This window comes from Miniopterus natalensis, chromosome 5, assembly GCF_054644295.1.
Source record: "Miniopterus natalensis isolate mMinNat1 chromosome 5, mMinNat1.hap1, whole genome shotgun sequence".
NCBI classification, from domain to species: domain Eukaryota; kingdom Metazoa; phylum Chordata; class Mammalia; order Chiroptera; family Miniopteridae; genus Miniopterus; species Miniopterus natalensis.
The window spans coordinates 59,404,622-59,476,710 of record NC_142085.1 but is presented as its reverse complement, the minus strand read 5'-3'; positions in this window follow the sequence as shown (position 1 = coordinate 59,476,710).

Genomic DNA, 72,089 nt, shown 5'->3' with positions numbered 1-72,089 from the left:
GTGCTTCTAGAGCTCTTTTTGTTAACTTAGGAGAAACTAGGAATACTTCTGGAATAATAAATCTTGCAATCACATGATGCATTAGAGAAAATTGAAAGAAGAGAGAGAAACTTCTAAGAGTCAAAACCAACACCCTCTGTAATCATGCAGCATCCCTTGATATTGTACCTATGATTAGAAATGTTTGCAATAGGAACCCAGGCATTTTTACTTACGATCAAGGTCAGTGGTAGCCGCAGTGTAATACTTGTCTTGGGTTACTCTTAGAACTAAGCACTCGATTACATAGGTTATTCTGTGTGCCTGAGAGTCCTTCCCATCTCGGAACCTTGGCATTCCTTATGGCCACTTGATACTTTTGCCTCAGTTTCTCAAGTCAAGTCATTACACTGTTAATTTACAGCAGGATGCACTTGGCATAGAGACTGTCATTCATGGTAATATGGCCAATTTACCTTTAATGGAAGAGTTGATGGAGTTGGTTTCAACCAGGATGCAATAAGACTGGCCCGATTGGGTGTTATGTTAGAAGACTACTCTTTCATTTGCAGACTTTAATCTATCATTTCTTTAAACTTCTGAGCTTGGAGACTATGCCTTCATTTTATGTCTTGCTTTATTTTGCTTTTTTAAATGTGAATGCCATCATCCTGACCCTTCTTTCAGAATCATTACTTGTGTGGCATTATCCTGGACATATTTTGGAGTTGTATTTAAATGGCAGTCTAATAGAATTTCTTATAACTCTATGCTTTTGCCAAATATCCCTCTCAGATCCTCAGATTACTGAAGAATTTAAACATGCAAGCAAGGATCTGTTCTTTAGAAAATTGGCCTTAGATATGGGAATCACAAGAGGAGAAAACAGAGTCACCACCTTTTCCCCAGACATCTATCAAAGGTGAAGAAAAACAGGACCAAGTCGTACTAACATTCAGGCCAAAAAGATTCCAGAGGAGGTTACGCAGTGTCTGCCAAGACCATAGCGCTTCATCACATGTCCCACTAGGAACACTTAAATTTGAACTGAAGGAAATTTTAATATGATTGTAGCTACAGAACAAATATTTTATACCTCCAAGAATAATATGCTTTTTTGGTGAATTGACATATCCTGGCCTGCTTTTCTGCATGAAGAAGCTCAAGTTTCAGTACATTAAATTTATGATGCCACTTGGGCATGCCAAAGGAACTTAGGAAACAGACACATGATGTCTGAAGCTGAAATCTTGTTTTTAAAACCAACCCCATTTTGTGTAAAACTCAACTATGTCCTTTGGTTTAAAAAAAAAACAACTACTCAGTATTGATCCCCTTTCCAGATTAGGGGGCTGAGGTTCGATTTATAATTGGCTGAAAATATGTAATTTTATCCACTGCAAATTGGACTTCAAGTTTTATTCCCAATTCAGTATTTCACTAAGCTTCATGTTCCATGAATTTGATTTCATATCTATGTTTTACTTTCTTGCCAACTACAGCAACCTTGAAATATTTGCCTACTATAAAATTGGGCTTTGTGTAATAATTCCCCAAAAAACCCAAATTTAAACTTGAGCAATCACTTTTTAAATTCTCTGTTTTTATTAAGAATATCCTCACCTTGGTTAAAATAATGAATTTAATTTAGGCCACAGTACCAATATGAGGCCCCAAGACTGAGAATCTTTTCCTGGTGTATCTGGAGCAAATGCTGTCAGGCTTCCTGAGATCCCTAGTCATACACTATGGAATGTCTTTTGTTTCTCATTGAGAAGCCTCAGGAGCCCTGAAGTATATAATTTTTATGTACTGGAAAGCTTTAATGGCTAGAAAGCAGTGCAAAAGTGGAAGTTACTTGACTTGGAGATAAGAATGGTGACTTGGAAAAAGACCTAAATAAAATATTATTTTTTTACTCATCTGGAGGGATTAGGCTAGGAATACCAAGACCATAGGAAAAAATATGTGTATGCATCAATGCACAACACATCAGATTAAAGAGAACTTCTGGATTGTTTGAGCTCTTGGGTATTATCTAGAGGGTCAGACTGTATTGCAGATCTCCTGGGAGCCGGGAGGGGGGGGCTTTACTCTTGCAACAAATAATTTTATTGTTGTTTGTGGTGAGAAAAGGGCCTAGCACAGCATCTGATACAATAGTAAGTGCCCTTAAAAAATCTGTGGACTGTACAAATAAATACACCCAGAATAGAAACACTGTATGATTAGAAACAATTCAAACTAATATTGTCAAGGTTTTTTAATTCAAATGTTTTTTTCATGTAATGTAGCTTTGTCCATTCATTGTAAAATTCACATCAACATTTCTTCTAATGGCTTACAATTCAGTGGCGACCACTACCTGAAATTTTTTAAGGGTTTGTAAGATTGCATTTTTTAAAATTTCATAATTTCTTAGCTAGAATTTTATTGTTTGGTATAATTTTTGTTGGTTTATTATTTTTTCCTGTTCCAGCACTAGTACTATACTGTTTAATTACTGTGATTTTGTAATATACCTTTGTGTATGGTAGGGATGCCCCTTTCTTTGTGCTAAGTAGTTAAAAAGAGCTTGTAAATATCAACCTATTTTTAGCATGCTATGTTTGTTACTGTTGACACAAATCAGTCTGATGTGTTTATTCTGGAAAACCATATTTTATAAAAGACATAGACCTCTAAGCTATATTAGTGTTCTGGCTTCTTACTATATACTGCTTTAATACTTAAGATTCTGGCAGTAAATAGAGCCTCATAAAGAAAGTAAAATTGTTGAGGGCTTTTTATTACCCCTTATGATACAGAAAGGGAAAAACAAGACCAAGCTTTGGAGGAATAAACCAAGTGCCAGGAGCCTCAGGAAATAGGATCCGATGCCTTCAATTAGTCTCAGAGGATGAAGAAGGAAGGTCGTAGTGCATGGTAAACACACCGCCTTGCAGTCGCCTTTAGAGCAGGCCTGGAGTCAATTACATGCCTGAAGACATGGAGGTTATCCTTGTGGAAAAATTGGTCTGAGCGAAGAGTCTATCTCTGCTAGGAAAAGGGGAAGAAGAAAAACCTAATTGGATTTATAAGCAATTTAGTGAAATAAAAAACCAAACCGAGGGGGGAGGGGAGAGAGAAAAAGGCTCAGAAGTACTTTTCATAAATAAATGACCTGTTGGTAGAGTTTGGTTTTCCCTTTTAGAAAATTTAACAGTTTCAATGGAATTTGATCAATTTCTAAAGCTTATTCAGTTTCTTTGGTTATGGCCATCATACTTACTAAAGGTAATTAGCTCAGTATTATTTTTTTCTATGCTTGTCAATTTATTTGGTAAAATATCAATAAATAACTATAATATAAAATAATTTTAATTTATAACATCAATATGAGATATTAATCTTCATTTTCCTTTAGAAAGAGTATAAAAGACAAATGACGTATCTCTAATAGCATATGCATCATGTTATATTAGGAGCATTAAATATATTTTTAAACTCAAAGGAGATATTTAAAGTGAATAAATTTTATTTGAAGTTTTTATTCATTACATTCTGATAGCCAATGGAACATTGGGATTTAAAATTTGTTCATGTTCTAAAATTGAAATAATGTAAGCTTTACACATAATTTTAAGACATTCAGAGATAAAACAATAGCATATATCTAACTGGCTGGTGATCTGAGCTAAAGGATTTAAAGACTGTACAAGTCAGTTTAAAAAGGAATTCAGAGATATAAATCACCATGGCCAATGTCCTGCTTCCAACTAATGAATGAAAAACCTATAGAAAATCTATAAACTCCTATTATAGAGAATGTCATGAAACAGCGATTGTTTCATAATTTATTATTAAACAATAAAATACTGTCTTTCCATTCATATAAAATTTGAATATTTTAAACAAAGCAGAATGCCACCCATCTCTTGAACAGATATTGCAGCTGTTTGCCTGGAATAAGGATTCTATTGTTTTATAGACTGGCTATGTCTGGAGCTATCTGCATGGCTGAAAAGAACCAGACAGTCAGTGAATGGTCCATCTATAATCCCAGCAAGTCAGTTTATTGATGATTCAGTAGTCTCTCAATTTCTTGGATTGAAAACTGGTATTTTTTTCTCTCAGTTGATAGATGTGTCTGCCCCCAGCCTCAGAATTTACCTAAAGCTCTAAAAGATAAGTGCACATACTTTATCAATCAGGAAAAGCTTGTTTGAAGTTTCAGACCATTGCTTCTCTGATGGTAGCTACTTCCTTAATTTATGTTTTAGATTTCGTCTTCTAAAAAACGATGAGATAGAATTTGTAAAAATTACATGAAACTTTCTTCTAACTCTACAATTCTATAGCACTACCAAAGGATCTCGTTCCATGAAAACTGGAATTATTCATATTGATTAAAAATTGGTCACATAAATGTTGCTCTCAAATTGAGAAGCCTCATGAATAAACTCAGCACTGAAATTGGGACTCAAGTAGAGTGTATATACTTGTCAATTTTCAGTCAAAATCAAGAGTAAAATCAAACATGACTAGATAAAAAGGTGAAGCAAATAGCTAAAGAACATATATGCATACCCCATGGACACAGACAAAAGTTTGGTAAAGGCCAATGAAAGGGTAGGCCAGGGAGGCTGGAGGTGGGCAAAGGTGGGGGAGGGGGTCTCCTGCAATAATGTCAACATTAAAAAATTTTAATAAAATAAATAAACAAAATGGGAAAAACAAACAGAAAGTTGTCTAAAAAAATGAAGTGATCTTAAGTCCAAAGGTGTCTATACTGATTTGTAGTCACTATGGTTAGTAATTTTAGAAAGTTTTATAATAGGCATTAAGCTAAATATGCAGTTTCATCCATATAACCACTACTGGGTTTTGTTTAGATATCTATATATGAATTATGGACAAATAATTCCATGGATTGTAAACACTGATCACTTTCTCCATTTATTTGAATGTCATTGCTGAGGTATTTTCAGGACTCCTAGCAGGAGTGGCCCAGATTGAAAAACCTACGAGCACAGTTATGGTCTGCACTCTGGAATCAGCTCTTCATAGCTGGACCTTAGTATACGCTTACTATCTTACTCCCAGTAATTTTTGCACATGAAATATAATACAACCAAAACATTCTTGTAGATTTGAATAAAGCTTAAGCTAACCTTTTGGTATAAATATCTCAAAAATAATCTACTTGCATTCCTGGTCTGGCTTATCATAATTTTGAGTTTTGAGTAGGATCAAACTAAAATAATCTGCGTAAATAGCATGGTAACACAAGGAAAACAATTATTCATTGACACAAATCTCACAAGAATTTTGCTTGCAAAGATTTGTGAGGACCTTGGACTATGTACTGGGGTAGGGCTGGTGTTCTTCAATCACTGCAGAAAATTAAGGGAGAATTAATTAAAACACTAGAAACACTCATTGCAAAAATGGTAGAAGTTATGAGGTGCTTCTAATCTTTAAAATAATTTCTGTCATTGGGAGATATCTTCCAAAATCAATTTATGAGTTAAAGACGGCTTTTCTCATCACGTTTCTAATTAAGCACAGTTTCATTCTTTTCCTAGAATATTTACTCATTGTGTGTTGCTTACCTTTATATACTTTTAAATGCTCTCTTGGAAAAAAAAAAGTTTTTATTGATTTCAGAGAGAGGAAGGGAGATGGAGAGACAGGTAGAAACATCGATTGGCTGCCTCCTGCACACTCCCTACTGGGGACCGAGCCCACAGCCTGGGCACATGCCCTAACTGGGAATCGAACCGTACCTTCCTGGTTCATGGGTCCACGCTCAACCACTGAGCCACACCAGCCAGGCAAAATGCTCTTTTGACATAAATTCCATAGCCATACCTTAAATCTTTTTTAGAGTCTACTCATATAAGAAAACAATATTTGATGTGAAAAGTGTTTTGCCTTATTAAAGATCAATAACCAAGATGGAGAACATTAAAATACCTTCAAATTTTTAAGACAGAGAATAGCATTTTGATATATACATTTAAAAAAATAAACAAAACAAACACATATGTCATAAAAAATTAAACGAGAAATCCTAGAAAAACCTGCAAGTATAATGTCAACAAAAAAGAAGTTAATATAATAATTGGCTAGTGGGAATTATATCTAAGTATATATATCTATATACTACATAAGTCTATTAATGTTATATAATTACATATACTACATATAGAATATATAACTATATCTAAGTACCTATTTTATATCTAGTAAGCATCTTATAATTTTTATATTTTTATGAAGTAATCTTTAAAATTAATTACAAGTAGTGGTTCCCCTACACTCTTCCTACTCTAGACCTGTTCCTCAGAAATGAGCACTTTTATTTCTTCAGCTCTTACTTCTGGAAAATAATATTCTTCTAGTGCTAGTCCTCCATCTGTCATTTTGGTCACTGACTCTCTTGGTATGACAGATGAAATTGATCTCCTTTTTGCCAGACCTCTGGTTCCCCTCCTTCCAAACTGGGGCTAAATATTTTTTCTCATGATTTAGTTCCCTGTTTAAAATGTCCCTTTGTTTCTCTAGGTAATGCGTTAACTTCTTATTTCATGTTGATGCTCCACTTTGTGAAGTATGGATATAATCTCTTCCATCTGAACCCCTGACAGCTCTTTCCATAACTGTGTATAAATATTGTTCAATAAAGATCCAGGAGTAGTTAGGATTCCATTTCACTTTTGCTGCTGCTCTTCTTTCCCCTGAAGTTTCTAATTGTTCCTTTTTATGTACCATTTAAAATAAATACACCCTCTATCTTTTATTAACCTCTTGATCTAATCAGGTGTTTTGTTTTCTCAGAGACCTTCCTCCAGAACAGTGTATTTAGTTTTGATCCCGATCAGTGCTTTGTAAACTACGATTCCATTGTTCCTGGATTCTGTGTCTTTTTCAATCTTTTTTTCTTTTTGAATTATGTTTTGCCCCGAAGCATTTGAGTGGTTTGAGCTGGGGCCAGAGATTCTGTATTTCCAGGTGATGCTGATGCTATTGGTCGGGGAAACACACTTTGAGTAGCATTGCCCTAGATGCGTGCTGTCCAATATAAATACAATGCAAGCCAAATCTATAATTTTAAAATTTCTGGTAGCCATATAAAAATGTCAGAGACAGGTGAATTAATTTTAATAATCTATTTCATATAACCCCAAAACAAGACAGATAGCATTCATTCAACATTCAATCAATATTTAAAAATTATTCAAAACATATTATCATTCTTTTTCATACTAAATCTTTGAAATCTAGTACATATTTTACACACTGTAGCATGTCTTAGTTTGAACTATCTGTATTCCAAAAGCTCAATAGTCACCTGGGGAAAGGTGCCACTGTATTGGACGGTATAGCCTGAGGGTACTGCTTGCTTATGTTCTCCAGGACACGTGTGCAAAAATGTTCACAGTAATAATGCTCAAAATAGCAAAACAATGGAAAAACCTAAATGCCTATTGACAGAATGAATTAATAAATTGTGATTGGTAAGTTGTATTACTATGTAAGACTGAAACTGCAACCTCACACAGCAATAGGAATAAACACTAGAAACATAAATTTGAGTTAAAAAATGAATTGCATAAAACTACTTATTATACCATTTTATAAAGACATATAAAAGCTAAACATTATATTCCTTTGGAATATATACATACACACATATGACACTAGACTTATCATGAGGATCACTTCGTAAGTTATGTAAATGTCTAACCATTATGCTGTATACCTGAAATAATAAAGAGGGGCTCCATGAACGTTTATTGAATGCTCTTTTATTTTTCAAAATTAAAAAATCATATCCCTACCTAGTTTCTTTTTAAATTTCAAATTCATATAGATTGAGGGACTTCACTGAATTTTATAAAATTTTCCATTTCTATCTGAATTACATTTGACTGAATTAATCAAAATCTTACTTGCACTCTTTTTCAAGAACTCAAACCTAGAACCACTGCTTGGAATATATGACCTCTTTGTAAACAGCTGTGACTTTTATAAAAACTGAACTGACATCTAAGTTTTAATAAAACCTGAAATTGGTCAAAATCACATCACTTCAGGCCTAGCTGAGTGCTTTACATGTCAATTGCAAGCAACGTATAAAGTGACCATTCACTGGTGCTTCCCGACAACTCTGGATTCCCTGGAAGCATATTTGGGTATGCAGAGTTGCAGCTGAGAAGTTATGGGATTCCTGAGGTGGCACAGTCTGTGTCTTTATGCATTAAGACTGTGGGTAGGACAGATGTGCTACTCAATTTAAGTAACTTTCATATAGTACTGATATTTGTATGTTACTGTTATTGTTAGATATTTCATTTTCCAATTAAACATTTTGGGTACTTTTTGGAATTGTTTTTCCCTGATATACAGTATACTTAAAACTAACTCAATATGCTTTCCATGTAGAAAATGCTTTATATTAGCAGATATTTGGTGTGATATCCACATGGTCCTGCTCACACAAATTGAAATTGCAGAACTGGTCAGTGGGGAGGAGCAATGTAAATAACAATGATAATTTTTACATCAGGAAGTTACAACTCTGAAAGTGGAGGACTATGGTTGTCATCTAGGGTTCTAATTCAGGTCACCTTTGGGCTGAGTTAATATCCATTAAGCCTCATCTATGAACTGGGCTACACATCATGGGTCTCTAAGGAGAAAGGACATTCACATTCAGAAATGGCAAAACTCTGCCTTCAACAGAAGCCGCAATTACACTTCATTCATGAGTGAGACCCTATATATTAGGACCTAATAAATATTTGTTTATTGAGCTAGTTCAATTCCCAATATTAATGATAAGTTAGTTACTAAGAGGAAAGCAATGCACAAATTTGGTTTTTTATAATTCAAAAAAGTTTGTTTGAAAATTTCAATTTAAAAAACTTTACAGACGGTTGTGCAGGGGTCTTCTATCCATAGTCTTAGACCAAAGACCAGTACCATCACCATTTAGCCTCAAACTAAAAAAGAAAAAAAAGAAAGAAACATCAAAAGTTTTTGTGCTGCCTGGGCAGCTTGGCTCAGTGGTTGAGCATCGACCTATATATAATCCAGGAGATCAAGGTTTGATTCTCGGTCAGGACACGTGACCAGGTTGTCGGCTGGATCCCCAGTAGGGGGCGTGCAAGAGGCAGCCAATCAATGACTCTCTCATCATTGATGTTTCTATCTCTCTCCCTTCCTTTCCCTTCTTCTCTCTGAAGTCAATAGGCATATAAAAAAAAATTTTTGTGCTATAAACCAATTTTTTCTTTAAGGCACAACATATGAGTGTGTGTGTATGTGTGCGTATTGCACTTATATGTAAATACAGTGCAATCATAAATTTAGAAAAATGCCATCGAATCATAAAGAGCCTTGATCCTCAAAATAATTTAATGTTAATAATTTCCCTACCATTATGTTACATATGATGGTCTGTTTTCAGGTTTTGTTTGTTTGTTCTTTTTTATATCTGAAGATTTAATAAATCAATATATGAACGATATTCAAAAGAGTGCCTATTTAAAATGGCACTCATTTCTCAAGAAAACTTGCGAGTAATTGGAATGTCTGTATCTACCTAGATAAGAGAAGAAAAAATATTGTAGTCATTCTAAGGTTTCATGCAACATTACATCAAAGATTATAAAACAGGACTTCAGAGTACAAGTAAAATTTCAAATTTTAAGCATTTTAGCTTGTGTGGCAGTAGAGAGTTATATTCTGTAGATACATAATCCTCATTCTATTTTCTGTTTCATGCCAAGTATTTTGACAGCACCGTCCTCAAATATCAATTTGGCAAAACATGGCTGTCAGGAGCTCATTTTCCAATCAATTTAAGCTACTACTATAAATTTGTTGCAAACTACAGATGGACTCAAAGATTGTGTTGACTGTATAGAAACTACGCTGGGTGCATTCTAAATGTATAGCAAAACAAGAAGATGTTTTATAAAGCCAATACATTATGTCTTTTTCAGTGAAAGTCAAGAAATTGTTTAGATTGTCATTGAAATACTCTCCATCAGTCTTTTAGGAAATAATATGCTTTCCAATAAAATAAAATGAAAATTCAAGAAAAGATCTCCATGAAAGAGCAAAATGTTGTTAGGGAACCCTCAACCTCTGAGAACTACTTTCCCAAGATAAACTCAACATAAACAGAAAACAATAGTTTTGAAAATCATATTTCTGCAGTTGATGGCAGCAATTTAAACATTACGTTATTGGCCCATTTTCCAAGTTCATAAAGAAAACAAATCCCTATTTGAGTAGGTATCAAAAAATTCAATGTATATAATAGTAAACCAAGGTAATAACCAGCACAGCATTTATAAATCAAATTTTATCAGCTTTCAGAATATTTACTACTATGTTTTAAAAGTTTTGAAAAATTGAGCTTTTATAAATTGTATTTTATTGCCTTCATAAACTAATTTTCAGAAACTAATTTTTAATGTGCATTATAATAAATATTATGAATTATATGAAGTATTATATTTAAATACTTAAAGTTACCTTTTCATGAAATTCATAGAAAGTTAATTTTGATATAAGTTGGTGGTCTAGTTTAAGGGAAAGACAGGGGTATCTGCTTTCACCACTCTTATTCAACATGGTACTTGAAGTCCTAGCCACAGTGATAAGACAAGAAGAAGATAGAAAAGGCATCCAAATTGGAAAGGAGGAAGCAAAACTATCACTATTCACAGACGACATGATATTGTACATGGAAAACCCTAAAGACTCCACCAAAAAACTGCTAGATCTAATAATTGAATTTGACACAGTAGCAGGATACAAAATTAATATTCAGAAATAGGTGGCATCTTTATACACCAATAATGAACTATCAGAAAGAGAAACTAAGAAAACAATGCCATTTTTTATTACAGGAAAAAAAAAATTAGATACCTAAGCATAAGTTTAACCAAGGAGGTAAACAATGCCATTTTTTATTACAGGAAAAAAAAAATTAGATACCTAAGCATAAGTTTAACCAAGGAGGTAAAAGACATGTACTGAGAAAATGATAGGACATTGAAGAAAGAAACTGAGGGAGATACAACTAAATGGAAGCATACACCATGTTCATGGATTGGAAGAATTAACATCATTAAAATGTCCACACTACCCAAAGCAATCTATAAATTCAATGTAATTCTTATTAAAATACCAATGGTATATTTCACAGATCTAGAAAAAATATTCCAAAAAGGTATATGGAGCCAAAAAAGACCCAGATTAGCCTCAGAAATCCTGAAAAAGAACAATGAAGATATATTTTTTAAAAAAGAAAAGGAAAAGAATAATGTTGGAGGTATCACAATACCATATATCAAACTCTATTACAAGGCCATTGTAATCAAAAGAGCCTGGGCCTAGCATAAGAACAGACATATAGATCAATGGAACAGAACAGAGAGCCCAGAAATCAACCCACGTCTCTATGGTTAATTAATATTTGACAAAGGAGGCAAGAGTTTTCAATGGAGTAAAGACAGTCTCTTCAATAAATGGCATTGGGAAAATTGGACAGGTACATGCAGGGGGGTGGTGGAAATGAGGGACATCTATAATAGTGTCAACAATAAATTTTTAAAAAGGAAGAAAGAAAAACTTAGACACCTATAGTATAGATAAAGTCTCACTGTTGAATTATGACAAAAATCAGAGATTTAAAATAAAGTAATATTTTATAAATATGAACACTAAAATAAGGTTAATTTTGAAAAAGTGTTAAAGACAACTCTACATCAAGTTCTATATTTTCCATTTGACTGATAGATGATATGGGGAAATGACCTGTGTATCTTAAAATACATTGAAGTTTAAAAAATGAGCTCTACAGAACCATGTTCAGAAGTGAATTTGTGATTTAGAGGAAAGACCTCAGGACTGAAGGCCAGTAGAATAACTTCTGTTTTCATTTGCTGCAATATTTTGAATAAGCCTTTAACCATCTTCAAACGTCAAATATCTCACCTATGCACTGAATATTTTAGACAAAATTATATCTAAAATCCTATTGGGAAAAACTTTCTATGATCTTACCCTGAAAAGGCCTCAAGAAAGAAGATTGACCTTGACTCATTTGGTAATGTACAGTGTCCTTTCAAAATTCCCTTCTTCCTTAGCTTTCATGATATTGTTCTCTCCTGGCTCTCCCTGTGGACTCCTTGACTATTTGTTTTTTAAATTTTTTATAAAATTCATTGGGGTGATTGTTAATAAAATTATATAAGTTTTAAGTATACAAATCTATGATACATCATCTGTATATTGCACTGTGTTTATCACCCAAAGTCAAATCCCCTTCTATCACTATACATTTATCTTTTACTGCCTCTTCCTACCCCTATTTCCTTCTGGTAACTACCATACTATTGTCTGTTTTTATAAGTTTTTGTTTGCTTATTTATTGCTTTCAGCTTTATATCACACATATGAGTGAAATCATATGGTTCTCGACTTTTTCTATCTGACTTAATTCACTTAGCATGATATTTTCAAGAACAATCCATGTTGTTGCAAATGACAGTATTTTATATTTTCTTATGGCTGAGTAGCATTCCATCGTATACATGCACCACAACTTCTTTATCCAATCATCTATCGAAGAACAGTTTGATTGTTTTGATGTCTTAGTCACTGTGAATAATGCTGCATTGAACACAGGGGTATACATGCCTTTATGAATAAATATTTTCAAAATTTTCTGTCAGGTACCCAGAAGAGGGGTTGCTGGGTCATATGGTAACTCTATTCTTAATTTTTTGAGGACCCTCCATACTGTTTTCCATAGTAGCTGTACCAGTTTACATTCCTAGCAACAGTGAAGGAGGGCTTCTTTTTTTTTATGACCTCTCCAACACGTGTTATTACTTATCTGGTTGATAATAACCATTCAAACAGGTGTGAGGTGATATCTCCTTGTAGTTTTTATTTCAATTTCCATAATGGCTAGTGAAGTTGAGCATCTTTTTCTATATCTGTTGGCCAGTTGTGTGTCTTCTTGGGAGAAGTGTCTGTTCAGGTGCTCTCCCTGTTTTTTATAGGATTGTTTGTTTTTGTTGTTGAATGTATGAGTTCTTATATATTTTGGATATTAACCCTTTATTGGAGGGATTGTTTGCAAATATCTTCTCCCATTTAGTTGTTGCCTTTTTGTTTTGTTGTTGGTTTCTTTTTCTGTGCTGAAGCTTTTATTTTGATATAATTTCATTCATTTATTTTTGCTTTTACTTCCCTCACCTTTGAGGTCAGAGTCATAAAATTCTAAGACCAAGGTTCATAAGTTTAGTACCTATGTCTTATTCTATGTAATTTATTGTTTCAGGTCTTAGGGTTAGGTCTTTGAACTATTTTGAATTAATTTTTTTTTATATAGTAACAAATAGCAGTCTAGTTTTATTATTTTGCATGTGGCTTTCCAATTTTCCCAACATCATTTATGGAAGAAGCATTCTTTTCTCCATTGAATGTTTTTCACTCCTTTGTCAAAGGTTATTTGCCCATATACATGTAGATTTATTTCTGGGCCCTCAGTTCTGTTCCATTGGTCTGTGTATCTGTTTTTCTGTCCATACCATGATGTTTTCATTATTGTAGTTTTGTAGTATAATTTGAAATCAGGACATTGTTCTTGTTTTCTCATGATTGCTTTGGTTTTCTTCTTTTTTCTAATGATTGCTTTAGCTATTCAGGGTCTTTTTTGGTTCCATACAATCTGATGATTTTGTTGTTCTTGTTCTATTTTTTTTTAATGCCATTGGAATTTTGGTGGGTATTTCATTAAATCTGTATACTGTTTTGGGTAATATGAACGATTTGACTGTGATTGATTCTTCTAATCCATGAACATGGAATATCTTTCCAATTTCTTGTATCTTCTTCATTTTTTAAATAATGTCCTTTGTATTTTTTGTTGTTTATTCTTAAGTAATTTATTCTTTTTGTTGCAATTGCTAATGGAATCGTGTTTCTTTTTTTTTCACTTCTTTTTCTGAAATTTCATTGTTAGTATATAGGACTGCAATGGAGTTTTGTATCCTGCAACTTTACTGTATTTGTTTATTGTTTTTAATAGTTTTTTGGTGGAGTCTTTAATTTTCCATATAAAGAATTATGTCACCTACAAAAAGTGACAGTTTTACTTCTTCATTCCCAATTTGGGTGCATTTTATTTTTTTCTCTTTCTTGATTGCTCTGACTAGAATTTCCAGGACTGTGTTATAGCAGTGGTGAGAGTGAAGATTCTTGTCTTATTTCTGGTCTTAAAGAAAAAACTTTTAGTCTTTCACCATTGAGTATGATATTAGCTGAGGGACTGTCATATGTGGCCTTTATTATGTTGAGGTACTTTTGTTCTATACTCATTTTATTAAGTGTTTTAATCATAAATAGATATTGTATCTTATCAAATGCTTTCCCTCCATCTATTGATATGATCATATAATTTTTTTTATTTTCTTAATGCGGTTCATCACATTGATCATTTCGCCTATGTAGAATCATCCTCGTGCCCCTGAAACGAACTCCACTTGACTGTGATGTGTTATCTTCTTAATGTATTGTTGTATTTGATTTGCTAGTATTTTGTTTAAGATTTTTGCATCTATATTCATAGAGATGTTGGTCTGCAGTTTTCGATTTTTTGTGTTATTCTTTCCTCCCTGGCTATTTTTTAATCATGTATTTTATTAATGTCTCTAATTCACCCTGCATTTGAAATGTTAGTGCTCTAGGATTCTGCCTTCAGGCATTTTTCTTCTTCTTTTTTTTTAAATATATCTTTATTGATTTCAGAGAGAGGAAAGGAGAGGGAGAGAGAGAGAGAGAGAGAAACATCAATGATGAGAGAGCCATTGATCTGCCACCTCTCACACTCCCCCGACTGGGGATCGAGCCCGCAACCCGGGCACTTGCCCTCACCAGGAATCGAACCCCAATCACCTGGATCCCAGGTCGGCGCTCAACCGCTGAGCCATGCCCGGCTGGGCCATTTTTCTTCTTAACTTCTTATGTTTCCTCTGAGGTATCTCACCCTCTTCCATGACTTAATATGTTTTTGATGAGGATGATGCTTAGATCTGATTCCAGCCAGAGACTGAAGAGGCTAAATAATGTGTAAGTGGTGAATTCTAGTCCTGTTGTTACTGGAAAACCCCAGTGGGGTTTAGGGCTGCTTGTCGCTGTATCCAGTTCAGTGGAGGCAGGGTTGAATCATGTAAGGCATTTATTAAGAAGGGTGGCCAACCAAGAGGACAGGGAGCATATAAGCATCCAAAACCTGTCTTAAGGAGTGGGGGATCGGGGTTATATGGGGCAAACTGAGGTAGGGAATGGAATGCAGCTACGTGCAGTCCTGAAAGTCATTCTTTTGATCTTGGTCACGTGGGGATATCTTGATAAGGTGATATCTTAACCCAGTGTTTACATCTGCCACACCTCCTTAATTGCTTCAGTCTAGGATCAAGGGGAGTGTAGGATGCAAAGGCCTGGAAGAAAGAAACCTAAGGAAAAAAAAGTTAAATCCCTGCTTACATAAGTATATGTGTTCTACAATTTTATAAGTAATATAATTATATTTCAGATGAATTCAGGTGCTCAATCTTTGGAAGTTGTATCTCTACCAGTTACTAGCTGTGTGTTATAGGGAAAGTCAGTAAGCCTTCTGGGTCTCAGTATTTTTTACCTATTTCCTATATGCAAAAAGAGGTGAGAAGATTAATGATTACCATGGTCCCTTCCAATCCTTATAGGTCTTTGGAAGTACAAATCTGGGTAAAATGTGCCAATGTAATAATGTAATTTTTTCTCTCTATGTATTCTCCTTCTGGTGGTCTATTTCAGTGTATGCTTATTTCATTTCTACTTAGTTGGCATATTTTCTCATAAATACACTTTTTTGGGGGGGGGAATATCTATTTTAGTAAACCTTAATTTGACATAAAGCATGGTATACTTGATGAGATTAATTATATAAGATTTGCTGATGAAATCTATAGGCCATTTTGTACTTGGACAGGAACTATTGAGAGAATAAATTTCACTGGAAATAAAAAAATCTTTTGATGATTGACTAAAATGAAATTGTATCTAACAAAAACAATTTGCAACTAAAAAAACTTTCTGTCACCTAAAGTAAAAAGGACTATGATAAATGAGAGGGCAAAAGTACACTTTAGATGAAGACAGAGACCCCTATATAAAGAAGAAAAAAACAATCTGATAAGAATTTTTTTGTTTGTACTGATATGCAGTAAATTTTCTAGTCAGGAAAGTTCTATTTGCTTATTTTTACCAAGGGTAAGACCTAATATGTTATCCCAGAAGAGAGTCCTCTTTCAAAAATTTACAGTGTAAGCCCTACGTGTTAAGGATTCTGTTACAAACACTGAAAGGACTTTCAGATTTAAAAAAAAAAAAAAAAAAAGCCAATAGACATGCATCTTACAATTTAAGTCAGAAGTATAGTGCAAGGCGAACAATCAGAAGTAAACAAAGGATGACTGTCTAATTATTTCTACCTCTGACCCAGGTTTCTCAAACTGACTTGTAGCTAATGCCCACTAAGGAATTTTAAGTCCGTCATTTGCAAATCTCTTTCATTTTCCCTGTAATAATTAGGCTGCTGCTGCTATAATTTAAAACAGTGGCTTCAGGGAGACTTATTTTCACACTAGCTATAGGAGTTCGTTATGACATCTGGACCATGCTCTCCTTTGATTTTCTAAGGCCCAAGGCTGATTTCCTGAAAGCAAGAGAGTAATTCTTCAATGTATGGCAAACTAAAGACACTTATAAACCCTTTGCCACAACCTTCCCTGAGGGTTGATGTAAATGCATCAATCATTCTGCCAGGAACTGAATTTACATTCTAGTTTGCATTAAGCTCATCATGACAAGCAAAGTATTTTATGTTTTAAGACCTCATACTTAAAGTTTTTGAATAGGCCTTCTTTCCTTCTTTGGAAGAGGAATTTAAAACATTTAAAATAATGTGATCTAGTGACTTAAAGTTTATAATAATTTATTTGGGCAAATTAAATAAAAGCTATTATAACTCCTTTTGTAGATTTTAGTTAATTTTCTAAAATATGAACCAGAAAGGTGAATTGGAATCATGTCCTCATTGAAACCCTTTGATAGATTTTCATAACTATTACCATTTATTATAACAAAGTTAAACAATACAATTATATTATTGTATTATCATTGTAAAGTTTCTAATACAATTATAATTCTGATTAATTTTTGATTAATATATTTCATTATATATACATCTGCCATTTCTCTACACAATTAACAAGTGCAGTGACAAATTCTTGAGAGAGGAGGATATAGTTTGTGACTAAACACAGCGTTGAAAGATCTATGTAAGTTTCATTAAAAGTTTGTCTCTACGAACAAATTCAGAGTATGCACAATCCTCATACATTCATTTATGCACTGGATTGTGTTTTAAAAGTGCCATGTGGTTAATGTTTCTCCTTAAAGAAATTCTAAGAGCAAATTTGAAAGATTAAGTAAATAAATGCTCACAAGGAGATATAATTCATACATATGATTACTATCTCCTGTCACATGTGTGTCACCGTTTATGAATTAAGAGCCACAACTTACACCTGATCCCATTTGTTTATTTATTCCTTAGAATAAATGAGCAATCACATATAAACATTCTGAGTTGATCCTTGGGGAAATACGTTAGTGTTTATGCACATGAAGATGGATGGCTGTGTAGATGGAAGAGAGGTATGAGTGATATCATCCTGCGCCTTTTCTCTTGCAATTAAGGCAAGGTGGGGCAGGGGCAGGCAAAAAATTCCTGGGGGCGCCGCTATGGTAGTCACTGTGCCTGGGGTTGTTATGTAAGGAAAGATCGGTCATCCCGGGATGATGAACCGGATACGAACATGTGTTTAGGTCGGGCCCACAGTACTCAGGGTATTCCAAGTGCAGAGGTTTAGGCAGTAGCTGCAACTGGAGTCACTTGTGTGCTGAGCCTTTAGTATAACAGGAATGGGTGATGCATCCGGTTCATCACCGAGTCCAGTAAAGTCAATCTTCTTCAACAGGTCAGGATGTCAGCCAGATCTCTGGCTCAAGTATCAGCTTCACAACGAGCTAGGTCTTCCTTTTTCCTGTACTTGGCCCCTCCGTGGACCTCTCAGTTCATGACCTGGCCCCTGTTGATGTGGGCCCCAGCAAAAGTTTGTAGTACCCCCTTTGCCCTGCCTACTCCCAGCCTAGTCCCCCCATGCGGCTCTGCGTAGAATTTGCCCGTAACCATGGGGCCCTTAACTGCTGCGGCTTGGGCCTGGTGATCTGAAGGTCAGTGAAAAGTGGCCTAGGTGGCTAATGACTTTTTATTGTGGGTTCTAAAGTTAAGAAAGTCTGACTAACTGTCTGTTATGCTACTAACTGGTTATGGAATTTTGAAATAAGTTACATGACATCTTTAAGATTCAGTTAAGTGCATCTTTAAAATAAAGAAGTAAGTAAATTCTATTTCATAGACATTAGATACAAGACCATAAATAATGCCTGCACTGAATAAGAATAAATAAATGATAGTGCGTTTTTTTTTTCCCTTCTATTCCTCAACATAAAACATTATTTTCTCAACATTCAGCTTAGCCTGGCTTCTACATGGTGACTAGGTGGGTGCACATTCATACTAGAATGAGAACATGAAAACTACTCCAAGAGGAACCTGGGGCAATAATGAAGACCAGCGTCTTGGAAACCCATCTGTCCATCTCCATCTCCCCCGTCTTTCTTTTACTAGTCTCCGTACTTCCTTCTGGTCTCCAACGATCCTCCCTCTATCACTCCCGTGCCTCTGAGCCTCCAGCGACCCTCACTCTTCCACACCGCTCTTCTCTTGCAGCCACCCCTTCCCTACTTCGAAACTCCCTCCCTTGGACTCAGCTCAAACGCCTGTTCTGTGAAATCAGTGCTGACACCTTAGGGAGAGTTGAGGCCTCTTGTTTGTACTCCCAGAAGGCTTTGTATGCGCTCCTGTAAGTACTTCTCATAGGAACATTTTTTGATTCTTTGTAAACTTAAGAAGATGTCAGTCTAATGTCTGCTTTTCAGGTTTTAATTTTCAAGAATATAAACATCTTCCTTGGAGAGTAAAGACAAGTCATTATTAATATCACAGAGTTTCAAGGCACAATTTAAAGCACATACTTTGAAGGTTAAGTATATTTTCACATTAGATCAGCAAAAATGATTTCATTGATTGATGCCATTTTTTTTTTTTATTATAACTGCTTTATATTCAGTCTTATGGATCCTGTATTCAACTAGATTTGCTCTTTTTCTTTCTGAGTTTTGACAGTATGACCTGTAAGTCTTGGGCTGATGATGACAAGGTTTATGATAATAAATAACCATAAATAAAAAATCTTTTGACTGAGTATGTAATAAGGTTTAAAAAAGCATTCTTTAATTCTGGGCTAGTTATTTTCAAGGCCTCTATCATCTAAATAGCCAATTCATCACTTAAAATGAGGCTCTGGTGTTAGACTTGGCTAAAATTTAAATATCTATAAGGTAAATATTAGACAATATAGTAGGCTTTAAAACATTGCTTGATACCAGTTAAACAAAATAATGATTGATTTTGATAGCATTCCTCCTCTTATATTTTTATAATTTTTATTTGTTATGATTTTCCCACCAGTACCTAATATGACAGCATTTTTAATGAATCTTTCATCAAATGTCCCCTAAGCATTTAACATTTTACGTATGCGTGCACACGCGCTCACGCACACACACACACAAACTCTTTCAAAGTAATACAGATTTTTATAATACATAATTAATTGTATGATTATAATAGCAAGAAGAACTGGCATGATCAGTTTAGGGAACAAACATAACTGACTTTTGCTAAGCACAATTGTGGGAGAAAATAGGTGTAGATAAATGAAAGATTAGCTTGCAGATTGGTTACAAGCATTTGATGTCCTGTGGGCATCATTCAGTAATGCTTGTTTTCTGAGTGAATGGTTTGATGCTAATTTATACCTGTTCCAATTGTAGTTGCTATAAAATGTGTCTTAAGAACTAGAGGGGCTAAACTAAAAATATATACATTATAGTATTTCAAGTTCAAGAATCATGAGTAAATAAAACATGTATCAAATCTTTCTGGATAAAAGCTAGTTTCATACCTTTATGGCCATTTTTAAATCCCTTAAATAAATAGTCTTTTAAAAAATATATCAATGTTCAGTGTGCAAAATGTGACAGACATGTGTCCTATGAACACTGACCACTGTCCTTCAAAAACGGTACTCAGGAAATAAGTTGACATGGCTCTAAAGTTGCCTAACTTGTTTTCCCTTTAACAATCTCTTTTGAAGTCAATTAATATGTTCATAGGTCCCAAATAATTTGTTAGGTAACCTGGAGGGAATGAATAGAATTTGTTTAAGAATTCTCCCACTGGGTGACCACTATTTGTAAGTACTAATTCTTACTGGGTAAACCACTTATTTTTTGTTTAACCATATAAGATTTAGTAATGGCTTTTGTGTCATTGTGGGATTGATTTATCCTCTTGCATGACTTTCCTAGCAGTGCTTTTGTTTGGATATGGGCACTGAGGGAGTAAATTTTCCGCATTTTGACATTTAACAAATGAGAATACAGTTTAAAGTTTTTGGTACATCATAATTTAATTAGCTTCTTTTTTTATTCTTAGAGATACATAAATGATAAGGTACCTCACAAGGTATGATGGCTTTGATTCAATAAAATATGGTAATAGTTAACACGCATCAAGAGTTTTCGTGTCATCTACAATGGTCACCCATTACTTCTGGAAGGAGAAATAAATCATTGACAAAATGTTATTTAGCATTAATGAGCCCAATATCAAAGAGTTTATGATATATCTAAGAAGCAAACTTTACATCCAGGAAGCAATAACATAATAATTAAAACACCACCAATGATATAAAAGGCATTCTACATCTCTGCTTGCAAAGCCATTCTTTACCATATTATTTCTCCTTAAAAACTGAAAAGCATATACATCTAATAAATGACTACCTGATATATTACCACATTTTTTATTAGTAAAGGAAACTTTTAAAACGGGAATGGAATCCATATATTACAGAAGCTGATTTGTGTGGCCTTAATGTGTTTTTGAGTTCTCAGAATTACTCAACACAAACTAAAACAGTACCAATTGTACTACACCAATACTAGGCAAAATATATAGTCTAGCCTCATGCCTTTACACTGCTTTTACTATTCTACCATTAAATTGGGAGGAAAAGAATAATTTCAATTTAATATTACTTCATCAAAAGTTTTGTGATTTTTTTTTTTTATTTGGGCAAATTAGTTTGGCTTTTTTTTGTCTATTTGAGAAACAAAAAAATTCAAGTTGAATTTCCTTTTATCCAAAAGCAACTAATCACAATGTAAACCTTTTCAATGGATGAGCTTACAGTTTGTCCTCAATACTCAAGAAGATTGTGTTTTTAACTTAATCACTAATTTTTAATTTTTTTAAAACTCCAAGTTTGTTTGTTTATTTGTTTGTTTTTTTCTTTTGGGCCCCCTTCACTCATTTCTCCTGTCCCCTACTCCTCACTTCTGGCAACCACTCATCTTTTCTCTCTATCTGTGAGCTTTGTTTTCTTTTTGTTTAGATTCCAGACATAAAAGAGATCATATGGGTATTTGTCTTTCTCTGTTTGGCTTATTTCACTTAGCATAATGCCCTCAAGGTCCATGCCTGTTGTTGCCAGAGGACTTACAAAACGGAAGAGTTTTATTGAGGCTGAGAATTCACGAATTATAATTATACTGGATAAAAATATCTGTTTGGGGTAAACTCATTTGTTTGTATAATTCCTATAAAACTACATGAACAGTTTATGAGCCTTGAATTTAGATGAACCACAAGAATATGAGTCCATCTTATTCTTTTAGAGGAGCAAGTCTAAATTAGAATTGGTAATAACTGTTTGGTTGGCTCTGACACAAGAGCAGGAAAGATGGTGGAGTGGAGCAGACACTAGAAGGAGGGTCTGGATTCCAGTCCTGGTGTCACCACCACAGGTCATGTGATGCCCCTGAGCCTCTGGTTTCTCACCTGCAAAGTAGGAATCCCATCTTCCTTTGCAACATATTTAAGTTAGGTGATGAATGTGGAAACCTTATAAAAGCTGAAAGGTGCAATGAAAAAAATATATAATTTATCATATTTTACTTATTACATTTAACCTTTAGAAATTGTTTTTTAATAAGGAAATATCGGTTTCAAATATGTTAACTGGTCAAAGCCTTCTTTCAAACAAATCTTGTATGGGGCCCTAATATCCACAGTAGATAATCCAAGGAGGAAACATCCAATTGATCTAAGGGAAGAAAGGTCTGGGTCCTACTTCCTGAGATTTTTCTCTCATAAGGCATCTTAACTCACTCCTAAGACTTCACAAGTGAAGTTTAACCTAGAGATCCAGGCCAGCACTCACATTTTGTACATAAGGAGCCTGAGGACCAGAAAGGACAAACAATGGGACTGGGGGACATAGAAAGTCTGTGGTTTTACTGTTAGAAGTGTCCACTTTTTGGCACTTTGTTCATGTAGTGGATTCTAAGAAAGAGCTCTGCTTAGCACATTGCTGTTGCTGCTTCACTGAAACGTCGCCAGTGTACACAGGGATGTGGAGAGCAGCACACGGGGCACAACGCAGCGCAGCCCCGCCAGCTCCGCGCCCAAGGCCAGCTGCATCGGGCAGGATCCTCGTTCACAACACGACCCTCAGCACCTGCCGCGTGCCCATGCTCAGCATATTTTGCTAATTAAGTTTTTTTTAATAAACCAAATTTGTTTGTATAAAATGTCAGGATTAAATTTCTAATTGTTTCTTCTGGAAATTTTTTGAGTAGTAGAGACAAAGCACATAATTTCTATTTTCACAGAGTATTTCTAGAGGCAGTTTCAATACTTTCTCTCCTTCTCTCTCTTTTTCGTAAACATCCAAGACAAAGAAAGAAAATTGCTCAAATGAATAAAATAAACAATTTTCTCAAAATATATCATCACTAGTACATCAGTCCTAGACAGTTAATAAGGAGAGAGGGTTATTATAAACTAACCCACATCAGAAAGGTGTCCCTTATATTCTAATAAATAAAAACTATTCAAATATTTAGAACAAAGGGCCAAATTAGGAACAGATATTTCAAAATGATCTGTGCAGCGGCTCAACTTTGCTAAAAAAATGCAGTCGGTTCATTTTTTAATGTGGGAAAAGTTTATTTGAGTAAAACAAGAGGAGCCCTAAGGGAATGGAACTTAAATATGCCGGAAATAATACTTTAGGAAAAAGGGGAACATTTTTGACCCAATGGGAGAAACTAGAATTAAATTTATGTTGGAAAAATATAAACAAAGGATAGAATCCAATGTGGTTAACTAGGATGTAACTGTAGAAAACGAAATTAGCAAAGGAACTTGGAAGCACAAACAATGTGGTAAAGGAAACAATTTTGAATACATATTATAAAAATAAGCAAAACTAAATGGAATAGGATAATTAAGAAACAAATGAAAGTAAAATTTTGCCAATGACTGAAAATGAGTTTGACAATATGTGGGAATCACCAGTTGAATCTTTGGCAAACTTTATTTAAAGCATATATTTGTTCATTGTAATTGGAGTATTTTACTGATGAAAAACTCCAATATTTCCCTTTACTCATAATTGAATTAATGGTAAAATCCATAACGTCCCCTCTAATATGTGACTTAATTAAAGATCTCCTGCTCAGAAACTTGCTTTCAACCTTTCAGACAGTCCCACCAAATAGATGTAATTCAGTAATACCATTTTTCACACTTTTCAGTAACTTTGTCCTGTAATTTCTAAATGTGACTAATTATTTTCTCTCTCTATTTCTTTGCTTTCTCCAGCCTGTATTTTCTCTTCGTTTAGGATGGTGAACCTCTGATGGAGTATGTGTTTCATTCTGTTTTTCTTTCTCTTTCTTTCAAATCAAAATAGAGAAGTAGACCTAACATGGCACATTTAGACATGTGCCACATTAGAATATAATAGAATGACTTTTTTCATGCAGTAAAGTGTCCCAGATATCAGTTCTGATTTGGATAGATTTAACTCATCTTCAGCTAATGAAGAATTAATTTCTGATCCTAATGAACTTAGTTAATTGTATGCTAAGTTGGGACCAGTTGTAATGTATCGTATCCTACTTTTCTTTGAAAATGTTTTTCTGAAATATGTTTTCTAAATTCAGGATAGATTAAATGAAATTCCTTTATTAAATCATTCTCAATTAACCTGGATTTGTTGAAACCCTGCCTCTCAATTAGAGCACCGTGGATGACACAAAGAAGAGTTAAATACTTTACCGAGTGAGACAAATACGTCGTCTCACAACTCTATTGCAAAAGTAGACAATGATAATTTTTTTTAAAGACTCAATTAAAGAGCTATGAAAGGATCATTAGACCAGTGCATGGATTTTTCTCACGCTGTGCTGTCCTCATTTGTTTGGGGCCTGTGTCTCCTGGATTGCTGATGGATTCTCTTCACATGCCCCTTAGAAAATGGAATACTAACTGGATTGGCAGACTTTCAGCTTATTTCTCCCAGGGGCGTTAGTATCCAGGACAGGGTGCAAGAGAATTAAAAATTCTACCATGCCTCATTTTCAACCAACGACCTCTATTCTCTGGAAACAGGAAAATATATAACCCTGAGCCGCTAATTGCCCTTATTCCCTTATGTTATTCACGGGAAGAAATGTTCTGCTTTTTCGTAATAAAACAGAATCTTATATCTCAAATGCTTTCCAACCACTGCAGTTCCAGTATGTGAAGGTTCCTACAATTAACTGAGTATAAAGTAGGTATGATTTGGAATTTCATTCATCACATATTTAATTTTGATATACAAGTAGAACAGCACATAGAGCAAAAGTTTTAGCGCTGGAAATATTCTGGAATTATCTTTTATAACCAGGACTAGGGTGAGATGAGTGAGAAACTTGCCTTGGACAGAAAATGTAGGGAGGTGCTGAAAAACTCTTTTTATCAAGATAAATACTATAGAGTGCAATATTTACAAAAACAGAAATTAACCGAGAAAAATACATAATGAACAAAATATCACAATTTCAATTGAAGGCAGATCAGTGTTACTGATTTTTCTGTTGGCCTCAAGCTGACTCAATATGCCCCTGGCATCATCTCTGAACCTTCAGTGTCAATGACCAATGTTGAATTAACCATTCATTCAAAATTATTTCATTCAATTAAAGACGTACTAACTGGATAGATCTGTAGTGATATAGTTATCTGGCAAGTTTATCAGTTTGGTCCTAAGTTTGTTTTGCTTTGAAATGATAAAATTGACAAACCATTCTAATGAGAAGTAAAACTCACATACTTACTCTTTATGTATTTTTGTTATATTTTGAAGTTCTTTTATTTTTTCCTTTTTTTCTTGTGACTTTATTTCTCATACAGATTATGTCTGACTTTTGCAGGGAAGGGCTATTTTCATTATATGTGGAAACAGATTTTTTATTGCTTTCCCGGTAAAACTTTGAGTACTTATTTCCTCTCCAGAACTTTGTAAAATTGTGAAGAAAACACGGGAAGTGATAGATCAAAATGTTAAAGCCTTGATTATATTCCTAAATACCTCTACGAGGACTGACCATCATGTCGGAAATTTAGTATTCTTTACTATAACAATGAGTCGCAATTTTTTTTAAATCAAAATGAATGATTATACATTACTAGTGAGAAGTACTCCTAGTAAAGTATAATAGCTGACATTTATAATGGTACACATCCCAGTTCCATTCGATCCTCTTAAATTTCTGAATGAACCCAAATCACTCTGCACTGAAACTAGCTTTAAATATTATACTACTTCAGATGGAGTAAGAACCTTGCAACAGTCTAATCTCCATTCCTCCCTCCCATCTTTTGTGCTACTTTTGTCATACAGTTTACTTTAATATATGCTAGAAATCCAAGATACAGTGCTATTATTTTTGCTTTAGAAACACAATTTTAAAGTAATTTAAAGTAATCAAAATATCTATTACAATGATCTTTAGCCAGTTCCAGGGATTTTAATTTCTTTGTTTCATTTTAGTTTCTGCCTGGTGTCATATTGCTTCTGCCTATAGAACTTAGTTTAAAATTTCTTATAGAGTAGTTCTGCTGGTAATTATTCTATATTTTTGTTTGTCTGGAAAAGGTTTTATTTTCCCTCCATTTTGACAGGGGATTTATTTTCTCTGGTTATAGAATTTTGGTTTCACTTTTGCCCCCCCTCCCCCAAGTAGTTTAAAGCTATCACTCCATCGATTTGCAGCTTGTAGTTTCTGATGAGGGGTCTGCTATAGTTCCTATCTTTGTTCTGTAAGTAATGTAACACCACAAACAGACCCGCTAGTCTCCCAAGAAGACTCATCTAGCATTAACTTTTGTCATTTAGCATGCCTGGATAGATCTTAATCCACCCAAAATAAATAAATAGGAAAAAAATGCCATTAAATATGGGACTTGTGCAAATTTTCATCAAGCAAAAGAAAATGCATAAGGTATGCAAAAGACAGATGAATTTTTTTTCATATTTTAGTGTTCAAAATATATTTTACTTTTAAAATATATAAATAAAAAATCCATAAGGAATTTATTTTGTGCAATGAGTTTATAATGTATAATGTTGGGATGTGACTTTATCTGTATTGTAGATTGGCTCTTCTCAGGTGGGTAACTTGTTTTACCAAATATTCCATTTTTTCCTCAGTTGTTTCAAATGCAATTTTCACCATGTACAAAAGTCAGACTCAGTATGTGCCCTATTGTCCTGTAGCCACTCCTTCAATAGTACCCACTTGTTTAATAAATGTAGTTTTGTAATACACTTCTAATTAAAAACTTTTTGATATAATTATAGATGTATATGTTATTATAAGAAATAATACAGAAAGATCCCATGTATTCTTTATGCAATTTTCTCCAATGATATCTTGCAAAACTATATATAGTCCATTATCACAACTAGGAGATTGAAATTTTTATAATTCATGAATCTTACTCAGATTTCCTCAATTATTAGCGTATCTGTCTGTATTTAGTTCTATACGATTTAATCACATATATAGGTTTGTATATTCATCACCATTGTAAAAATTTAAAACAGTTCCATCACTATAAAGATTTCTCCTCTTTCCCTTTAATACCCACACCTACCTTCCTACTTGCCTGTCCGACCCCTATACCTTACCCAGGTCAATCCCTATTCTGTTCTCCATTTTAAAATGGTACAGCCACTCTGTAAAACATGCAGTTACTGTATCACCTAGCAATTGCTTGCTTGGGCGCTTATCCCAGACATATTCACAAAGAAACCTATACACACATGTTTATAGCAGCTTTATTTATAAGGCTACTCATTAATAAGAAGGAATTATTGATACATACAACCTGGTTAAATCTTGAGGGAAATATACTGACAGGAAAAAAAAAAAAAAAAGCCAATCCAAAAAGATTACATAATGTCTTATTCAATTTATGTAACATTTTGAAATTATACAATTTTAGAGATAATGCAGTTTAATGTGTGTTAGCACATGACCCTTATCATGGTTTTCCAGAATTTTTCTGCCTAATCTCACATTTTTTAAATTCCTAATTAAATTATAAAATATCTTTACCATACTTCTCAATTATTGACTTCTGATAGAGTTGAATCACTTCATTAAAATCAGGAATTTCACCCTATGATATTAAATATTGTCAAGCAAGTCTTAATGAGTATCTCCAATTTCTACTGTTCTTTTATGTTGATTAGCTGAATTCATGGATTTAGCCATGGTAGTCTTGTACAATTCTTGTTAAGGAGATTCCAAGTCACTTTATGCAAATTTCCTTTTATTATTTCACTTGTTACTTCTTATGTATATGAAGGTCACTGATTTATATATATTCATTTTATGAAAACTTATGCTATTCACTATGTACCACATATGCTAGGCTTTGTTTTTCCTCAACGCTCGTGATTATTGAACACCAACTTTACATATGGGCTACATACACATTTTTGGAAGATTAAAATGTTTTGGTTATATTATTCAGTAGTCCTTGAGATATCATTTGCATGATGAATAATTTTCTTTTATATTTGAAATTATAACCCCTTGATTATTTAAGTGCATTTTAATTCATATCTACAGATACCAAATTGACATAAAAGACATTATTTGGGTTGAATGTCTCTTTGGTCTCTTAGAGAAGACATTGAAAAACATACTAAAGCTCTTTGTGCATTTGGCATACAGATATAGATTTAGACACATTAGATGGGGTATATCATTTCTGTCACAGATCAATTATGAGATCTTGGTCAAGCGACTCAACTTCTACCAAGTCACAGCTCCCTTGTCTATTAGATAAAAGCATTTATCTTACAATGGTGTCATGTAAATAAAATATACATAAAATATTTGGCACATTGCCTATACAGAGTTAGATGCCAATAAATACTTTAAAAACATGAAAATATTCACAGCACAATTTCCTGAGATGTCAACAAAGCGAGGTTTAGCAGTAAACTGATTCATACTCTTTAGCCTTTCCTGTGTTTGTGGCCTGAGAGACACGTGACTTATCATACAGGTATCAGCATGAAAGAGTTGTTGGGTCAAGCACTGAAGTTTTGTTCAACAACTGAGACATTTTTTCCATGAACAACTTGTTTGACAACCAAATTGTTTGAGATGGGAGACATTCGAGAACTGAGATTTGACTGTAATTCCCCAATAAACTTAATTTTAAAAATAAAATAAGAATACAAAAACTATGTAAACTGGGAGGGTTACTAGAATATAATGTCTGTGATATAGTAGTTTGGGGCTTACCATGTTTTTGGTGCCTAAAACCCTGCCAGACACATAGTATGAGCTCAATAAATATTTGCCAAATATGAGAATAAATGTTGATTAAAATATAATTAGTTCAATAGAAATTAAACAGAAGACTATAATCAGCTCATCATTATCTCCTGGATAATAGAGAAAAATAAAGCTTTGAAACCCTAATCCAGAGGCACCTAACATCAATTGGAATAAGCTTTAAATTATTTATTTCTACCAATTATAGATAATTATGATTAAAAGCTTCCAGAAAATTACATGAATACTGCAATTTTTTTTTCCTTCACTCTATTATTCAGCAAGTTTGTCTCTTCAATGAGCAGTGGAGAAAAACGGATGCTTCTAAATTTTTACTGCTATTATCATTTTAATCAATTAAAATGCATAGAAAAGACATAGCACCATATGATGATAAATTGTCAGGAAGGTTTTATAAATTTTATAGGCAACTTTTTATAGTTAAATTGCAAATTCATCCATTATCTCTATAAGTCTTATTTTACAAATGAGGAGTTAGAAATATTCAATACCCTTTCTCATATATATTCTTAGGGGAGTTGGTTTTTCAACTTATCCATTTAAATGCATGAATATAATAAGAAAAAATAAGCATTGCAGAAAAATTTCTTTAATATATTAAATAATTATTTAATTATTATAAATAATTATAATGTTGTACCATTATAACATTAAGTTTAAGCAAGCAATGGGGTATTTAAACTTAAATAATTTTAAAAATTGCAATATAGCTTTATTTAAACCATGTAATCTCTCTGAGGATTGGAATATAAACACTTGAAATAATTAACACTTGATAATTATGATATTGTGAGTGTGATCCAGACTTAAGACAATTTATTGTAAATGAAGCCTTAAAATAGAGTAAATCATATCAGGCAGAAGTATTATCACAACAATGAAAAACCATGTACAACAACTTGGTCACAAAGGTTACAATGTTACTTCACATTTATTTGCACTAAACTTTAGCAGAGGCAGAGCACTGCATAACATCCTATTTCACATACAGGGATTTAAAGGATGATTCTTGAAGTATTACTAGTTATTCATACACTGCCAAAGGAGCTCTAAGTCTAGAAACAAAATTTATTGACTCAATTAAATGCTGTATCTTCTGGACCATGTGTAAATACAAGAATTAATGTACTGTAATTATAATTTGTATGAAACACCTGGTGCCATCTCAGTTTATATAGATTGATATGAGATAAAGGAATACAGCCATGTCTTTAGACACTGTACCTAGTTGCAGCCATTGGGCTTACAGATGAGAGATTGATTAAAAATGTAAGTAAGGTTTTGATTAAATAGTTATCTCACTCGTGTATAGATTTTGTCATGACATGAAATGTTGCCCTGCCATTCTTTTCCCCTCACTTGAGTTAATTCCACCTTTAGCACCATGTTCAAGTTCTCTCTCTCATCCACCATTTATCCAACCTGATATCTCTCCCCAACCCAGCATCTTCCCATTCCCACTATTACTCCCCCAGTTCAGGGCATCATTGTTACATCAACAAACTCAGAAACATAATGAAACTTTAAACATATTTGATTCCTCTAATGCCTTGAAAAATACACATTGACACAACACACGATGCCCCCTTTTAGAAAAAATTTCATGTGTGTATTTCTCTTTTTTTCAATTACAGTTGACACTCAACATTATTTTACATTAGTTTTAAGTTCACCACAAAGCTGTTAGACATTTATATAATTTACAAGGTGATCCTCCTGATAATTCTGTTACCCACATGGCACCATACAGAGTTATTAAAATATTATTAACTATATTCCCTATGCTGTCCTTTACATCCCTGTGAGATGCCCACTTTTAGACATTTTAAAAAATGTTTTTCAATAATTGTTTTGCTCTTTCTGTTTTCAAGAGAATATTCATATGTGTGTTTTTTCTATTCTTTTATATTTTGTTTTATCAACTCCATAGTCACAGTTCTTTAACAATGGCAAAAATCTTTGTTCTACATTCAATATATTTAGGCTGTCCAAATTTAATATTTGAAAATTTTTCTTCCTCATAATAAACACTACATGTTATCATTAAAACTTGTTTTTAGCCATCTGTGAGTTTTTTCCACCACGATATTTAACTACATCCTTAGAAACATTTGGTTAATGAAATACTTTTTTTTACAATAGATTATTTGCTATTATATGAACACTGCCTCCAGATTTCTATGACTAAATACAAAACAAAATTTAATAATATTTTACATAAACATTTACAAAATATCTAGAATTAATCAACAAATATTTTCATGACCAATGAACTAAGGAAAATACACATGAAGACACTGACAGTACTAAGGGTAACATTCAGCTCTTCTCACTTACTAATACAACTGGAGAGTGAAAAAGAAACACCATCATTTGAGATTTAGACCTCTGTCTTTAAAAGAAAAGACAGAGTCAGAATCTTTCTCCTCTGATAAATGTTGTAGTTCATATTTAAACAAATTGGACACTTTCTCAACATTGACAATTTAGTTCTGGAGGAAAGAAAACCATGAAATTTAAAGTTTCTATCACCCTGGCTGGTGTGGCTCAGTTGGTTGGGCGTCATCCCATCAATGAAGAGGTTTCTGGGTTGATTCTTAGTCAGGGCATGTGCCCAGATTGTGGGCTCCATCCGCAGTAGGGGGCATGCAGGAGGCAGCCAATCTATGTTGCACTCTCACATTGATGTTTCTCTCTCTCACTTACCCTCTCTCTAAAAATCAATAAAAATGTTAAAAACACACAGACACAATTTTCTATCATAATTTTCATGTAAAATTTTTACTTATAAAATGATTGACAACACAAAGGCCAAACCTGGCATCATCTGCTTGCCTCCCTGTGTGTGTATGTGTTTTCTATTGTGTTTTACCATTAAAATTGTGATACTTTGTAAAATGATATGATCATTCCTCACTACAGTGCCTGGTAGTATTACACAATTAACGACATACAGTATTTTAGACCCCTAATGTTCAGGATAGTTTACCAAAACCCTTGGTAGAGCTAGAATTAAACCTCTTTGGGAGAGTCCAGAAAGGGAGGGGTGAAAGGCAAACAAAGAACCCCCCGAAAAAAATCCAGCTCTGGAGTTTAGCTTTTGCTTTGAAACAAAGGTCACCCAAAGTCAGTGGAATTAAAATCCTGTTGTAATGACCTGAGAGCCCCATGATCTGGCCTTGAGGGGCCTTCTGAGACTGAACACCCTGAAGTGTGAAAAGCCCCAGAAATGGAAGCCAGGACATTTGCATACTGAGTGCAGATTCCATTGTCTGAGTGAAAGCTGTTCTTGCTTTGCTTCAACCTCGGTAACAATCAGTCCAGCCAACTGTTTACATGCTCTCCATTATGTTAGTGTTGGCTAGGGAAGGGTTGCTACAAAGAGATTTTCTTTCTGCTTACACCCTGGGGAACCGTGGGAGTTCACCAACTTGACAGACAGTTAGACAATCCTGCCTTCTCCTTCCAAGAAACAAGAGAATGACCTGGGAGCTATTGAGATATACGTGGCAGTGAGGAAGGTGCGTAGCCTGGACCCCAGCTCATAAAGTTCAGTTCTCAGGTGAAGAATAGGGCAAAGCAAGACAGAGCAGACAGGAGAAGAGAGCAAAGCCAAGCATGTGAGTGTGCTGTGCTGCAGTTATTCCTCTGTAGACCAATGGGGCCTCATTGATTGTTTCAAATAGACCTCCTTTTCCAGATTTCTCATTTTGTTTTTATTTTTTAAACTAAATTTATTTGAGTAAAATGGTTAATAAAATTATATAGGTTTTAAGTGTACAATTCTATAATACATCATCTGTATATTGAATTGTATATTTTACCACCCAAAGTCAAATCTCCAGGCATCGTATATTTGACCCCCTTTACCCTTTACTTCCTCCCTGCTCTCCCCTCCTTTCCCTCTGGCAACCACCATACTATTGTCAATGTCTATGAGTGTTTGTTTGTCTTTTTTGTTCATTTGTTGTTTCAGTTTTATATCCCACATTTGAGTGAAATCATGTGGTTCTTGATTTTTCACATCTGAGTTATTTTGTTTAACATGACATTCATGTTGACCCAAATGGCAATATTTCATCTTCTCTTACGGCTAAGCAGTATTCCATGGTACATGTGTACCACATCTTCTTTATCCAATCCTCTGTCTAAGAGTACTTCTGTTGTTTCCATGTCTTGGCCACAGTGAATAATGCTGCAATGTTTATATACATATATCTCCACTTCTCTGACCTGTTTGTAGTGGGAAATCTGTATTTTAAAAAGTTAGATGTCAACAGGTCTTGGAAATAGCATATTAATATTTCCATCACCTGAAATATTAGCAGGAGTCCTTAGCAGGGCTCTCACAACATCAACAATAGAGTCTCTGGTTAACTCAACTGGTTATAACATAAATTTAAACATAGGATAAATCTCATTCTTCAAAATATAACAACTATGCAGGAAAGGTACTCATGTAGAACTCATGATAACCTTCCTCTGTTCCAAGTGTATGAAATTCATGTGTGTGTGTTTTTAAGGTTTGAGTTTGAGATGGTCTACCAGGAGGAACACCTAATTCCATAGTATAAACAAATCTCAGTAGGTCTAGTTGTAAGTCGGGCAAATGATGAATTTGATAGTATCACACTCAGAAACTTGTCTCTTGTTCCTACAATCCAACCAAACATAGTAGCTAAATCAAAGTTTCCCAGTGTCCCAGGATATACCTATTCTTAAATGTAAACGATTTTGTTAAAAGAAAAACATGTTTGTTTTTAAAATTTTACATATAACTTATTTTCATTTTTTTCTGGTTATAAAATTAAAAGTCATAAAGAACTTAAAAATGCATAAAGATTAAAATCATCAAATGCAAAATAATTGAAAGGCATTAAAATCAAGAAGTAAGGGAGAGCATAGTGACTTAGAATCAAAATAAAATGAAAACAAGGAAAGAATTTAAAAGAATTTGAGAAAATGGTAGCTAAAGAAGACAAGCAAAGGAGACACAACATATTTTTCTTAAAGAAGGAAGGAAAAAGGGAAGGAAAAAAGAAGGAAATGGAAGGATATCAAAAGGTGGAAGGAATAAATATTACAAAGTACAATGCAAGACAACTTGGACTTAAATATTGAATGCACTATGTACCATATCCTGCAAATTTTATCTCCCAAAGTCAATACTGAAGCACAAACTTGTGAATACACTAGACATTAAAAGCAGAGAATAAATCCTTTGGATATTCAAGCAAAAAGATCAAGCATGTATATATTGAGAAAACAAGACTGTCCATAGGCTTTGCCACAGTGACAGTCATTACAAGAAGACAGAGGAGGATCCTCGACAAGATGCTCACCACAGACAATCAAACTCTCATTCTAGTATGAAAACTGCAGACAGACAGTTCTAAACATTCAATATCTGATGAAATATTGCTCCAATGAAGCCTATGGAAGACATTTCTAAATGCTGAACTTCAGCAAACCTGAGAGTTATTGAAAACACTATAGTAGAAGAATTGTCTCAGATTTGAAACCAGACAAAGAAAAACCTAACAATTTTCTCTGTATTAGATAGTCATTTTTATTTTTTTATCGAATTTTTTTGGTGGCATTGGTTAATAAAATTCTATAGGTTTCAGGCATACAATTCTATAATATGCCATCTGTATATTATTTCGTGTGTTCACCACCCCAAGTCAAGTCTCCTTCCATCCCCCTTCACCCTCTCCTACCTCCCCCACCCCCCTTTCCCTCTGGTAATCACCATATTGTTGTCTGTGCCTATGATTTTTTCTTAATCCCTTTACCTTTTTCACACAAACCCCCTCTCCTCTAACAGCTGTGAGCCTGTTTTCTATATCTGTCAGTCTGTTTCTGTTTTATTTGTTATTTTGTTCATTAGATTCCACAAATAAGTGAAATCATAGGATACTTGTCTTTCTCTGACTGACTTATTTCACTTAGCGTAATATTCTCCAGGTTCATCCATGCTGTCCCAGAAGGTGAGATTTCTGTCTTTTTTATGGCCAGGTAATATCCCCTTGTGGAAATATACCACAGCTTTTTTATCCACTCATCTATTGATGGGCACTTGAGCTGTTTCCAGATCTTGGCTATTGTAAATAACACTGCAATGAACATAGGGGTGCATATATTCTTTCGCATTAGTGTTTTGGGTTTCTCACTTTAAAAAAAAGATTCAAGAATATTAGGAAAATAAATTTAAAGTGGAATAAATTTATACCAACAACCAACAAATGCAAATATACAAACCAAAAAATATAGGCGTTGCAATCTTAGTATCAGTCCAAAGGGTACTTCATAATGATTAAGGGAACAATTCACATTGAAGAGATACAGTTGTGTATATTTTTGCACCAAATATCATAGTAGCAGAATTCATAAGACAGACATTATAGGAGACCAAGTAGAAATAGAAACGAACTAGCAGGAGAAAAAGTTAATTCACTACTCTCAGTTAATCACAGTTTGAGTAGTCAATAAATAAAGATGTTACAGACTTTTAACTTTAATAAGGTAACGTTGTATCTTCTATCCACCTACTTATTGATCTATCATCTTCATATTTATCTGCCTATTTATCTATACATGTCACAAACTCTCTACTGAGAAAATAAAATCTCTGCATTGAAAATGGAAGGCATAGATTGCCTTTAAAACATTCACAAAAAGGGCCTACACGGTAGGCCATAAAAATAATCAACAAACTTAAAAACATGTGCAAGTATATGCAAATTCAATTTCAAAACATACACAGAATTCATAATGCCTGTGTGAACTGCAGCCTCCTTCCTCCCCCGGTACCAGCTGCCCGCTGCTCGAATCTCCCCAGCACACCCATCCCCTCTATTCCTGAGCACAGGGGCATGTCCTGCCTCAGGGTTTATGCCTTATTCCTTTCTGTTTTGGAAAGTGCTACCCAGATAGCCATGTGACTCGGTTTAGCTTTTCATTATATTCTTTGTTAAATGTCATTTCAGTGAGGACTCTCTTGGTCATTCTATCAAAAATTTCAAAATTTCAAATCATGCTTTGACGCTTTTTACTCTCCTTTTTTGTTGTTGTTGTTCTTAAAAAAATTTTTTTACAGAGAGAGGAAGAGAGAGGGAGAGAGCGAGAAATATCAAAACATTGATCGGCTGCCTCCTGCACACCCCCTACTGAGGACCCACCCAAAACCCCAGGCAGCACCCTGACCGGGAATCACACCAGCGACCCTTTTGTGCACGGGACAGCGCTCGACCAGCTGCCCCACACCGGCCCGGGCTCTGCTCTGCTTTTGACTTTTCTTTTCAGCCCTCCATTTATCTAGCACACTTGTGCATAGGCACTAACATCTTGTTATAAACCTCGATTATTATCTGTCTCCCCGAACACGACAAACTGGAGAAGTCAGGAACGGCTGTCACTTCTGTATCCCTGGCTCCTGGGACAGTGACTGAAACCTACTCTATCCTTGATGAGTATTTGCGAAATCAGTTTTTGAAAGAACAACCACTTAGAAGAAATGATCAATTAGAGATCACATTTCAGATATCAAGACAAAAACCTAGGAATAAACCAAATAAGAAATGGCAAAATCCACATTAAAACTTGAAATGATTCCTGAGAACACAAAGAGAGATTTGAATAGGTAGTTGGTGAGAAGCAGAATCATCATTTTAAATATGTCAGTTCTCCCAGGTAAAGCTAATACATTTTATGCGATCACCAATAAAAACAATAATAGGTTCATTTTTAAAACAATATGATTCTGAAGTTTATATAAAAAGAAATAACAAGAGACCACATCCAGAAATGATTTAAAAATAAAAGTAATAAATAATAATTTATAGTCTATCAAATATTAGTATATAAAGTAACAGTTATTTAAAGGGTGAAGTTCTGTACAAACTTTATTTGCCATTTAGTTCTGCTAATGAATTGTTAAATTTTTTGAATTTTTGTGACTTTTGTACTTTATTTAAGAAGTTTCCTTCCAAATTTATTACTTTTCATCTAACATATTGAGGTTTCCTTTTTTTCATTGGCCGATGCGTTCCATCTGGAACTTGTTTCAGCATTAAGTACAAAAAGAAGATATATGATGATATGTTTTTCTCCCAAAGTCTTGCCAATATTCTTGACACCATTTATTAGTTCAAATGTTGACTTACGTGCTTCCTTTGCATATATAAATTTCACCTATATATATGTAATAACCACATACCTAGCTGTATCTTATATATATGATTATATAAGATTCTCTCTCTTGCTGTCTCTTTCTCCATAGGATTTAGCTGAGGAGGGTTTTGGGGGTTTTTCCCCTCTTTTCTTTGGAAACATATCTGCTTCATTGAGCCCACCAATATCACACTTTTATTTACTATAGTTTTATGATATTTTCAATATTTATTTCTCTCTGGTTAGTCTTTCTTTTATAAACTTTTTGACCTTTCTAAACTGTTTTGTTATTATTCAATTAAAATAAAATCATTTCATTAATAGAAAATAATCCATTGGTATTTTGATGTGGAATTTCCATAAACCTAAGAATAAATAGTTACTGATGCCCTTCTCATATCAATCTTACTAACCCCAAACAATTTTTTGTCTGCTGTTTTTAAGCAACGATGAAGGTATGATTTCTGGAAGCAACTTTGTACCTTGTCAGGTCAGTGTTACTAAACAGATTTTGTGGCTTTTCCAGTCATTATTCCAGTGAACCCTCAAAGTTCAATAGAGTTCCATAAGCCAGTGGGTGAGATGGGGAACTTCTTAAAAAGAAACTCCTGGAGATGTGAAAGGATACAGACAGCACGGCCAAGTGGGACCTTCTCCGAGCTTCCATACTGAGTGTTAGGTGGGACTGCAGCTGTCACTGTGTAACTTGATGAGCTACAGGTCAAAGATCTTAACTTTCTTGACCTGCTACTGCTCATGTTACAAGAACTCTTCACTGAACTTCCAGGAACTTCTTAAGTTTCTATTCTGTAAATGTTAGCTACTCATATTACCTTTATATAATATTGTTACTATTATTATTGCTATTAACCAAGCAGTCTTTTAGGTACTGGGGAATAATAGTAAACAAAAAGACAGTGTTTCTGCCCTCATGGAAAAGAAAGAGAAATCAGTAATCCATAATTGAGCATAAATATACCCAAATTTACATACTTTCAGTCAGTTTTAGCTACCTATATCTGAGTGTGTGTCTTTAATTTCAATATAAAGGGTGATGTTTGCACAGATCTCAGTTGATCTTTTAGTGTTGAGACCATAGTCACATAAATTAATTCTTCCCCTCTTCCTCCTAAATAACATTTATGGAGTATTATATGCTAAGGAACACTCAATATGTTTATGTTAGCTTTTTAAAATCTTCCCTATAGTCCTATAAGCAAGTGTTATGCTCTTTTACAGATGAGGAAACTGAGACACAGAGTGGTTCAGTGACTTGTTCAAGGCTACAAAACAGGCATTCTCACTGCAGGTCATGTACACATAGGAGGAAAGAAATAACCAAACAGTGTCTCACTATCATAGATAGTTGGTACAATCAGTTGAATTAAAATTAATTCAAAGCATATTATGAAACAGGATTATAATACTTGATGTTTTAAGAGCCAAAATCTGAGTTAATAACTCAAATGTCAAAAAAAATAGTCTAAATATATGATGAAATACTATATAGCCATTAGGAGCAATTAAGTAGACATATGCTTCATGACATGGGAAGAAACTATATGACATATTTTGGAGAGAAAAAAACACATTACAGAATAACAAGTAGAGTGTTACCACATTTGTGAAAAATTGCATATATGTGTGTAGATGCAGAAAGAAATACCTGAAAATATGTTCAGCATATTATTTCGGGGTGTTGAGATTCCATCTAAGCTTTATTTTGTACCTATGTACAATATGTGAACTTATTTTTACTGTAATCATATATCAATTTATAAAAATAAAGCTATATAATAAGTAATGTAGAAAAGTATAATGCAAAGTGGACTCAGAGCGTGGGTGTCTAGGTCCTGGTGCTAGCTTTGCATCTAGATGTTGGTATGACTTTGGGTAAGTCTCCAGTTCTCTTTACCTCATTTTTACCAAGTATAAGTTTGATTCATTCATTCAGAAGGTATTTAGTTACTTAAGGTGCTAGATCACCAGCCTGGACTGACCTAGACAACTAGGAGAAGAACCAAAGACTTATCTCCAAAACTTCTCCCCCTCATTTCTTTTTCTTTTTCCTTTCTTTAAACTGCTATGCTGACAGCAAATCTTGGCTATAAAGATAAGCAGAATTTAACCACTATAGCCAAAAGAAAAGCTTGGCAAAAGACAGGACTGTTGTCATTGTGGTTAGACCACCCACATCTGGTATCCTCGTGGAAGATGCATAGTTGGAGAGTAAGTTCGTAGGACAGAACTAGGAAGAAGTACATAGTCAGGCCTGGCTTAGTCACACACAAAAACCAGCTCTGGCTAGAAATCTTTAGTCACTTGGATAATAAAGTGAATGCACAAGAAGAGACCAGTAAGATCCAGGAAGTTCTTAGTACCCAGAGATATGTCAGGAAAAGCTATCAGATAATTAGAACCAAATGTACTTTTTTTTTTTTTAGTATTCTTTGGGTTTCAGGAGTGTTACTCAATTTTACCACCAAATCTTAAAAATAAAAACAAGCTTCAATCTTCATGTTATTCACTTATTAATCTATTTAGTCATTCAGACACTTACTGGACACCGGCTTGTTGTCGGGTCCTGTGCTAGGCTGCAGCCAGGAATAAGCTGTGGACGCAGAGAGGTGGTGGTGCAACAAGGACATGTGCAGAGATGGAGAAGAAGGAAAGCTACAGTAGCCCAAAGAGAGAAAGCCTTCACACCTCAAAGCTCTAGCAAGAGCAGAAAATAAAGTCCTTTGTCTTACTGGAGAGTAAACAACTGTCTTCCAAAGTATTAGGAAGATTTTCAGATCCCTGTACATAGGAGCTTTCCCATGCATTTCTGTTTACTAGAATGGGTTCTAGAACCTATAATTAAACTCTGTTCAGTTGCAGAAGGTTTAACTGATTACCCACTTCCTCCAAATCCCAGACAGTTTCCTAAATCCAGGGTAAAGACCCATAGTTAAAGGTTAAAAAACCTCAGTTCTCTTGAAATATGCACGTACAGTGGAACCTGTGAGAAAAATTATCTGGCCACTGTGGTTTAGTGGCACATGTTCCCACCTGTATTAGTCTCCTTGGAGTTCATAATAAATTACTATGAACGTGTTTTCTTAAAACAACAAATTTATTCTTTCATGGTTCTGGAGGCCAGATGTCTGAAATTAAGATGTCAGCAGGGCCACGATCTCTCCATTCCTTGTCTCTTCCAGTTTCTGGTGGTTCCAGGCATTCCTTGGCTTGTAGTCACTTCATTCCAATCTCTGTGGTCACATTGCCTCACCCTCTTTTGTGTATGTTTCTCCTCTGTTTGTCTCTTATGAGGACATTTGTCATTAGATTTGGGACATACACAAATATCCAGGGCAATCTCCTCATCTCAAGATCCTTAACTTAATTATATTTCTGAAGACCCTCTTTCTAAATAAAGTAACATTGACAGATTCCAGGGATTAGGACTTTATATCCTAATATCAATTTATTACACCACCTGAAGTGCTCCCCCCTTTCAAGTTTGAAATTTTCCTCCAAATTAGTTTTTGAGAGATGATAAAATACTTTGGTAGAATTGCAGGATCTCCCAGTGAAAAGGAAAGATCCTCTATGGAAAGGTCAGGACAGACCTTTTGCTTTGGTATGACCTGGTAATAATTGCAAAATTGGGGAACCAGGAGAGATTTTGAAGGCATGGAGATGAGAAGCCCAGCAAGAATCTTAGAGAGACCGATACATTCCTGCCAACGCTCCTGGGATTTCATGCGTAACTGACAAGTGGAATACAACTTGTTTCTGATAGAGCTGGGATATCACATAAATTTTTCACTGTAGGCAGCAAATGATATGTTTATTAGATCTTGTCTTTAATTCCTAGGTGAGTGGTTTGGCAAATGTCCTAAATTGGTTATACCTTCTCACACACTAGGTCCTATAACAGTGGTAAGCTAAGTTGAGAAACATTTTTATAGAAACCAAAGAGTTCAGTTGACACCTTCAAGCACATCCTCATAGGGCTCTAAGATAACCTTATAATCAACCATTATTCACTGTTTACAGTTAACATCTTTGTTATCCACTGACAAACTTCACCAAGTGTATAATATTCTAGCGTCAATAATATAATTTTGAAAATGTAGTGGCTGACAGAGAAAGACAAGTACCACAAGATCTCACTCATATGTGGAATATAATGAACAAAATAAACTGACGGGCAAAATAGATCCAGGGACACAGAAGCATGGAACAGACTGAGGGATCTCAGAGGAAAGGTGGGGGTGGGTGGGGAGAGATTAATCAATGAATTTATATGCTTATATGCATAACCTATGGACACAGACATTGGTATGGGGAAGGCCTGGGGGGAGGTGGGTGTGGGGTGGAGGGAATCAATGGGGGAAAAAGGGGGACACTTGTAATACTTTCAACAATAAAGATAAACTTTTAAAAATGTAGTAGCTGAGAAATGCTATACATTGTTTCTCTTGCATTCTCTGAAAGCTAATTATGAATTAGCAGCATCTCATAATATTAGGTCACTGGCTATGCTCAGTCACTTAGAGACCTTAAATTAGCTCAGGCATTGCCAGAAGCAAGAATATTAAGTCACATCAAGGAGTTTCTTTAATATGGCATTAACAATTAAAGTCACAGCTGAATCTAGTTTGACTGCTGTTTAAGTCACCCAGTGGGTAGTGGCAATCAACTGTAGAGTCCCTAATATTTTTAGGACCCATTCTTTGCTTGACTAACCATCCACATTTGCTAAGATAAAACTACTATGCTTCACTTAACTTTTCTAAAATAGATAATGCTTTAATCTGCTTAAAACCCAGTTATACTTAATTTATTATTTTGTTTGTAATTTATAAACTACCTATCTCCAAAGAGATTCTGAAATGATTTATAGTATTAAAACATGTTTAAGAAACAAGTTGTGGTTTATTTTAACCAAAAAAAAGTAAAAACAAACAAGAACTTAGAAATATTGGAAGACTGAGGTAATACTATTATTATAAAGGAGCCATGTATTTAGTTTTAAGCTTCTTGCCAAAAGGAGCCCTGTCAGGTTGTAATATAGTATGTGGTAGCTACTGCTTTGGGGCAGCTTTTCTTCTCTTAGGAGCCCCTGCCATTTGACCTAGGTTTGGCTCATCACAGTGTCCCGTGCCTCTAGTAACGATAGGGTCAAGACATGAGAAGGTAACCCAAGGTAAGGCAAATCAGAACTCATCCTTGGAATTGTTACACTGACACTGGAAAAAGATAGCTGTTTTTTTGTTTTGTTTTTGTTTTCCACTGAGAGATTAAATTGGGGCTTCAGAAACATAATCCACAGACTTGTGGGGAAATTATTTCCTTTAAGAGCGTATACTATGAGCAAGCAGAAAGACCAAGATTTAAAAGACAGATAAGAGAGAGGGAAAGATATAGAGACAGAAGCAATGAGAAGGAGACTGAGAGGGTACTGGCTGAGAAGCACCACATTTCACCCTTGGAGATAGGTTCTTGAAACCAGTCTGCCAATTCTGTGAGCGCTTCATTGACTTCAGCTTGGTGGAACCAAGGAATTCCCTTTTGTGCTAAAGTTAGTCCATCTTTGACATATATTACTTGCAAACAAAAAAGCCCCAACTGATATTATTACATGGTTCTCATTTCCAGTGGAGAAATTGTTCCGTTTCATCTGAGGAGGCATCCCCCTGCCTCTATTGTCCCGCATTGAATGCCAGGAGACGCTGAGGTATCTTTTCCAAGGGACCCTCACTGGGGGAAGAGGGGGGACTTGTAGGAAACACTGCACAAATTTTCCCACTGTAAATTTTGCAACTATAAAAAAATTCTTAGTTTAAATAAGATGTTAAAATTTCTTTTTATATTTCTTGCAAAACTATAGTAGTTGGACTTCTTTAGTGTTTCCTCAAAGTTGTTTTTTATTTCCTTTCCTTTTTCTTTTTCCAGTAAGGATCACCAAAGAGGAGGTGTATCCGTCAAAATTTAAAAAAACAAAAAACAAAGGACCTGGAGAATATTACACTAAGTGAAATAAGCCAGTCAGAGAAAGACAAGTATCACATGATCTCATTTATACGTGGAATGTAATAAACAAAATAAACTGATGAACAAAACAGATCCAGAGACATTGAAACATGCCCCAGACTGACATATTTCAGAGGGAAGGGGGAAGGGCGGGAAGAGATTAATCAAAGGACTTATATGCATATATGCATAGCCCATGGACAAAGGATAGTGTGGGGAAGGCCTGGGGAGGGCATGGGAGCCGGGTGGAGGGGCCAACGGGGGAAAATAAGGGGACATCTGTAATGCTTTCAACAGTAAAGATTAAACCTAAAAAAAGCAAAACAAAACCACAAAAAAAACAAAAAGCTCTCTTGCTTCATGAAGAGCCATTTTAAAACAGACATCAAATTTCAAAACTTGTAAACTAGTCTCTTTGAAACATTCGATGCTCAGGGGAGATTTTGTTGCTGTTCACGCTGGGGCCCTCGATGTGTGAGGAGCTTTGCTGATTCTGCGGTGAAGGTTTCACAGTCAGGCCTCCATCATTTTCTTTACGCTGCCATCCTGTATTACTAGGGAAGTGCTTCAAAGGGGCGCCTTCAGAGAGGGCCATTTTTTTTTCTTTAAAATTGAATTCACTTAAGCTCTCCCACACGTATTTAGTCAATGTTCTGGTGTTGCCTGCCATAGACTATAGACAGTTTGGGGCCTAAAACATCTGATGTGATCCCTGAGGAATGTCAGACTCTGAATAGAGCTACACTTAATAGATACACCAAGAGAACAGCTCAGAAAAATTCCTTCAAAGGATGTTTTTTGCATCACTCAACACCATAATAATTCATGTTAAGATTTCACAGAAGCCTGAAGACCCATAGCAGAAAAATTAGATGTAAAAAATGATTTTCAAATGAGTTGCTTTAAAAAATATTGTCATTTGAATAGGGTTTAAGAAATTCCTAAAATTCTCTTGCATGTTCAGAATGTAAGATTATCTTAGGTAGTTGTGTTGGTTATATATGTGAATTTTGACTATAGAATAATGAGGACTATTTTATAATAGTGTCTAATAGACTAAATCCTATTAAGTTATACAGATGTATTTAGTCAAGTATACCAATGTTGACTGGTACTCTTATCAATATTCTCAATCATTTTGGTTTATAAATTTAAAGTAGATTCTTCTTTTTTAAAAAAAAAAAAATCCTTATTGATTTCAGAGAGAGGAAAGGAGAGAGAGAGACAGAAACATCAATGATGAGAGAGTCATTGATCAAGCCCGCAACCAGGCATGTGCCCTGACCGGGAATCGAACCTCGATCGCCTGGCTCCTAGGCAGACGCTCAACCGCTGAGCCACGCCTGGCCGGGCATAGTAGATTCTTTTCAAGAAAAGATATTATTCGTAAATTTTCAAATGATCATGAGTCACATTTTCATTGCATGCATGAAAATAAAAAAAGTCCTGGTCTTTGCGTTTTCTCTTAAAGATTTTTTTATTTTTTAGAGAGAGAGAGGAAGGGAGAGGGAGAGAGAGAAACATTTATCAGCTGCCTCCTTCACAGGAATGGAACCAGCAACCTTTCAGTGCACAGGACAATGCCGAATCATCTGAGCCACACCGGCAGGGCTGGTCTTTGCATCTTTATTGAAATATATTTGGCATACATATGTATTGGCAACTGAAACATTAGTATCAAAAATGTGACTGAACTGATTACAAACATGTCTGCTCCCTAGGATCATGGATTCCTTATTGGTTGTTCAAAGAATATAAGATTCTATTCTGGTCATTCCCAAAAATGCTGTTTATGAGAAAAATTGCCACTTATCTACCATGAATTTTCTTTCACACTAAAATGAAATTATGCCCTGAGTGATTCAAGAACATGTGTTAGCAGAGTTAGTTCTTCTTTATAAAATATTCCTTGTCAAGGTAATAAGGCACAAATTACTCATTTGTAAAATGAACTTATTCTACTCTTCAAAAACTGACAATACCATGTTACTTAGATCTTGTTATAGATCTGAGTATCATTATATCTCACCAGGACACTAAAAAGCCTTCTTTATGGTTTACATTTGCCCAGATAAGTCAGAAAATAGTCATATTAATAAGAGTGTACAATTATAGTCTGAAAATAAATGGGCGCCATGTAGACATTTAAATCATGGCATCTGTTTAGTTTGTGTGCATAGCAAAGTACAGCTCTTTTCCTAAACTATATAGGCAATTTTTAACAATGTTATTTGTATGTAGAATTTTCATTTAGGTAAAATATTCTGGTTGTTTATATTCCAATTTATAGTTGATGAAGATTTGATTGTATGATGTCTTTTATGGCCATGTTGACATGCTTTGATATAATGTTCAGAATCGTCATAAAGTTAATAAGAGCTGATCTTTACTTAACACAGTGTCTATCCAAGGAATAAATTAGCTATTAGTTTTTAAGTTGCCCAATCAAAAAGATAGCAGTTCCTAAAAGCTTTAAATTCTCTGAAAAAATACAATGGATTTCATATTGTATTGCAAAAGGCCTGAAAAAATACATTCATGAACAATTTCTTACTTCAGTGTGCCATCATTATAGCGTTACACTCCGTTGCTTTGGCTGATAAAGTTCTCAAGGTAATATTAACATTCAGTGTGTTCTCAGTAAAGTATTTTTTACCTTGTGATCTCTGAACCCTTTCTGGCAAAAAATTAAGTCCTTGACTAAAAGACATAAATTTTTTTACTTTTCTCCCTCTCCCTCTTCTCCCCTCTCTTCATTTTCTCTCTCTGCCTATGTGTCTCTGTGTGTGGAACTCTTTATATAAATAAAATAGAGTAATGAGAAAGAAGCTAGTAATGAGTTAAGCCTAAAATTTGGTATTAAGGGGTTGAAAACTAAGAATTTGTATAAATTGCATACAATAACATAATGGAAAGAATGGGGCATGGGTAGAAGGGTAAGGAAATAAACCCATTAGGTTATCCTAAAACAAGAAAATTAAGAAAAATAACAGTGTCAGCCTCTTGCAGATCAATTAAAGAGTGGGAACTGAGCCAATGTTAGAGAGAGAACAGGACTATAATCTTGTTTTGAAAGCAATGGCAATGGGCCATTTGTCCTGTTGGTTTTACCTTGGGTTGGTGCCCAGAATGGACAATTAATAAAATATTCTTGTTATGGCGCTGGCAACTTATCTTTCTGCTTTTAACAAAGTGTCACTATCAACTGTGTGCACAGATTTGATCCATATTCTAAATTTAAGTGAAGTGAAAACACAATCAACAAAGGAATGCAATTGTGAAGAAACAAGTCAGCAGACCAGGGAAAGGAGACTGATCCCTGCTCTCGCTTGGGGTGTACGGGCTGAGTGAAAGCACAAATCAACCTGGATATTTCCATGTTTACAGTAAAATTTCTAGATGTATCTGGGTACGACTGGATCAGCGAGGTAGATTATTTATAGGACTGCAAACAACTGGATATTTGGAGGCCCGTATATGTTGGTCTTCGCAAATACACAGGTAAAATAGCCTAGGTAACTATGTGCTTACTTTCTCAATAATAACAAAATATATGGTGCATTCTACCCTATCCCATTGTAAATTAGAACCAGTATTTGATGTTCTATTTCTCTAAGTATTTTGGAAGAACAAATGACCACAAATAAATTAGATTTTTAAAAATTTCACAGAAATTCTTTAATACTTTACTTCTTTATAGTTTTATCCTAGTTTATCTTTATTGCTCCCCCAAATTTATACTAATAGTAACATTATCATTATAAAGAATATATTTTATAATAAAATTTAGATAATTAAATGATTTATTGTATTATATTATTTGATACAAGAGATTTTATTTTTCTTTTGTTCCTTTTTTATTAAGAATATTGTAGTTATTTCTGAAAATTCTTGTACTCTGCAATGTTAACTACAATTGGGTCAATTTAATCTCTTTCAAAATCAGGATCCTGTCCAAGAACAATAAATCACTCCCATTATTTCAGTCGTACTATATAAACACTAGAGAAATGTTGACAATTCAACCACTGTCTTTCAGAGTTCTTTCAGTCACCCAAAATAAATAAATACACTGAATTGAGCCTAAACATTGGGATTGTAAATTTCTGATACAGACCCACTTATTTCTGCCATACTAAACCGTAGAGCTTTCATATAGCATGGTGGTTCACCAATAATGGAAAGTTTGATTAATATGCTGAATTTTTATAAAAATCTAATTTCTTTTCCATGTTGTTTTACATTAGAAAATAAAGACTTAAAAATGTTAACTGGCAAATGATATCCTTTATCACTTTTTCTTCTAATGGAAAATTGAGATACAATCCCCCTGTAAACTATGTAATTTTTATAATGGTGGGAAAGTTTTCATGTTTGATTATTAAACTTACCATTTATATGAATACCCAGACCTGGTATGCAAATGAGAATACAAAATTCTAGAGATTTGGTTATGTCAAAAAGGATAAAAAAAACATGAACACATACCCATATACAGAAAATAGTAGAGAGGCAGTAATTAAATTAGCCACTGAACCGTGACCCATTATTTAGTGTTTTTGATGAGCTGTGTATCCATTCAGATAGCTTAGACAGTAGAGATAATACAGTCCTCCCAAGTAGTGTGCTTTATTTATGTACCAACATGGCATCATTTCAGAGTAACTCAATTTTAAAAATAAGATTTATTGAAAAATCTGTTGCTTATAATGAGGGCTTGAAGATAAGCTGCACATTTTCTAAAACTAGCCTCTCTCCCTACCTTAATGTAATCATTTTAATATCACTTTTATGAGAAAGCCTAATGAAACTGCAGTGAAGTAACACTCTTGAAAATATACAATAATATCAAATCTTCAGAATAGTTAAGGGTTGGGTTTTTTTTGGCTCAACTGCATTATTTTGCGTGATTATTTCATGTAATGCTTATTTTAGCCACAGGTTCTTAATTTTTTGAAATAATGAAAACACCTCCTGATGATGTAAATAGGTAAATTCCTATGTACCTATGTATCATTTAATGCCAGTTCTTTTGGCAGTTGTGTGACCAAACAAAGGACATTTCTTCCATATACAAAAGCTATTTTTTTCTCCACGGATTGTGGTTGCCTTCCAAGATACTAAGTACAAATATTGCTCTTTAAATGTTCCCACTGAGATTAGGTGGAGTTCTGATCGATTTACTTCTGAAGTGTGGCTCACTCTAACAGGAGCAGCTGAAAAATTATATGAAACACTGTAATTGAAATCGGAATGTGTCACACCCATAAAGCTCACTAGAAAACAATGTAATTAAAACCACACTGACATATCGTATGACCTAGACCGAAATGGACTCAGTCTTGGACAATTCAGCAAGGCCTGTTTATCTTTGCCTTTTAATATTTTTGCTTATCCTTTTTTATTAGTACTGAGAAGAAAAGCAAATGGCTTATTTATTTATTTATTTTTTGGAAACCTTCCAAACATCTGCATGTAGGTTTCTTATCTCCTACCCATCCGACCAAAGCATAGGCCACTTCTTTACACCTGTGGAACTTTGTATAGAGACCCTGCAAACTGGGGCAAAACCTCACTTAATTTAGAGAATTTGTGTCTATGACTTCATAAAAAATGTCATTTCCAAATTTTGTGTATTTGAGTTTAAACTTTTATTTCTCCCCCCATAATTTCTAACTTTAATGGTGTATTTTTAATCTAAAATGTTTATTTTATACCTGATAATAATAAAGATATTTCAACGGTTCTTATTAAATATTTTCCTACCTTCTCCTTTCATCCCAGTCTATCAGTCCTACATCATGAGAGATCCTCACACAGATGCATGTGGATACCCCAGCCTACTTGGCCAAGCTCTGTGCACCCCACTGCAAACAGCTCCCCTGTGGCCACTCCTCAGGCCCAGAGGTGCCTACACTCTAGAGCATGACCTCCCCTAAGAGGGGAGCTACAGCCAGCAGGATTCAGCACCTGCACTAAGTTGCACTTTTTATATTCTTGGTGTTTATTCCTTTGAGCATTTGTTTACCTTAGCAGTTAGCAATCTAGCTTGCATCTTCCAGCCTGCCTTAGCTGTGCCATAGGGAGCCGAGTTATCTATGATTGGGTCTGAACATTTGGAAGAGACAGCAACTCCAAGTGCAACCAAGGCTTGAAGGAAATAATCAAACGGAAGACAAAATTTAGGAGACAAAATTTGCAACAGAAAAAAAGCAAGGCTCAGATCACTTGAATTCTGTGCAGAAGTAACCTTGGAAGTTTTGAGTCTTATGTGAAGAGACAATTTCACTTTGCTCACTTAACTTTTATTTTTGCGTAACACTAAATTAATCTGCCTAGATTAGTGATATAATAGATAATTTCCTAGTTCAAAAACTACACAGGACTCCCCATTACCCACTATCATATATCTAAATGTCCTTTACTCATTTAATATTTATTGATCATCTGCTATTTATCAAGCACTATACTAGGCCCAGGGTATACAAGGACAAACATAACAAACATAACAAACTTGGTCCCGACCTCACACAGAATGCAGCAGTGTTGATAGTAATCAAAGCATAAGAGAGAAGAGCAGAGTATTGGGGAGAGAGCAGTGAAGACAGGGGGACGACTTCAGGTGAACAGATTAGAGAAAATTACATGTAAGTAAGTACCTGAGAAAGAGAAGGAGTCGGCCATTCATAAGGGAGAAAAAAGAGTGCTGTTGGGAAGGCGACAACCTGTGCAAAGGCCCTGAGGTGGTATTATTGGCCTTTTGCAGAATTGATAGAAGGGTAGTATACTCAGAGTGTATCAAGAAAGGGAGAAAATGGTGTTGGGACAGGCTGGTATTTAACAGAACTAGATCAGGCAGGACCTTTCAGCAACGTTCAGGAATTCAATTTTTTTTCTCATGAAAAAAGATTGTCATTGAAGAATTTTACACAAGGCACTGGCATAATTGATTTTATTTTTTACAAAACTCAAGTTGGCTGTTTGTGAGCAGTGAATTAGAATGCATCAAGTTGATCCTGAGATACCGTGAGAGACTAGAATAAGCCAATGAGGAGCCATAGGTTTCAGTTTTTGTTCACAGTGGAAATAAAGAGTTTTGGGCAAATTTGAAACACATTCAGGTGGCTGAATCTGACTAGTTATATGAAATTTCTCCAGCAAGCCACAGTTTCATGAATGCAAATCTGGAAAATGTGAATGGTTGGTATTTTGTGGGAGATATGACCAAGGCCAGGAGGATATTTGCCTGACAATAAGTTTAAAATGGACTAAGACAGGAGACTATTAATTGATGAAAGAAAAATAATAAAGTTAATAGAGTTGAAATTTGTGGAATAAGATTTACAATGTTGACATAAAACTGTTAAGGTTTTTTATGGGGGGGGCACTGATTGAAAACCAAGAAACTAATCCTGATTCCCTTAAAGATTAAAGAAAAAAACTATAACCCAGCCCTGGAAAATACAGAGCAGAAACTCATGGAAATTCTAGGAAGGTCCATGAGATGACTCAGTGAAACCTCTATCCATCTCTGCTTACATTTTGCTCACTTATGTTTCCTAAATTTCCAAGAGAAAGACTTTTTGTTGACCTAAATATATATTCATATATTTCAACGCATTGACCACTCATCTACAGTCAGGGGTCAAGGCTGATACACTAATTTGATAAGTAGGGAAGTAACCATTATCTAGTAAGTCACATCATTTTGAGCAAGAGAGCTGGAGGCAAAGGAGTTTATGGTTAGAAAGTGGAATGTTAGAAACTGTCATTTCAGAAACGGGGCATTTTCTGGTGAAAACAGAGAGTTATGGGGGTGGGGGCTGAGTACTGCAGAAGAAATCTGGGTCAAGGGATCACTGTCATTCATTACATATTGAGCAAAGAAAGAAGGAAAGAATGTATCTGGTCTGGAGTATAGGAAGAACTGAAGTAGCAATAATTAAAGTGAAGATTGTCTCAGAATAGCTACTTGGAGGGCATGGGAAGAACAGAGAGGAAATAATGTGGGTTAAAAATGCTAAATAGGGAGCAATGCATTATATGGACCAGTGGTGACAAGCAAGGTAATGGGCATGCACATCACAGGTCTCAGCCGTGCACTGGCTCCGGTGACCTGTCGTTCCCCTCATCCCTCCAGGTCTCTGCACTATTCCTCGTAGTTCTCCTGTACCCTCCCATACCTATGTTATTAGTTCTTTGGTAAATAAACCCTTTTCAAATTATTCCAATGTGAGTATACCATTGATTTTCAAAAAGAACCCGAAATGACACAACAGCTAATCTAAAACACATTGTCCCACTTTTCTCCTGCATATATTATAGTTAATAACTATCAAATTCTGAGTAATTACTAATAACGAAACACTATGTATATGTTACTTAATACACATTACATTACTTATTATTTTAACAACTCCGTGAGGTAGGTGTGCTATCTCCCTAGTCCAGATGAGAAAACTAAGACTCAGAGATGTTAGGTAGTAAGTTGCAGAGCCGGCCTGGCTCCAAGGTCTGTACTCTTAAAGACAGATGCCATACCGGCTCTAGCAGGGGGGACGCCAAGGTGGGTAAGCCTTCTCCCTGCCCGTGGGGAGAGCAGCACCTATTTGGTAAAATAATAATTAATTATCTAATTAATTAATTGTGTGTGTTTTTGTATGTAGACACACATACATATATAAGACTTATGGTTAAGACAATGAATGATAAGTTTCTTGGGCAGATAAATGCTAGAGGAGTTTCAAAAAGTTGGTATGTGAGTGTGTGTGTTCTTCAACACATTAGTTGGTATGGAAGAAATCTACTTGAAAACTTTCCTGAAGTCCAGCAAAATAGGTCATAATGTTGAGAAGCATCTTGATGAAAAGCAACGTTTATTTGAGCAGGTGCTTGCAGTGGGAAGTTTAGGCCATTCTCTGCACACAGACAGCCACAGTGGAAAGCAGCTCAGCAAATGTAAAGCATGAAAATCAAAGTTGTTATGATTACGTTCTATTTCCATTCCATCTTACCTTACTATGCATGCTTATTATTTTATGTTGTTTATCCAGCCCACTACCTATTCCCCCTAGTTCTGAGGTCAATGGAATGGCATTTCCCCTTTAGAGCATTACGACCTCTCACACCCCATAATTGGCTAGTGGCATTAGTGAGATTGTGGTTATGGGAACAGAAAATTCTCCCTTCAATAAAAATGCAGAATTGTCATGGTGTTATTTACTTTCACCCATTCAAGCATTATTAAGGCTTACAAGTTTTCTTTTATTTCTTTAATTTTTTTAGAAATTTGTGATGTTTGCTATTAAATTGGGTGGCTAAAAACCATTAGACAGAGATGTTTATAACTTGGAGGAGCTCCAGACACTATCAATTCATACACTTTTGTTTTAAAAAAATCTTTAGACATCATTGACAATTCACAGAACAGTTGTTTTCACATAGGAGAAGGTACTGCCAAAGTCATTTCGAAGATAATACACGGTATCTGGCAGAACAGAAAATTAGAAGAGAAATGTTTTTTGAGTTTTGAATTTTCATTTTGTTTTTAGAAATGCAAACATATGCTTTTGTAAAATAGCTCATTTATAATTTGGCACTTCTGTTGTCAATGATTTGTAAAAATTAAGAACAGCAGTTGGCTTATTTCAGGGGAAATTTTGAGCCTTTTTTAAAGACAACAGAACTTGAAAACAAAGTTGAACATCTTACCATGCCCAAAGTACGTCTCTTAGGAGCTGAAACCCAGGTATGTAAACTTTTCCTTGATAGTCTTGTTGATAATAATTCTCAACCACTGGTGACAAGGGGACTTTTCCATTCAATACCATCAAAGACGGATGAAATTAAGAAAACTGAAAATAAATGAGGTGGTTGGTGGAGAGTAGCCACTAATGATCCAATTCACATTAAATCAAGCACTGATAAAAAATTGCTTTACTATTTATTTAAGTTGAATAGTTCATATTAGATGGGTGTGCGTTTTTTTCATTGTATTTTAGATTTTTAGAGAGTTAGTTTCTGTTAATTCTCCTGGCTACTGTGACTGCAGAATGGAAGTAGAAATTCTAAATGTTTGTGGTGTGTGTTTGGATGCCTGCATGTGCTGCACACATATGAGAGGGAAAGAGGGAGGGAGGGAAGGAAGGAGGGAGAAAGAGAGAGAGGGAGAGAAGGGGAGGGAGAGGGAGAGAGAGGGAGAGAGAGGGAGGGAGGGAGGGAGAGAGAGGGGGGAGAGAGATTTGGAGGTTGCAAGATGGTAGGCAGGGCCCAGGTGATCTTGTGGGGTGCAGCCTTCACAGCACCTCCCAAACACCACACTGACTACATGAAGACCAAGTGTTACGGAAACAGCTTTGTTGGGTTTATATTTTTCCAAGTTCGTTTCATTCTGAGACCTTTTCCTTTTGGCTTTTTGCCGGGACAGCAGCATCGTGAAAGCTATAAACACAAGAGCAGAGAAACTGTTTACAATCACGTCAAACACGTTTTATTCCACCCCCTGTGGACAATGCGGAGGGAGCCACAGGAGTATGAGGCCAAAAGACCTAAGAATTGAAACACTGAGAATGCCAACGTCCCTGGGCACCTGGGGCTGGCTAGGGCACCAAGGGGTTTATAATCAAGCCAGGGGAGCTCTAAAAATCTACTCTTTGGGGAGGCTGGAGACTGGTTCAAGTTCTACCTGATTTTTTACTAACATGCTGGGTTCCTTTGGGCAGGTGTAATCCGCATGGGCCCCAGGTTATTTCTATAATGTGCGGCATCTTCTAGATTAGTGATAAAGAACACTTAGCGTGCAGGCTGTGTCTTCCTTGGTCCTCCGCACGAGTGGCCAGTCGGCGTGGACTGTCCCCCCTTCCCTCGCTGAAGCCAGAGGGTCCCCAGAATCCTCCCCGACATGATGTGCAAGAAAAAACAATCAGTTAACGAGCTGGTGTGGGAGGTGAGACTAACTCGCCATTCAGGGCCTAATGAACTTTGACATCTGAATTTCTGAATCCAAAATGTGCGGCACATACTATGGCACATGTATGGCAGAAAAATAAACAGGAAGGGTGAAAATGAAAAGTCTCAAAGCTCTTAGTGGGTAACCGACTGATTTGAGTTAAGTCTGTTCTAAACCAACTGATTTCTCAATTTTCACTATGCACCAAAATCACAAGGGAAGATTTTTAGAAATAGCGATGCCAGGCCTTATCCCCAGAAATTTCAATTCAGTTGTTCCCAGGTGGGACCCAAGTATCACTGTTTTTTGTTTGTTTGTTTGATTTTAAAGTATCTAATGTGTAGATAAGGTTGATGACTATGGAACTGGAGGAAGCAAAACAGTAGCACTTGACACCACTCCTTCCAGATAAACCAAGGGGGGGCCGGTACACCAGTGCAATTTGCTGTAGTTTGTCTTCATGTAGGAGGCAGGGATTATTGTCGGCTTTTAAATATTAAGCACAATCTGAATGAATGTTGAGGAGAGGAAAGAGAAAATTTCAGGATGAGAAAGCAGAATAGATAAAAAGGCCAGAAGTGAAAAGCATTGTCGTAAGCAGAGGAGATACAGAGGCTGTTCCATGTTGGGGCTACGAGAAATTAGCCTGGCTAAGTGGATGGAGCTGTTGACATTGGCCAGCTTTTCTCTCTTAAGTGTCCCTTAAACTGTTCTATACCTCTGCAGTTATGAGTGTTACAAAAGCCTTGGATCTAGGTTTTAGTGACTAAGCAACACATTTACTACTTTTAAAAAGAAAAGAATTCAAGCTTTGGAGCTGACCAACAAAGTAGAGACGCCCTTCATCTAGTAGGAAAGGCTGGTAGCTGGAATCTGTCCTTTCTTGTTTCAGTCCCAGAAGGAAGTGTCAATTGTTTCTGAAAATGTTTTTCTATAAAAACAGTGTGAGAATTTCACAACCAGTGGAAAATAATTTGACTTAGCATTAATGTTGGAGAAAATCTACACCATAAGGGTTACGTTTTGTCGTAACAATATTGAACTCGCTGGAGCAGAAAATGGAATGGTTTATACATCATCACGTCATGAGAAAGTACCTCACCTAGAGCTTTACCGAACGTGGGTATTCAGTGCACATCTGACAGTAACAAAACATAACCAGCTTACAGTCCCTCTTTTTTGTTTTTCAATTATTGCCCTTTGCTTTCTTGCATTTGAGTTTTTGTAACAGTTTTTCTCCTCATTAAGGCCTTTTTGTTTTTTCTGTTTTCCCAACACAACATGTTCGCCCAGCAAGCCTCTCAATTCAGGAGGCATTTCTAAAGAGAAATGGAAGATAATGGAAGCTCTTAAATGACTTGAGAACAAAATTCACTTAACATGAGGTAAAGGTTAATAGATATAACTAGACCATGAAAAAAGAGCTTCACATGCAATTTCTTTGCTATTTAACTTTGAGCTTTGTAGGGAGCTAAAAATAACCCACTTGCACACCTGTGTTATTGGTGATACTTTGTACTAGACTTTAGGCTACACTGTTTCCACTTCAGTGTTGAGGGCCAGGCAGTGCTTAAATTTACCTGGTAGATGCAAGTAGCAGAGTATGGAAGTATATAAGTAAAGCCAAGTATTAGCTTGGCTTTTTTGGGGGGGCCATATCTCATTCCTGTTGATCTATATCCAAGTTTATTAGTAAATAAAATAACAAGGCTACTAGACAGTTGAACAGACACTGTGAGCTGTTCACCACTGCTAGTTATGTTCACTACAACTAAAGTTTATCCTTACCAGGTGAATTCCTAATATGTTCTGGTTCCTGGCCTTAGGGAAGGTGTTTCTGTCTCAAGCTCAAAGTTAAATCCTGAATCCATGTCACATATGATAGTTTTCCTTGCCAGAATTGATTAAGGAGTAGATATGTGACCCAGGTCTAATCCTGTGATGTGTGGGAAAGTCTGCTGCCAGGAGGTAGGGAGAGAGGCTTTTGAAAAAAAATTCCTACAAATAAAAAGAGAATAATGTATAAAGGAACATCTCTTCTGCTAGACATTATCTCACCTGCCTGCGATGCCTGGGAATATGGCAGCCTGTTTGAAAGCATGAGCGGAATTGGTCAGAAGACAGGAAGACGCACAGAAAATGACAAAGTGGTTCTTTTCTGTTTATTTTTAAATTTATTGAGGTATAATTTAAAGACAGCAAAACTGCGGGTACAAAAACCTATGGGTTTAGACAAATGTGTTTAGTCGTGTAACAATACCACAATAAAGATATAGAATAATTCACTTATTTCTCTTTGTAATTAGTCACCTTCCGCCACCCATGGCCCTTGGTTACCACTGATTTCTTTTATGTCATAGTTTCGCTGTTTCTAGAATATCATATAAATAGAATCATGCAGTTTATAGTTTTTTACTTTGAATTTTTTTCATTTAGCATAATGAATTTGAGGTTCATCTTTGTTAGTACATAAAACTCTAGCTTGTTCCTTTTTATTGCTGAGTACTATTCCATTTTCTCCATGCGCAACAGGAACTTTGGTTCTTGATGGTATTCAACCACAGAATTAACCAGATTGAAAGCCAGCCTAATCTGGGACATAGTGATAAGAGAGATAATTTTTTCCATTTAAGCTATTTTGTATTTGTTATACAATTCATATGAGATGATATACCAGACTGATTCATCCTACTATTAATGGCCTCATATATCAAATTCAGATGTAAGATGGTATGTTTATTCTTGCTGAAGATTTTGCCTAAAGTGAATTACTTCAAAACAAGTTTGCCTAAAATCACTATCTATAACCTACTTAAATTCTGTCATATTACATTTGAGCGTAACACAGTGGCTGTCAGGATATAGTTTTGCCTTAATTTTTTTATTAACATATGTACTATTCTGTTGTGTTTATGCTGTTACAAGTTGAGTGAGCCTACTTTCTATAAGCTAATCCAATATAAGTATATAACACAAGTTGTATATATCAAAATCTAGTCATATTGTCTTTCATTATATTTTTTTTCTCCTTTAGACAATTTATCTACCATTCCCAATAGGAATGAGCATGTTATTCCAATTGTTTCTAGATTTTCTTTAGACATATTTTTACTTGAAATATTTGTCCTTAATAATATAGAGAACCAATCTAAATAAATTCTTCTCCATACTGATGTTCAATTATTTCAGCAAAATTTATTAATGATGGCACCTTTCTGGAAAACAGCCATATTGATCCAGAAACATAATAGTAACATTTATTCACTATCTGTTAAGTTGTTTATTCTCTGCTAAATATTTTACTTATACCCTCTCATTTATTTTTCATAATTATTATCTCAACTTCACAGATGAGAAAACTAAGCTTAAATCTTGTATCACCCAGAGTAACATGTCTTAAATTAACTTTTCTACACCCAAATTTGTAAAATGTCATAGAAAACAATGTGCAGCGATGCATTTCCTTTTCGAAATATGTTTCTTCTGGCTGCAAGGGGAGGGTTTCATTTCACTTCATTAATTTCTCAATACTCTTTAAAATAAAGATGCCAATCTTCTACACTAAAACCCATTGGCTGCATTCAGTATAAATGGTATAAATGTATCCATATGGTTGGTTTCTGTATCTGTTTTATATTTTGAAAATTGTTCCAGCTACCAGAAGTGGTAGCAAAAACAACCAACTTATTGTCATTACATATGGGGACCCTTTAGAATCTAAATCCTTCAATAACCCTCTATTCCTTACCAGTCACCTGAAATATAATTATATATTTTAATAGATGCAATAGTTTTATACCTGTGCCCTGTCATTTGCTTGTCCTTGTATCAAAACGGTTGAGGCATCAAATCATATATTAAAAGCACATTGAAAAGACTGAAAAAGAGACTGTGGTACTTTATAAAACTTCATTTACATCAGGATTAAAGTACCATGAGGTGATTTTCTAAATCACCCATATTTGCACAATGGTATCAGTGCCCTTTCCTAGCAAGTCATAAAGCAGGTTGCCCTGGAGGATTTGCTGGTATCCCTGCCCAATGGCCATTTTTTCCCCTAATTTGCTTTTATAGTCAGTGAGTGTATTTAGTCATGTCTCCATTAATCATCTCCAGGGGAACCAGCCAACAAAGGTTATGATGTTCTGTTTTAGGATGTCAGTCCTGGTGTTTGCTTGAATACAACAATCTCCTAGACAATTAGCCATGGCAATTTCAAGGCTGGTGCTTGGAGGTCTTCCTTCGTTTTAGGAGAGAACCCTGGGAAGCTACAAGAAAGGCCACAGAGGAGGGGAGTGTCTGTAATGGAGTTATGCTGAGTGTAAATGTGTGCAATGAATATGCAAGACGGATTCTTACTTCAAGAAGCAATTACTTCTGCCCCAGGCATCCATGTCTTTACACTAATAAGGTCAGATGACTCTGCTGCAGCTTTTTGGGCTAGGGCTGCAATAAACAAAGGGAACTCATCGTTAGTAGAGGCTATCAGCCTATAGTCTTAAAATGGATTGTTCAGTTTCCCTCAATCAGCTTAAACAGGCGTGGCAGGCAGGCAAGAAGTATGCATAGTGCGTAGAACACTATTAGGGGGCAACTGGCAAGCCCGTGCTTTGGGAATCTCACTCTGTTTCAAACCCCAGCTCTGTCACTAACATCCATGTCATCTTAGCCAAACCCTTACTTTCTCTGTGCCAAAGCTTCCTTACCATATATAATAAAAATAGAACCCAGCACATAGGTTTCTTGGGAAGACTAAATAAAATACTTCATGTAAAGTGCGAAGAACAGTGTCTGGCATATTATAGGCTCTCAGAGGTACTAGCTTCATCTTTATTGTAGTGTATGTGAATTACAGTTCTTCCATAGGAGATTGTTAGAAGCTTTTTATACCATTTAGGTGCCAGTAGTAATGAAATCATTTGGATTTCACAAACCAAAACACCTGGATGTCAAAAACCTAAGTTAGTATCTTTATGAACTAACTAGAATTTGCCGAGAAAAACACTGAATCATAAAATATCTTCAGGTACTTAAATGAAAAATACATAAATGCTGTTACTCTACTCTGTATGTTATTAAACATGAGTATACAGTTTCTGTATTTTTTTTTAGTTGTTTTCAGAAAGTATTTGTTCTTATCTAGAATGTGTTAAGAAACAAAAGCAACAGAAAATGAGCCCAGAGCTGAGACTGATCCTTTATAAGTACGACATCTTTTACTTGAAATTACCAGAGAGATGGTCTCTGTCATATGACTTTTCCACTTCTTTCTGTTTGTATTATTTGTAATATATCTTTGCCCTTGAACTAAGAAAGCATAGCTATCTATTCATATAGAATAGAAATCATACCACAGGTAATATGTGTAGAGAGCACACAAACACCTAACACTGCTGGAAGTGCTCAGACGAACTGTATCATGAGACCTTCACAACCTTATGAGGTCTTCTTCTTATTATCATCCCCACTTTATAGATGGGAAAACTAAGGCACAAAGAATGTGAGGGACTTGTTCTAGATCATGTGGCGAGTAAGCAAAAGGGCCCCTTTCCACTGTGCATCCCTCCCTGTCTCCAGAGCCAGCCAGCCAGGGTGTGGCCATAGGGCCATGTCCTCGCCGAAAATAATCACCCATGTGGCTTGACTGATCATCTAACAATAATCTTATACTGGTTATTTTATATAGAATTCTATTTTTCCCTGTCCTAATCTCTTTCTAAATATGTTATTTTCCTACTACTGCAAAGAATGACAACTGTCATAAAAAACAAAGCATAAGAGTAACTTGCATCTGATTTCCTTCTTGCCCACGGGTGTAGCAGGTGACACTTTCATGGTCAGGGGCTCAGTCAAAAGAAAGGTTGGGCCCCTAATATCTAGATTTATGAGATTGGACTGTAAAGTAATTGAATCAACTGTTTAACCACCTCCTGATGAGTTCTGTTCCATTCAGTTCTGTCACAGCTTGAGGGGCATGTGATCACCACTAAGATGCCCCCGCTATTCTTGTGGAATTTCTGTTTATTTCTGAAGCATATTTCTTTGTTTTCCTTTTTAATTATCCCTGGTGGTTAATAGTCAGGCGTTGAAGGAAGTGGATTAATTTTGGGAAGGAGCCAAAATTTACTTACACGAAAGTATAGGAGAAGACTATTTTAGTAGTATAGTGGAAAGGAAGCAAGGAAAGAAGGGAGGGAGGGAGGGAGGGAGGGAGAATGAGAAAGAAAAGGAGAGAAAAGAGACTCTCTATGTGGTTATATAGTGGATCCAGAATGCATTTCTGAAAGGGAGTCTCCAAGAATATTTTGAGTGCTATTGAGTTGTGTGCATTGCAATACATGTGTAATCTCCACAGATGACAGCTATAACGGCAGCATTTATTTTGTTTTTTTACTCACAGGCACTGTGTCAAAAATCCTCAATTTTTGGATCTCCACAGAGAATAGCAGGATGGTGAAGGAAAGGAATTTGTTGGAATGTGGGATTCCGTTCAAACTTAGGCTTGTGTCCCTCTTTATTGACTTCTTAAGCAGCCAAATTCCCCACTTCTGCATACTGTTCCTCCTGGGACCCACTGCTCTGGGATTTGGGGCTCTATTCCAGTTACAACTGTGGAGAGAATCATTTTTAATAATAATGGAATCTTACTGTTATTAGTCAAACTTTACATCATCCTGGAACCAAAACATCTTGTTTGTCAGATGCGTCCTTCCACAGACCTTCATTATGTATCGTGCTCCTCCTAGATTCAAATAAGGAAAAGTGCCCACTTTCCTTTCGGGCTTATTTCTCACCTGCCTCGGCTAAGCCACCTCCTGGGCTCTGTTCTCCACCACCCTCCTCTTCAGTCCCAGGAAAGACGTCCTCAGGCTGTGCGCTTCATGGGAGTCAGCGCTGCTAATTCTTCCTGAGCATCCTCACGCTGTGGCTGGTCTCCAAAGCCAGAGATGCAGAGGCTGTGCTTTCTGTTGTTTTCTACACGATCCAATTTCAGGCATTTGGAATACTTACATTTTATATCATTAAGAAGGTCTTTTTAAACTTTCTTATTAAAATAACCCTTAAAATTATTTGTATGGTCAGTAATAGATAAATTATGTGGTCAATTAATGGTATTATAAACATGTGCTTATGTAACCTCTAGACCCAAAGATCTATCATAAATAAATAAGGCAGAATTTAAATCCTGTGAGAACAAATTACATGCCTCCAGCTTCCCTTAGGAAACAGCTGTACTGAATCAGGTGGATTGATGAAGGCCAACTACACTTGGCCCTAAGAGTTGGCCTTAATTAGCATCCGTGACTCTCGCTAAAATTTACAGGGATCAGCTTTCCTTGGACACAATGGTCTCTGCCTTTCTGTTATCGCACATCATGCTCATTGGCACCCACAAAGCACTTTCATATGTTCAGGATCTGTGTGTACAACTTTGATAGCATGTTATTCCTAAGGCTTTTCAGGTTTCTATGATATTTTCTTAGATACGTTGAACAACAGATTTCCATGAAACTTCTGAATTATTAAATGAGACATTTCCATGCTAGCTAGGGGTAATTTGAGTAAAATCCAACAGCAGAAAATTCTCGTGTGTGTTTTCACAGACATTTATAGCAGATGCCAATTGCTAGAGGCGAAGTAGTTTTATTTAGCAGAAATAGTCAATAGGGTAAGGTTTTTCAGAGTCATATTATCCGAAATTTGATATGCATCTTAGCTCTGTGAAGTTTACATGGAAAGAACATCTTTGCAGGCAGCTTCAAGAGATGCACAGGGGATTCATGAACCACAATAGTTTTGTACTTTCCACTAATTGCCCCAACTTAGAAATTGCCACAGGGTGCTCAAGAGATTGGCGAGATCACTTGGCAATCTGGAGATGGAAGTGAAAGCAAGTTTTATAGGAACAAGTGGAAGTTATTTCAATTATGAAAAAACCTTAGGAATAACATTGACTTGGTCAGATACTTCAGTATTTAGTTCATGATTAAATTAATTTTTCTAAGGAAGTTAGAGATTTTCTGATTCGAAAGGAAGTGACTGACTCAAACTGTACCAAATGAACCAACATTTAATAGTCAGATCTCATTGACAAGCATTTGGAGCCACTTCTGACTCCTGTTTAAGGTGAGTAAATGCATGAATAGGTACTTAACAAAGGCAATGCTTAATAAGTAGCCTTTACCAATATTTTTCCAACAAGCACTTTGCAAGATGTTTTCTCTGTCTCAAAGACCTACAATGTGTTACTCTGAGAAATAAAACTCCATCTACAAGTGTTTGATTGGCAGCTCAGTATTTTGCCACTTAAGAATAAGCTCAGCCATAAGAATATTTCTTATTCTAACTAGATCTGAGTACAGCCTTTAATTTTAGTAAAATTATATTGCAAAAACCATAGGAAAAACTGAAAATATATTTAAATGAAAAATAATCATAATCACCAAGGCATAACTGCTCTTAATATCTTGGTATATACTCAGGCATTTTGCTGTGCACACAGGATTGAATATATAGGTATATATACATTACAATATATAAATTGTACAACTATAAAGATAATAGGCAATTAAATATATAATATAAAATATGGCATAATAAGCTTTTCAATGAAAATAATTATAGTCTACAACAATACAACTTGCCATTTGTCATTCTAGCTTCTGATCTGTATTCATATTTTTACATAATGTAATCATAAAATTCATGCCTCAATAACAACTTTAATAAAAATAATTATAACCATGTTTCTATTGCTTTAAGGCAAAATTTTTAAATACACATAAATCTCAAAATCATCCAAGAAGTGAAAAACCATGACATTTACATCAGAGGTGTTTTAGCCTTTTTGGGTGACAACTCAGTAGACTCATAAAAAAAAAAGCAATAATGTAAAAAATTCCAAACATCTTATTTCCATATGGGAAGCAGCTGTTCTTTCTCATGCTGGTGAAGGGAGTTTTGCATGCTCTGTGCTCTATCTGGTCTACTGGGGCCCTGGTCAGTAAGATCTCACTCCCGCTCAGATGCATCTTTGAGAGTCGGTGTTATACAGCTAATATTTATTGGAATTTATTCTGTAACATGTACTGTGCTATGCATTTTATAGTCATTAACTTATTTAATTCTCCAACTGCCATTTTAAAGATGAAGAAACTCAGGCTTAGAAAGGTCATGTATCTTACCCAGGGTCACATAAATAATAAGTGGCACAGCCAGGATTTTCATCTGCTGTTGCTAGAGAGAGCCCTTGGTCACCAGGTCGATGTTATCCTGAGTAGCTACATTCCACTACTGATTGGGAGATTAGTTATTGGATGTCTTTTGCTGAAACCCTCCATATCCTATGAGTTGTCATCATGTCTTGGGGTAAATACTTCTGGCTTTCAGAAGGTAGCCTAGCCTTGGAAAATCTATCATTCGACTCCTGGGAAAGTTCCTGACACACTGTTCCTTTTCTAACATATCCTTCTCATTTCTTGGCTCAGAACCTTGAATAAATTCCCTATGCAGAATCAATCATTACCTATTTCTACATTTTTCTCCCCCAGACCTATAAGCTTTATGCCTAACCCCCAAACCAACCTGCATATAGTTTTGTTACCTTCAGTTTTTTATCCATTTGAGACATTTGAAGGATCCCTCGAAATTTCTAAAGCAATTCAACTCAAAAGCATTCCATATAATGTTCCAGCTGCTCAGGTCAAAATTTTTGGAGTCAAACCTGAATCCTCTTTTTCTCTCTTACCCTGCACCCAAACCATCAGCAAACCCTATAGATTTTACTTTCAAAATATTTTCAGAATACAGTATGTTAAGATACAACCACTTCTTACTTTTTTCATTGCCATGACCCTGGTCCAAGTCTCCTCTTCCCTTGCCTTCCTATTGTCTGATTCACAGGATGTCAGAGGGACCCTATAGATTTTACTTCTGTCAGATTGGGTCACCCTTCTGCTCAAAGCTAATGGCTTCCCATCTCAGAGCAAAAGCCAGATGCCCATAAGACCCTCCACACTCTGTCCCCCACTTCCCTGACACCCCACCAGCCTCCCTCCATTCTGTTCATCTAGCCAAACTGGCCACCTGGACTTTCTCAAATAAGCCAATCATCTTCACACTTCCTGGGCTTTGCAGTTGTTTTGCTCTGTCCCTGGGACATTATTCTGACCAACAGACCCATGACCTGATTCTTCATCTTATTTCATGTCTTCACCTATAAGTCATTTTTTCTGAGAGGTCATTTCTGCTCACCTTATATAAAATACCAATTCCCAACCTCAATGTGCCTTATTCTGCCTTCCCTTATTTTATCTTCTGCCGTGTGTTATCCAAACTAATCTAAAACATATTTATTTAATTGCATATTGCCTCGCTACTAGAATAGAATCTCCATAGGGACAGGGAGTCTGCTGTGTTTACTGCTATATTGTCAGCTTAGAATAGTGTCTGCCACACAGCAAATGTATGTTGAATACATAATATATGAATGGAATTCACCTCAGTTTTGGAGGTATCATTGGTTTAGGATGATATTCATTACTTGGGAAGTAGGGTGCTTAATAATGCAAGTCATTTTAAAAATAGTGCTTAAATGCTTTCTGGGTTTTCTTCTCTGTTCTACCCATAGATCTCCTTTAGAGAACTGTGATAGCTTTTAAATCTGTGATCACAAGAGCAGAATTCATTTTCCCCCAAATGAGGTCAAAATCTATTTGTTGTTCCATGTAACATTTCTACTTTCTCCTGAGGCACATTCAACAAAAGCCATCAGGCGGAACAATAAAAGGAAAATAAAATCTCAACTAAAAGAATTATAGTTATTTTCGTAAATTGAAAACTGATTAGAATTAAATATTAACCAGCCAGGTTGGCTTCTGATGATAATAATTTAGAAGATGAATCTCACATCAAATGGGTCTTTTCTAAAAAAAAAAAAAAAAAAAAAATCCATATAGAAGGTGACTTAAACCAAATACCAGCTAATAGTCAAAGAAAGGAGGAGACATGGACTAATTTAAGGAATTTTTTTTTTTTTTTCCTTTTTGGTGGTTTATTGTGACCAGGGCTGAACCAAACTATTTACAGTTTTCAGGGAAAGAAAATATTTTTTCTGACTACAGCTGAAGAGAGACCCTGACAGAGCTTTCCTGCTCCCCATCTCCCATGTCATCAGTGTTTTCTGGGAGAGGAATCTGGTGGTTTTCCAGCTAAGTGGTTACAGCTGTTTCCACAGCATCAGTCAGATGGAGTTTCTGCTCATGTTGACTTTGGCTTCAGTCTTCCCCTGGAGCCCAGCAGCATAAGAGCATTTGCTCTGAGGCCTGGAGCCCTGCACAAACATTCCAGTTTCTGAGTTCTTAACATTAACATTTGATGAATTCTTCTCTTAATTTCTCCTGGAGAGAAGTCAAAGACGCCAGAGGGTCCCCTCTGCCCTGTGACAACCATGGCATCCCCCGCCCCTGAACAATTTTCCTTCTTTATATACAACTGAAAACCTGAAAAATAGTAATGTGCGCAAACTATCCCCATCTATGAAAACATGCAGTCTTTTAAATATGTTTAAACACATTTTGACAGTTTTCTGAAATACCAGAGTCCTGTGAAGACTTTAAAAACAAAAGAGAAAAACAGGCTTTAAAGAAAACCTTAAAACATTTGAGTAAAAGGCATTAAGAGAAAATCTGAACTGTAGTTATAGAGTTAATTGAAGGGGTCAGTTGTCATAATTGCACTGAAGTAGAATAGCACTTCTTAATGTTATTTTGATAAGCTTTCAAAAATAGTAAGCCTGATGCTAACTTTTGGTTAAAATACTGGTTTTATGTGGATCCTCACATTAACCATAAGAGGCAGAATTAAGAATTGATTGTTCAAAACCTGAAAGATCGAACACAAAAGATGATAATAAAATGGCAATAGGAAATGGTTCATTTTTGTTAACTGCCCAGCATCAAATGAGTCCAAACTCATAATGGATGAAACCTGCCTGCACTGGGGATAGCAGTAGAGGAATATGGCTTTGGTTTCTACCGAAGGATTCCAGTTGTGAGTAAAAGAGAACACTCTGACAAAGGTTATGAAAATGATAATTTGGATGACAAAAGAGACCTTTAAATCTTTTGGCTGGCAACTTCCAAAAGCATGTTTTGAAATTTATTTTAATCTGCCAGTGTAGTCAAAGTAGACATTAAAGTGGCATTAAATGACATTTCAAAGTTCCATAAGTTCACTACTATGATATTTATGTAATGCTACACTAAGACATAAAATGCTAAACGCATGGTAAATTTATTTTTACACACATGCACATAGACTGGCAAATTGTATATTTCACTACAGTATTGTGTATGTCCTTATACATTCTCTGAGAGCACAGCCCTTGCTTTTTAGACACAGCCCTTGAGTCATTAGATAAAGCACATAACAAGTTGGAATCTCTGCCTATGTTAACTGTGTTATTTGCAAAATTATTTTAGGGTAACCAAATAAAATACACATTGTTCATAGAGCTGAGGTTGTTTATACCCCACCTATTTCAGGACAATTTAAAATCATGATCAGAAACTCTCCCTTTGAAGATATAATGTGAAGTGTCGGAGACTCTCGGGAGGCAGAGTATCTGGGTTGAAGTCCTGTCTCAGTCCCTTGCTAGCTATTTGACCCAAGGCCAATCATTTATGTTCTAGGCCTCAGTTTTCTCATTTGTAAAAGGCATTGAATCCCAACACTTATAAGGATTAGATACATGTTCAATTTAAGGTGCTTATATAGCATCAGCATATAATCCAAATCCACTCTCAATTAAAAAAAAAAAACACAAAGGATGCTTTTGTTGTTTTTCTATTCTAATGAAATTCCCCTCCTAATGGAAATGTGTCCTCTGTAACACTGTGCCTGTGGTCACCTAGTATAAGCCTGAATAGTTAAGTGAGGACAGGGAGGCAGAGTCCAGGGCTTTGTTGCATTGCCCTAAGGTCTAGAAGTCTCATTTTTTCAATTTAAGCAAAATCTGCCTTTCTGAATTTTGTAGATTTCCTGATCAACTCAGATAATTTCTACTCCTTCCCCAGCACAACCTTCAAATACATAAAACCTTCTTTACTTCCACTGCTAACCCCTCTCTGTAACTACTGCCATCCAGGCCAAACATGTTCTGTGTACTCAGGTATTTCTTTTATTATATGATTTTATTAGTCTTACACCATCTTGGTGAGAAGCTTGAAAACTCTTAAAGTTTTTACTCCCTGAGCCTAACAGGCATATATTCCTCCCTAACTTGAACACATACTGATACTGAGAATGTGTAAACATTTTGGCTATATTGTTTGTGATCACATAAAACCTTTGGTTTCTTTCATACATATATCTGTAAATCAGCCTCCCATAATTCTTTTTTATTGTATTCTGTGTGTTTTTTTAGTGCAAATGTAGGCTCTAGGACTTCTGTTTTTAACACTGACAGAGTAGCTTGTATCAAACCAACCCTCTGGCATAGAAAACCTATAAAAGCTGGGTAAAACAAGGACAAACATAATGACACAAATACTCCAGGTAGTTGTAGATATTAGCACTCAAACGAGACAGCCATGACTTGAGGGCTCAACATCACTAAGAGAAGGAAAATGTATTGACCTGCAAGCTTCTCCGCACTAGGAAAGTACAAATGTGGAGCTTTTAGCCATCTCACAAAGTGTGGAAACAAAAATTGCAATTAAGAGCTACCAAAGCAGGCAGAACCCAGAGGCAAGGGAAACTGGTGTGTCTTGTTCCCTTCAAGGCATTTGCTTAAACCAAAGCTTCAAAGGATTAAGAAAAAGAAGACACCAAGTAGAAAATGACTACTTAGAGGCCAGAAAGCCAAGCAGAGTTTTTGGCATTTTATAGCACTGAGAAGTTGCTTGGGTGTGCCAAGGAGGAGAAATATTGACGAATACTCCAGGCTTTAAGAAACCCCTGAAAGTCTGATGTAGGAAAAAGGGCAAACTACAAATGGATCAATATTCATAGAACTTGCACCCAGGCAACCAATCCTCTCAGTCCTTGATTGACACAAGATTATCTATCCCTAAATGCTTCTGTCTGGAAATCAATAATCTAGAGCCAGAGCCTGTACAATTTTTTAAACAAAAATCTGAAATTCAGTATACACACACACACATATGCATATATGCAAACATGTTTACTTATTTGTAACATGATTCTAAAGGTAACCAAATAAAATATACATTGTTATATGATTGTGGTTATTTATACCCCACCTTCTATTTCAGGACAATTTTAAGGTATGTAAGATCAGAAAGTCAACTGTGACAGCATAGTGTGACACCTAAGAGTGTGGTCGCTGGCAAAGGAAAAATGAAATTGGGGTAGTGAGTATAGGGGATCTTCAGCTGTAAATTTTGCAAGAGAGGGAGAGTGAGCTCGAGCAAATGTGCAAAATATTAATATTTGCTTAATCTATGTAGTGAGCACATGGACTTTTTTAACAATCAAATTCTTTAAACTTATATTTAAAATATACAATGGAATAAAAAGAGGAGATGGAGCATCATTATCATATGTTGATTTATTTTATAGGATTCAATTGTAAATTACCCCCAAGTATTTTGTGGCAATTTGCATTCTAAAATTATTTTGGGAAAATTTCTTTTACTATAGGACTTATATGACTAAAAGTGGATTGTGTTTCTTCATTGCTTATCAGAGAAGAATGAAAGATAACTATAGGTGCTCATCAAATACCTGCAACTATTTCTAAGGTGGAAGAATTAGAAGTGGCAGAAAATACCAAGTAATGAATATTAAATTAAATGATAGATAATTTAGACCAAAATTATTTCTTCACATCTGGTTTCTGAGCGATGCTGGTTTGCACAGGATTGGAATTGTATTATTTTTTTTCCCTTACTGCTTAAGTAATTTCTGGTTCTTTTTAATGATTTTAAATATTTATTTCTGAAAAAGCAGAAAAAAATAATGGTTCATTTAATTACATTGCTGTCAGTCTACCTACCAATCAGTCTGGCAGAAAACTCAGTGAATGATGTGGAAGAAGAAAGAGAAATTGAGACAAGCATTAGAAACACCATGCTATCTTTTAGATTAGTAATTATAATATAATCAACTTGACAAATTGAGTGTTAGAGGGGAAGTGCTTAAAAATTTAAAAAACACAGAAATGTCTTCATGTCTTTCTTGGCATTAGAGAAGTCTATTTTAAAAGGTATTTTCTGATGGGGTCAGACTAAATCATCTGACATGAAAGGACTCAGAGGGTAGTTTTTGTACTGCATGTCTGTAGATCCATGAAAGAATATTTTTATTCCCGAAGTATAGTCAGCCTATTAGGGACTTTCAAACTGAACTTTTAGGATGAATCACACATTGGAAGTGGAAGGAACCCTAAAAGGTAATGCAATTTAACCACCTCCCTGTACTGATGCGGAAACTGAGGCACCCTCGAGTTTGATGAAAATCATTAAAGGAGTCAAGGGCAGAGCCAGGAGGAGAACTCATAATCTAGAATTCGACCTTTCTGCTTTTTAAGTCTACTCTGATTAATAGATGTTGCCATTAAAAATATTAAGCTCTTCTTTGCTTTAAAAATGCTTCTGGGAATTCTTGATGGGGAATTCTATGGAACTTTCCTCTGGGTTCTCAATGCAACCGAAGTTTAATGCTAACCAGCTGACTCGGTGTATGAGATCACTGACACGTTTCCATGCAGGTGCCTTTGAACATGCTCAGATTCCAGGCCAACTTGCAAACTGCCTGAGCCAGCAGAGGCCCTGAAAACCACCTGGTTGATTTTGGCGACCTGCCCAAATTTGTGTCCCTTCATTCATAAGAGAGTCACTAGATCATCTAATTTCTGAAGAATTCAGTTGAGCATGATGAAGAGCCAACATCTTTTCTAAGCGGATCACTGTTTGTATCTTCTTGCTCCCGTTCCTTTCTTTCTCCATTCTTAAATAATACTAAGAACTGCCGATTTACTGTTTTGACAATCAAAAGGAGTCACACAAATAAGTTTCTAAATCAGTTTAGAAATTTTTTCTGAATGTCTACCACATTCCAGGTGGTGTGCTGAATATATCTGGAAGTATCATGAATACAGGAGAAACGAGACAGCCAGGTCTGCCTCCAGGTTATTTTGACTCAGAATCCACTGTTGGTGATCCTTGTCTGATGCAGACAATCAGCACCTTCTTTTATCCCCAATTATCTGTCATACTTGAAGACAGTGATCCAGTACACTTAGAGTTATTGCAGGTTTTTGGAATTTAGCCTGGATCGTACTGACAAAGGGAGACCCCTGTCTAGTCTTTACTCAGTCTTTCTTGTGATCTAACGTAGAGCCCTGACACTGTTCAGGTCACTTCTCCTGCCACCATCAGCATCACTTCGACAACTCCGGCTGCCCTTCAAGGATATCTCCTCAGTTCTAAGCTGAGATCAAAGTAAAAGAGGGTGACTTACAGGAGAGAGAAATTAATGGGGTGGGGATTGGAAGGAAAAACAGCTACTATTTCTGTAAGACTAGCATAGGGAGTAAGGGAGTCATTTTTTAGTCATATTTATCTTATTGTTTATTGAAACAATAAAGGAATTTTTTTTCACTTTTGTTGAAAGCATCTGTTGGATAACTGTTATAAAATTTGACCTATGTGTATTTAAAAATTATCATGTTAGCACAAGCAATGATAGCTATTATGTCCCTGTTTGAAACAAGAGAGGGTTACTAGTGCTGAATTAGGAGAGGACTGGCATCTACACAAAATTAAATCAGGGAAAATAGGAGCTCAGAGTCAGCTATTACCATTTGTGTATTCCTTCAGCCAATATGTATGGCCTATTGGTAAAACTACTTAAGAAATAAAATTTGATGAAACATGAACTATATCTTTCTTATTTACATTTTTGCATCTAAAATATTACTAATAAGAACTATTTAAGCTACTTAATGTATAGTATGTTTAATACATATTGAACACAGGAATACATTATGTTAGAAACAATTTTGTTTCCATATGGACCTGAAACTTAATTAATAGAACATTAAAATAGTTCCAAGAAATACCCTACCAAGCATTCTGATCTCAAGTGAGTATAGTAATTAACTTTAAAAAATTAAATACAGTAAAAGAATAAGATAGGATTCTGAAAAACATCAAAATATCCCAGAAAAATTATGAATTTAAAATTTTAATAAAGGATGATTCTTCAAACATTAGAAAAAGAGATGTAATATGGTGGTTCTTCTATGAAAAAAATGAACACTGATTATTATTAATAAAAGTTTATTTTTTTAAACTTTCTCTGAAACCTGTAGAATAGAAACTGGCTTAAAAATGGATTTAAAGGAGGAACAGATAGCACCCAGGTCAAGTCCTTGAGCCTTTCAGAACTGAGTATCAGTTTGCTCACTTTAATTTTTTTGGATTAGGAGATGGAAGTGTGCCGTTGCATGCGGCTCTGGGGAACGCAGCGGGCCGAGGACAACCTCTGTGCCAAAGCACATGCCACTTAGAGTTAAAATATTCCTTAGACTGGCTAAGCCCGGGCATTCACCTTTGACCATGACCTCTCTTAATCAGATAACAAGGCACTTTTCTTCCTGATAAAACAAAAGCTTGAAGGAATTAACCAGACTGAGGAGCCAGGAGAAGACGGGGAAGGAGTGCAGGCAACACAGGGTGTCCCTGGGTGAGACGGGCTGACATCTGCTCGTGGCATGACCCCTGACCGTTACTGTCCTGTCTCAACTTGTCTCCCATCTGTACTATGATGATCATAATAGTAGTAACAGTGAAATCGTTGTGAGAATTAAAGGAGAAAATAAGTGAAGCATTCAGTATGGTAATACTAAAATGACTGGCAGCAAATGAGAAAACTGACAGACTCAGCGGAGCATGGGGAAGGGGTCATGAAGAGTGATTTG